The 72,089-nt window shown below is 42.5% G+C and overlaps 1 protein-coding gene, 1 non-coding gene and 1 pseudogene across 2 annotated transcripts; all 3 read left to right on the forward strand.

Annotated features, from left to right (window-relative positions):
• The first annotated feature begins 15,972 nt into the window (after positions 1-15,972).
• LOC138076778 (glycerol kinase pseudogene) lies at positions 15,973-17,631 on the forward strand (annotated as a pseudogene).
• Positions 17,632-19,455: 1,824 nt separating this feature from the next.
• MOGAT1 (monoacylglycerol O-acyltransferase 1) lies at positions 19,456-48,906 on the forward strand. The gene is made up of 6 exons (XM_068969055.1): positions 19,456-19,549; positions 32,471-32,649; positions 33,223-33,427; positions 40,141-40,315; positions 40,865-41,064; positions 48,745-48,906. The coding sequence occupies exons 1-6, from the start codon at positions 19,456-19,458 to the stop codon at positions 48,897-48,899; spliced, it is 1,008 nt and encodes a 335-aa protein (XP_068825156.1). The 3' UTR covers positions 48,900-48,906.
• A 2,053-nt stretch (positions 48,907-50,959) lies between these two features.
• Positions 50,960-51,030, forward strand: TRNAG-GCC (transfer RNA glycine (anticodon GCC)). Its single transcript has one exon. It is a non-coding gene; the product is annotated as a tRNA-Gly (tRNA).
• Positions 51,031-72,089: the final 21,059 nt, after the last annotated feature.

Here is a 72,089-nt window from a genome sequence, read left to right on the forward strand (position 1 = left end):
ACTTGATCAGTATTAACTCTCATGGCCTCTTCTACCTCCTACACTACCCTTTCTCTATTTTCAGTGTGGGGTACCCTCTAGAGGTATGTCTTTGGTGGTTTTCTCCCTGAAATATCTCCACTTCCACCATCACCTAAACAGATATGGCTGTCATTCTAGCCTCCAACCGACCTCTCGCCTCTGCATATCTCTTGCTGGTTTCTCAACAGGCTGGTATGACATACTCAAAACCTATACTTTCCACTCACCACAAAAGTTGTTCTTCCCCATATTCTTCCTATCTTTTTCAGAGTCATGAGCATCCGCTGAGTTGTCCAAGCCAGAAATACTGAAGTCAGTTTAACTCTTCTCTCTTCTAACAGGTTACGATTGAGGCAACTTGGGATAATCTGCTCAGCATTCCTTGTTTCTCTCCACACAGGGTAAACCTTTGAGTCACCACATTAAAGCAATGGGACACTGTATCTCATGCCAGTGAATTGGTCCAGGGGTAAACAGCTGAAGTAAGCTGAATTTTGGACTTAGAACCACCAGGGACATGAGGTTCATTTATTTATTTATTTATTTTTAATGGTGAAAACAGCAAGATGCAAGGCTAAAGCTATCAGTGTTTCTGTATGTTCTCTGTATTCCATCATACAGAGAAAACTAATCAGTAATGAGCTAAAACGATATTGACACAAAGAAAAGATAGTGGAGAGAGACCTAGAAGGACTGAAATCCCTGGTTATTCATAAGACTCAAGTGTCTCCCTCCTCTTCCTGAAACTTGACTGTTCACCTGAATGAAGTTCAGAAGGATGAAAGCTTGGAGTGTAAGGGTCAGAGGAGGATTACAGCCGAGACTCTAGAGGTGAGCATGTGTGTGTGTGTGTGTGTGTGTGTGTGTGTGTGTGCGCACGCTCAGTCCTGTCTGACTCTGTGACCCCATGAACTATAGCCCGCCAGGCTCCTCTGTCCATGGGATTTCCCAGGCAAGAATACTGGAGTGGGTTGCCTTTTCCTTCTCTAGGGGATCTTCCTGATCCAGGGATCAAACCCACATCTCCTGCATTTGAAGGCAGATTCTTTTCCTTTGAGCTATCAGGGAAGCCCCAAGAGGTAAATAGAGGCCCTATAATGCAGGGTCTTAAACTACTTGAAAGAGTTTGGAGTTTAAAAGCGATGGAAGAAACTGACATGATTAACTTTGTATTTTCTTCAGTTCACTTTGGATACATTGTGGAGAAGGGATTAGGGATGGTAGACCAAGGGGCAAAACTCAAGCCATGGAAATCACTTAGGAGATTGCAATAATCCAAGGAGAAATGACAACAGCCAGGATCAGGGAAATAGCATATGTAGGGTAGGGAAAGTAACAATATTAACAATAGACCAGAGGAACTAATAGGTCATATGTCAAGGAGCCATGAAAAACCAGAAAGATACAAACATGAGTGAAAGTCCATCCATTGGATTGGATGTTCTTGGAAACTTAAAGTGAATGATGGAGTTTGCTTTGCCATACCTTCAAGGACACTGTTGTTTAAGTGGCTGACAGCTTCTTTCAAGAGCCTGTCCGGACCCAGAGCAGTGGCAGTGGGCCTTCCTAGTTGCTTTCTCCTAGATTCTCCCTTGTTTTGGTTGCTGGGCTCCCAAATAGGTTCCCAGACCACATGCAAACTAAAGTGTGGAGTGGATTATGAGAAGAGAAAGGACATTTAATGAACATTAGTGATTACCATAATAATTTCTAATTCATGGGGCTTTCTCCGTACCTCAGTCAGTAAAGAATCTGCTTGCAATGCAGGAATCTGGGTTCATTTCCTGGGTTGAGAAGATTTCCTGGAGAAGGAAATGGCAACCCACTCCAATATTCTTGCCTGGAGAATCGCATGGACAGAGGAGCCTGGCGGGCTACAGTCCATGGGGTTGCAAGAATAGGACACGATTTAGTGACTAAACCACCATCACCACCAATTGTTCATAGTATTACAATCATTTAAACCATCAACTATGGAAGTGCCTACTTTGTAGAGCAAATCATATATTAACATTAAGGTCCATCTAGTCAAGGCTATGGTTTTTCCTGTGGTCATGTATGGATGTGAGAATTGGACTGTGAAGAAGGCTGAGCGCCGAAGAATTGATGCTTTTGAAGTGTGGTGTTGGAGAAGACTCTTGAGAGTCCCTTGGACTGCAAGGAGATCCAACCAGTCCATTCTGAAGGAGATCAAACCTGGGATTTCTTTGGAGGGAATGATGCTGAAGCTGAAACTCCAGTACTTTGGCCACCTCATGCAAAGAGTTGACTCATTGGAAAAGACTCTGATGCTGGGAGGGATTGGGGGCAGGAGGAGAAGGTGACGACCGAGGATGGGATGGCTGGATGGCATCACAGACTCGATGGACATGAGTCTGAGTGAACTCCGGGAGATGGCGATGGACAAGGAGGCCTGGCGTACTGCAATTCATGGGGTTGCAAAGAGTCGGACACGACTGAGCGACTGAACTGAACTGAACTGAATGGAAAGATAACAACTGAACTTTTATCAGTGGGACTTTCAAAGGAGAATGTGAAAGAAAAGAATAGTATATAGTCTGAGAACTTGTACATGCCTATAATTTATTATAATGTGCTCAGTTGTGTCTGACTCTTTGTGACACCTGTGTCCTCTGTCCATGGAATTTTCCAGGCAAGAATACTGGAGTGGGTTACCATTTTTCTCCAAGGGATCTTCCCAACCGAGGGATCAAATCCTCATCTCTTACATCTCCTGCACTGGCAGGCAGGTTCTTTACCATTAGCACCACCTGAGAACTTGTATGTGCCTATAGCAACAAGAAAATACAGAGAAAGGAAACCTTTGCAACATTATCATGGGGTGGCTACAAAGTTTCACTCTCTTGGGCAAGACTCCTGAAACTTTGCTCAGAACAAACATACTCCAGCCCTGTTGGACTGATAAAATAATTCATTGAGAAGATAGTAAAAAAGCAGAGGCTCCTAAGCAAGTTTCTTGAACTTTGTTCAAAAGAGCGTTGAAAATATAACTGCTTAAAGGACATTCCACTGCAATTGCCATAGTGATGGTCCTCTGACTTTAACCCGAGCTGGTCACTCTCAGTGAATTATGGTAACTGTGATAGCTGAGTTTCTTGTGTGTACTGTGTGTGTAAATGAGAGAGACATATTTACCTTTATGATGAGTGTACTTTATGAAAACCAGAACAGTGAGCTAAACTGTAGAGAAAATGCAGTTTCCTTTCCTAATAATAGGAACATTTTAACTTAAATTACAGTGAAATGTCACATTATAGAAAAACATTGCATCTTCTTGCTAGTTCAGTTCAGTTTAGTCACTCAGTCGTGTCTGACTCTTTGCAACCCCATGAACCGCAGCACACCAGGCCTCCCTGTCCATCACCAGTTCCCGGAGTCTACCCAAACCCACGTCCATTGATTCAGTGATGCCATCCAACCATCTCATCCTCTGTTGTCCCCTTCTCCTCTTGCCCTCAATATTTCCCAGCATCAGGGTCTTTTCAAAATTTTCTTGCTAGAAGTTAGCTATTGTCAAATGCACAGGAAACAAAACAAAGAAGTGATTTTACTTACTCATTTTCAAGGGCAGACTATTGTAACCTATGATGCAATCTGAACTGTCACCTTCTCATTCCTTATAGATAAAACCTGGAAAGAGGAACCACACTTGGTTGCTGGAATCTCAGATCTTCAAGTTGGACAGCTGATTTCCAACACAATGTCCACCTCAGGATTTACCGTGGAAAAGCTGCTTTATAAATTTTTGTTGAATTATTGAAAAGTGAAAGGTTGTTGTTGAATTACGACGCCGGGATTCTTGGCCCCCGGAGGAGAATTCAATCCGGGGCCAGAGACGAGGCTTGATCGCTCAGAGCTTCTGTGTAACAAAGTTTTATTAAAGTATAAAGGAGATAGAGGAAGCTTCTGACATAGGCATCAGAAGGGGGCAGAAAGAGTACCCCCCTGCTAGTCTTTAGCTGGATGTTATATAGTCACCAGCAGTCTTAATGAAAGAAAGGAATGTCTCAGAACTTAGAATGGCACCAGGCCTCTCACCCATAAGATGTATTTTGGGATAATCTTGGCTCCAAATGGTTCATCTTGGGCCATAAAATGATTAGCTTGAATCTTGAAGAAGGGCAGATCACCATACAAATAGTTTCATTTACACAGATTAGAGGAACAATATCGGAGTATAACACACTGGTTTATCAAGTAGGTTCTGAGCCCAAAAGGCGGAACCAACTGAAGACAGAGTTTGGGGTAAATGCATAGTACATTAGCATAGCTTAAGATAAACATTTCCCTAAGAAAAAGGCATTGGTTAACTTCAGGTGAAACCAGGTATCATTATGACAACACAGAATTTTAAGAGAAACCTCCTTTTAAATTTGTATGGAGAAGGAAAAAAATATTGCTAGTTTGTTTCCTCCTGCCGATTAAGAGAGATAAAATGTCTGACACTTGCAGGCTATTTCCTCCATTTGGAGACCCCTGGCCTTCCTGCCTGTTACCCTCTCATTCCCCCCTTTTCTTTTAGAATTATGTTGCCTAGGGAAAAGGGATGTTGTTTTCGTTCCATAAGTGCTTCGGAGCTGAGAAGGGGCGTTGTCCCTAAATTAGGGAGGCAACATATTCTCCTAATCCTCATATTGAGGGTATCTGATCCAGGGCCCCCAAATAGTAGTCGGAGGCAGCTGCAGCAGTAGCAGGAGTTTGAGCAACCATTTGTAACTTGAAAGCTTTTATGCAGCTAGAAACAAATCCAGTTATACAGTTACAGATGCAGGGCAACATAGTCATTAAAACAAGTTAAAATCAAAATTAAAAGTCACATTATGTCTATAGTTAAAGTGCAACGTGTTGTACCAGTCCATTTTAGGGTTGGTAGATGTCATCAGATGAAGAAGAGGCATCGCATGTAATTGTTGTCAAAGGTATTTACACACTTGGTGAAAGTCTTTTCCTTGAATTGGAGATGTCCACCATGGGAAGCCTTCCACTGATGAAGAGGGGAGTGTTCCACAGACCCAGCAGTTATACCGATTGTGGAATGCAGTGTAGGAGTGAGCCCAGGACAGGAAGGCATTGTCTTGAAGATCAAACGGCAGACTCAGGATTTTTGGAGTCAGCAGAAGTAAGCTCACATAGGTTATCAGGCCCATCTGAAAAGTACAAAGTCAGAGAATAGAAAATAAAGACATAACAAGATGTCACTTAGTTTTGGTCAGGGTGCCACCTCTTTACTCGAGTGTGATGTACCCACGAATCAATCCCTGGCACTTTGACAGCTGTGGGAGAAGAAAGAATAACCTGGTAAGGGCCTTCCCAAAGGGGCTTGAGGGATGGGCCCCCAGATCCCAAAGTTTTTATGAGAACCTCAGTTCCTGGCTCAAATGGAGGCTTGCTTGACTCAGAGGTGGGGTCAGGAGTCTTCTCCCGGAGTTTTGTTAATGCCTGTTGAAAAGCTGAGAGCTGGGTTATGTAACTAGTTAATTCCAAGGCTTCAGGGTCTATAACAATGTCTGTGCATAAGAAAGTCCTTCCATAAATGCATGCAAAGGAGGACAGTGCCTCCTTTCTTCATAGCCCTCATTAAAGCTATGGGTAGGGCTTTAATCCAATTGTCCTGCGTCTCTTGAGTTAATTTGCACAGATGTCTTTTGATAATGTCATTAGCTTTTTCAACTCTTCCTGAGGATTGGGGTCTCCAGGAACAGTGTAAGTGATATTTTATTTCTAGAGCTTTAGATACCCCCTGAGTTACAGCAGCTTTAAAGGCAGAGCCATTGTCACTCTGAAGGCTTTGTGGCAGCCAAAACCTGGGGATAATTTCATGGATTAAAATCTTTATAACCTCCTTAGCCTGTTCACTACGGCAGGGAAAAGCCTCAATCCATCTAGTAGAAGTATCTACCCAAACTTGTAAGCGAGAATATCCATTAGCTTTTGGCATATGAGTGAAATCAATTTTCCAGTCCTCTCCAGGATACTTCCCACTTCATTGTAATCCAGATTTTGCTAGCTTTTCAGTCTTTGGGTTATTTTTCTGACAAACTTCACACCTTTTGATAATATTTTTTAAAGTTTTCATTACATTTTTACCTTCAAACAAACGAGAAGCCATTTGGTAAGTACTCTCTGCACCCAAATGAAAACTCTGATGTAAACCTGTTATGCCTAAAGTCCCAATCCCCAGAACTGAGAGAACAAGACATCCACAGCAATGCAAACGCAAAAAAGGGAATTTATTGCTAGCTCGAGCCAGGGCCCAAGTTTCATCCAACGCAGTGGAGTGGAACAAGGGGCCCGAGCTCCTAATTAAAGCAGTATTTATAGTGTTAAGACAAAGACAGGGAGTTGACAGGGGCGGATTGGTTGCAAGGGTTCCTTAGCATCTGCTAATTGGCTAGATTTTCGCGCGTGCGGGCTTTCTCAGGGGGGTTTTCGTCCCTGTCCTGATAAGCTTGAACCAGGCTACAAGGAGTATACTGATTGGTCGAGTCCTGGCGCCGGCGGAGGATGATCTCAGCTCCTCCTTGGCAATAATTCAGCCCCTCTGTAAAGGAGACTTAGGCCTACCTTGGCCCCTGGTCCTAACAAAACCCTTAAGAATTTTCCATTGAGCATTTTCAGAAATTATTAATCGTCCATCCTCAGACTGTAGCCATCCTTTATCAGTAATCTGTGCTCCTCTTTTTTCATATTTTTCTAATTTTTCCTCAGTATATTGTGGTTTTTCCTGTTCCACAGGACCTGTCCAGATCAAAGGCATCTGCAGTGAAGGGGTTTCGTAAAGTGCCGCTTTTCTGGCTTGACAGTCAGCCAGCTGATTACCTTTGGCTACTTCCATCCCATCCCTGCTGTGCCCTTTGCAATGCATTAACAGCTACTTTTTTAGGACAATATATAGCATTTAAAAGTCTCTCATTCTCTCTGAAATGCTTAATAGTTTCACCTGTTGCTATTTTAAACTGTCTTTCTTTCCATATTGCAGCATGAGCATGTAAAGTCAAATAAGCATATTTAGAATCCATGTAGATATTTACCCACTGCCCTTTGCTCAACTCTAGAGCTCAGGTCAGAGCCACAAGCTCAGCTAACTGAGCACTGGTTCCCTGGGGGAGAGATTTTGCTTCCAAAACCTGTTCAGCAGTCACCACGGCATAACCTGCTTTCCACTTTCCATCCTGAACAAAAGAACTGCCATCTGTAAATATTTCCAGGTCAGGATTGTCTAATGGGGTATCCATTAGATCTTCCCGAGCTGCATAGTTTAAAGTTAGGAATTGAGAACAATCATGATCAGGTGTTTCATTTTCCTTCTCAGGAAGGAAAGTGGCAGAATTTACATTTCCACAAACTTTAAGCTTAGTTACTGGTCCTTCTAACAACAATGACTGATATTTAAGAAGCCTACTGTCTGTCATCCAAATATTAACCTTAGAATTTAAGATTTCACTCACATCATGAGAAGTCAGTACAGTAAGGTTTCATCCATTAATTATTTTTAAAGCTTCAGGTGCTAATAAAGCCGCTGCCCCAATTACTCTCTTAGGCAGTGGGGCCACCCACGTCAAATTACATCTAATTTTCTGCTTAGATAAGCAATAGGTTGCTGGTGAGGCCCTCGGGGTTGTGTCAAAACTCCCAAGGCCATACCTTTCTTTTCAGTGACAAACAAATTAAATTTTGACCCTGTGGGCATGCTCAGAGCTGGAGCTTGCAGGAGCAGTGTGAAGAACCTTAAAAGCCTTTTGAGTTTCTGGTGACCAAACCAGTTTGTTAGTTTGGGCCTGCTGAGTTTCAGCTATAAGTTTATATAAAGGCCGGGCAAGTTTCCCATAACCCGGAATCCAAATGCGACAGTAACCTGTGATTCCCAAAAATCCTCTTAATTGTCTTAAAGTCATAGGTAGGGGATGATTTAGTATAGGCTTAATTCTCTCAGGGCCTATAGCCCTAGTCCCGTCTGATATGATTAAGCCCAGATATCTAACTGACTGTTGACAAAGCTGAGCCTTTTCTCTTGATGCCTTGTAACCACAGCCTGCCAGAAAGTTTAAGAAATCTTCTGAGGCTCGCGAACAAGCTTCCTCTGTCTCCGCACAGAGCAAAATATCATCTGCATATTGTAACACCGCTGCTTCAGAGCTATTAAAGTTTTGTAGATCCCGTTACAAACTTGGTCCAAATAAGTGAGGACTGTCACGAAATCCCTGGGGCAAAACTGTCCAGGTTAACTGAGAAGCTGGCTGTGTAGGGTCTTCAACGGCAAATAGAAATTGACTTTTCTCTGCCAAAGGCACTGAATAGAAGGCATCTTTTAAATCAATTACTGAGAAATATTTGGCTCGTTTAGGAATTTCAGACAATAAAGTATAAGGATTAGGCACCACGGGGTGTAAAGGAACAGCAGCCTCATTTATTATACGTAAATCTTGAACTAGTCTCCATTTACCATTTGATTTTTTTTATACCCAAAATAGGAGTGTTGCAAGGACTGTTAGAGGGAATTAATAGTCCTTTTTCCTTTACATTTTTAATGATGGGTTTTAACCCTTCTTTAACCTCAGGTTTCAGAGGATATTGCTTTTTATGTGGAAATAAGTGTGGGTCTTTGAGCTTGACAACTACAGGAATAGCATTTTGTGCTCGACCCACAGATTTTCCATCAGCCCATACTCTAGGTAATTTACATTTTGTTCAACTAGAGAAAGAGAAAGGGAGGGCTGCATATTCATAAAAACAGAGGCATGGACCTTGCTCAGTATATCCCTTCCCCAAAGGGGTGAGGGAGATTCTGGCACGATCAGAAACTCATGTGAAAATAGCACAGAATCCCAGTTGCAAGATAAAGAATAACTGAACTAATACCTTTTGGCTCGTCCAGACAATCCCATTACGGAAGCGGATCGGGAAGAAAGTGGGCCAGGGGCTTCAGTAAGCACAGAGTAAGTTGCCCCAGTATCTAAAAGGAAATCGATGGATTGGCCCCCCACAACTATTAATACCAAGGGTTCCTCAGGTGTAATTAGGACGGGAGCTTGTGTGGGGACCCCCAGGCACCTTCAGTCCTGATCGTCTTGAGAGTCCGACCCCGGAGACCTACGCCTCTGGGGGCAGTCTCTCTTCCAGTGTGGTCCTTTGCAGACCGGACATGGAGCCGGGGGCGGCTTAGGTGCCTGAGGGCAATCTTACTTGAGGTGCCCCTCCTTTCCACAGTTAATAGCAAGCCCATCCCTTTTCACCTGGGTCCCTCTGGGCATTTTTCTCCGGCTGCTTAAGAGTGTTTTTCATAGCCATTGCGAAGGCTTCCGCCTTTTTCTTTGTCTTTCTTTGCCTTTCTTTCTTTTCCTATATTCCCTACCGTAATAGACCATCTGAGCCAGTTGTAACATAGTATCTAAAGACTGATTTGGTCCAAACGCTCGTTTTTGTAGCTTATGGCGGATATGTGGAGCCGACTGAGTGATAAATCTATCTTTTAAGATCACTTTTTCTTTTTCACTTTTGGGATCAATCTCAGTGAATCTGCGAAGAGCTTCTCTTAATCTATCTAGGAATTTACCAGGAGTTTCCTTCTCCTCCTGTTCTATGTCTGCCAATTTGCTATAGTTTAAAGGCTTAGAACGTGCCTGCCTGAGTCCTTCAAGAACACATCTGACAAAATGGCTCTGATCCCATCTTCCTTTAGCTGCGTTGTAGTCCCAGTCTGGTTCTATAATTGGGACCACCTGATTCCCAGTGGGGAGGGCCGCTATCTCGTCCTCCCTCTTCCCTACTGATTCATTACCAAGCCATTCATCTCCAAAAGTAACCGCTTTTCCCTTGTTCCTTACAGAACCGGTCTAATTGTAAAACAGTATCATACTTAAGAGACCCTCCAACTGGCCATCGTTCGCCTACCGTGGCCACGCAGTATCGCATAGGAAGACCAGGTGTGCCTTCTTTAAGCCCTTGGGATCGAATCTATCCCAGTTTTTCAGGATACAGTTCAAAGGAGTGAGGCTGGAATCGTTAGCTCCCATCTGTAAGAGAGAAAAAAGCGATCAGCGCCATTTTTCTACTGGAGGTGTCCCTCCCTGCTGTAGATAGGGGTGTAGACAGACTTTACACCAAAAGCTTTCCCTTCCTGGTCGGACTTTGTCTGTCCCTTACTGACGCAGGCGCCGTCTCGACCCTCTCGGTTCTACCACCGAGACGGGGTGGGGATGTACCAGGGGTAGACCTGATAGCATCTCTACCTGACATCCAGCTCTTCACCTTTAACCTTGCTTGCCTCTGATGCCACCCGGGGTGCAATCAGAGTAACCCTCCGGAATGCCTCCCAAGCTGAGACCACTGGGGAAAACATTCATCACCTGAGTACCTGTGCACGACCCTGAGTATATTCCTGAACACAATAAGACCGGTATGAACATAACGCTGGGATGTTCTCTTCAAGCATCACCACACCAGTATGAGAGCCTCCTCTGGTCCACTAAGAGCCAGCGTTACCAAAGGAAAAAAACCCACTTCAGTCCCAATCTGAGTAACCTTTAACCTCCGAGATGTTCTTGGGGCTAAAGCTCCATCTAGCTTCCAAACTTTCGATTCCTAGCGAGGCTAGGCACTTTCTTGACTACCAATCCAAGTTTGCCACAGTACACAGTAACAGTATAGATCACAAGTCCCTTGAAAGTCTATGATTGCGGGGGACCGCCCGTAAAGGGTTAAGTCTTGGGAGCTGCTCGGCAGGTATGCAGAGCCTTAGGCATTGTTCCTAAGCTCCCTGTCCCGCCACCCTTGAAGAATTTTTATAGCCCTTAAGGTCAGGATGTCTTGCAACATGTCATAGAAGATAGATTACTTAGTATACTCTGTACACAATGGTAAGGGTCTAGTGATTGTATCCTGAGGTTAAAAAATAATCTTGTACATGTCTTAAGTCACGTACATTATCCTATAAATACTATAGCCTAATAAAGAAAGGCATCAGCCAATTGTGGTCTGATCCTCTCAACCCCATCTTTTGTCTCTCTCTTATTTTTCTTAGCGGGGACGCTCCGTTCTCTCCCTGTGCAGGTGCAACTCTTGCTTGTGCTGGCCGCGGCATATGATCTGATAGATTAGGTTAGTACTTCTAATTTCCAAGGAGTTACGAAATGATCAAAGAGACCGAAAGGTTTGACCGAGAAAGGAGAGTTCGGTCCACATGCTTTGCCCATTTCTGGTCGGTTCCCAAAAGAGACATTGGGTGCCTCTTGGCCTTGGCAGGTCGGTAGAAACCCCCAACAGGTTTTTGCCATAAGCCGTATGAGATCACCATGGAACCGCAGAGCAGGGCTCCTCACTTGCTTCGCGCAGGGCATGTCATTCATTCGCACAAGCACACCGTAAAGTTAGTAAAGCACAGCAGAAAACGTGTTCGCTAAGAGAACAAAGAACTAGAGCTCCAAGCATCCTTACCTTGTCCTGAAGGATCCCGGACGAGCCTCCAAGATGAAAGGTTGTTGTTGAATTACGACGCCGGGATTCTTGGCCCCCGGAGGAGAAGAATTCAATCCGGGGCCAGAGACGAGGCTTGATCGCTCAGAGCTTCTGTGTAACAAAGTTTTATTAAAGTATAAAGGAGATAGAGGAGGCTTCTGACATAGGCATCAGAAGGGGGCAGAAAGAGTACCCCCCTGCTAGTCTTTAGCTGGATGTTATACAGTCACCAGCAGTCTGTTAATGAAAGAAAGGAAATGTCTCAAACTTAGAATGGCACCAGGCCCCTCACCCATAAGATGTATTTTGGGATAATCTTGGCTCCAAATGATTCATCTTGGGCCATAAAATGATTAACTTGCATCTTGAAGAAGGGCAGATCACCATACAAATAGTGTCATTTACATAGATTAGAGGAACAATATCGGAGTATAACACACTGGTTTATCAAGTAGGTTCTGAGCCCAAAAGGCGGAACCAACTGAAGACAGAGTTTGGGGTAAATGCATAGTACATTAGCATAGCTTAAGATAAACATTTCCCTAAGAAAAAGGCATTGGTTAACTTCAGGTGAAACCAGGTATCATTATGACAACACAGAATTTTAAGAGAAACCTCCTTTTAAATTTGTATAGAGAAGGAAAAAAATATCGCTAGTTTGTTTCCTCCTGCCGATTAAGAGAGATAAAATGTCTGACACTTGCAGGCTATTTCCTCCATTTGGAGACCCCTGGCCTTCCTGCCTGTTACCCTCTCAAAAGTTATGCATGTTTTATTCACTCATATATACCCAATGCCAAGCACATAGACTATGACTGGCAAATAACTATTGACTGAATGAATAACTAACCCTAACCCAAACAATGACAAATTTGGCCCTCTGCATTCTTCCACTTGCTCTTCAGTGACTTATTCCTTGGTTTCAACAACATTCCCTTCCTTCCTTGTGATATCGTTCGAGGAGGAGCCTAGTATGGCAGTTCTTTGTTCAGGCTCTAGAAACAGACAAACCCATTTTCAAACAACAGAAACCCACTTCTACTACCTACTAGGTGAACAATTAGTTTCACCTCTAGCCTCACTTTCTTTACTGGTAAAAGGGATAATAGTATTACCCTGGAGAGCCGTTATGAGGCTTAAAGCAAACAGCATATGAAGCATGTAACCCAGTAGCTGGGGAGATGCTGGTTCAATGGTAAAGAATCCTCCTGCCAGTGCAGGAGATGCAAGAGACGCAGGTTAGACCCCTGGGTCAGGAAGATCCCCTGGAGAAGGAAATGGCAACCCACTCCAGTATTCTTGCCTGGAGAATCCCCTGGACACAGAAGCCTGGCAGACTACAGTCCATAAGGTCTCAAAGAGTCAGACACGATTGAGCGCATATGCACGACAATGACAGAACCTGGTCAGCACTGAGTCAAGTTGAAACATCACATACAGTTACTTAACTGCAGCCCTGTTTAAGCTGTGTATTTCTCCAAATATTAAATGACCCACTACTATCACCCCACTGCCACCACACACACACACACACATGCACAACGTGGTTTTCAACCCATTTTGCCAGTCCCTTGGAGATTCTGAATGGGACAAAGTAGGTGATTAAATAGTTAATCCCATTTGGGTACTGTAAAACAGGAAGAGTGTGCGAGACTCCTCTAAGTTAATGATTCCTCAAGAAAGTAGTTTTGGGCTTCCTTGGTGGCTCAGCAGGAAAGAATACAAAAGCCAATGCAGGAGACGTGGGTTGAATCCTTGGTCCAGGAAGATCCCACATGCCTCAGAGCAACTAAGACTGCACTCCCCAACAAGAGAAACCACAAAAATGAGAAGACAGCACACCATGACCAGAGAGTAGCTCCCGCTCACTGCAACTAGGGAAAAGTCTTCACAGCAATGGAGACCTAGCACAGCCAAAAATAAATAAATACAATTATTAAAGAAGAAAGAAAAGAGAAAGCAGGTTTGCTTAAGTACAAAACCAAGCAGAGCTGATTAACAACAAGACCATGCAAGAGAAACACGAGATATGCCCCCAAACAATAACACAACGGTGGCATGAGACCCACATCCTGCCCAGTGGGCTCAGTAAGCTAGGACACACTCTCTGTATATATTAAAAACAATAATTTGTGAACCTAGCTTGACAGGTAGGGACAACAATACTCCCCTTCTCAGCCTGGAGTAGGAACTGATGATGGAAGCATGAGGCCTACTCAAGAAAGACAAAGAAGTTCTTCTCCCCCTCCCCACTCTCCTTTGATTATAAAACTGTAGCCCAGTAAGTTCTGGGGGTGTGGCACCCCTCCTCTCCTACCTGCTTGTAAGCCTCGCAAACATCCTACTCTATATCCATCTTATCCATCACTTTGCCTCTCGCTGAATTCTTTCTGTGCTGAGACATAAAGGACTGTGGTACTAGAACTCTTTGGAGCCCCTCAAAATGACACCAAATGGTTTCAGTTCTATAACTATTTGATCATATTAGTTTTATTTTGCTAAAAACATAGTTACCTTGGGAAGGAGGAAGATACTGACAAAGTGGCAGTCAGGGTCCCCATTCATTTCCAACAAGAGCAGATTCACTTTGATTTCTTTTATAAATTGGAGTTATTTGAAGATTTAAAAGAAAAAAACCCTGTTAAAGTCAAAGCTTGAAACCCATGATCCTACAGGACATCACTTCTCCTCATCTGTTTTAGTGCAGTCATAGAGACATCTGGTCTACTCCTTGCTGGTAACTAGCTAGGGTGCCACAGACAAATCAGCCTCTCTGCCCTAAGCTCCCTATTCCACAAAATGTGTAGTTTAGAAAGATAATGTCTAAGGTTCATGTTTTCCTATTAGTTTTATTTCTAGAAATCAAAAAAACTCATCCAGAAAAGTTGTTTTGAATAGCTTGATGAATTAAAACTTTCTCACCATTTAACTCCAATAAACATTTAGCTCCAATATCCTGGGACACAATATGTACACAATATGCACAAAATAAGTGTGTTGAATGTTAAACAAGTGAATGAATGATTTACTTGCTAATTAAAGTGGTGATAGACCTTCATGGGTCCCTACTTTGCTCAAATGAGTTGTGGTGGGATATGGCGGTTCTTTTCTACCTGCTGAGGGCTCTGGGAAAGTGACAAGAGCATAATTCAGGAGACTGAACTCCAAATGACTAGGAATACGAATTCTGGGTATCCCGCTTGTCTTGCCTACCAACAGACTGTGAATCCAATTAACCTATCAGTCTTTATATCTCTCAAGCTTATGTCAAATCCATCTCTATTTGCTAACACAGTAGGTCAACCCAGCATCCTCTATTCTCACAATAGCCTCCTTAGGGTCTCCCTACTTCCACTCTTGTTACTTCCAATCTCTTCTATTAATAATTAGGTGTTAAAGATGGTAACCACGACACTATATGCAAGACAGCAAAAGAGACACGAATATAAAGAACAGACTTCTGGACTCTGTGGGAGAAGGCAAAGGTGGGATGATTTGAGAAAATAGCACTGAAACATGCATATTACCATATGTGAAAGAAGCAGTCCAAGTTCAATGCATGAAACAGGGCGTCAAAGCCGGTGCACTGGGACAACCCTGAGGGATGGGATGTGGAGGGAGGTGGGATGGGGAGGGAGGTGGGAGGTGGGTTCAGGATGGGAGACACATGCACACACGCTGATTCATGTCAATGTATGGCAAAAACCACCACAATATTGGAAAGTAATTAGCCTTCAATTAAAATAAATAAATTAATTTAAAAAATAATTAGGTGTTCATCCTCCATCACTAGAACTTGTTTGCGTCTTTCAGGGCACTAGCACACATTTGGTTTCTTTTGTTTCTCTCACTAGACTCTGAGCCCTATGAAGTCAGAGACCTTTCTATTCACCCCCTCTTATGCAGCCCATCCCCATACCCCACCTAGTGTGTAGCACCTGGATGCCTTTCCATAAATGGTCAATGAATGAATGCGTGTGAATTCTCAGTCTCAGCGACCCTGTCTTAATTCACCTTTGGGTTATCAGGACCGAGGGCTATGCCTGGTGCCAAGCAGGTACTGCATAAATACTTGTTCCACGTTTGGGTCAACTGAAGAAGGGAGGACTCTCCTCTCTACGTTATAAACAAAGCTGAATTATCACTCTGCCAGTTGCTTGACTGTGACCCTGGCCTTCATTAACTGACAAATGAGCTAATTTCACAGGGTTGCTTTACGATGCGCTCTGTTTGGTGAAGGGCTTTGCAGAATGTGTGACATGGTGTATACTCATAACATTCCCAGTAGCAGTGGTGGGAGGTCCAGGGAAGAAGTCTAGAAGTGGAAGGGGCGGGGCGAGAAGCTTGGTGCAGATAATGCGTTCTGAGACTGCGCGCCTCTTGGCCCTCTGGGCTCGCCGTCCTCCCCTCCCCCACCAGCCGCCGTCACCTGGGAAACGGGACGCGTTCGGCCGCCCGCCGACGGAAGCTAGTTTCATGGCAGCCACGAAGAAAGCAGTTTTGGGGCCGTTGGTGGGAGCAGTAGACCAGGGCACCAGCTCGACGCGCTTTTTGGTTTTCAACTCAAAAACAGCCGAACTACTTAGTCATCATCAAGTGGAAATAAAACAAGAGTTTCCTAAAGAAGGATGGGTGGAACAAGACCCTAAGGAAATCCTGCTGTCCGTGTATGAGTGTATAGAGAAAACGTGTGAGAAACTTGGACAGCTCAATATTGATATTTCCAACATAAAAGCTATTGGTGTCAGTAACCAGAGGGAAACCACTGTAGTCTGGGACAAATTAACTGGAGAACCTCTATACAATGCTGTGGTGTGGCTCGATCTGAGAACCCAGTCTACCGTTGAGAGTCTTAGTAAAAGCATTCCAGTAAATAACAACTTTGTCAAGACCAAGACGGGCCTTCCACTGAGCACTTACTTCAGCGCAGTGAAACTTCGTTGGCTTCTTAACAACGTGAGAAAAGTTCAAAAGGCAGTTGAGGAAGATAGAGCGCTTTTTGGGACCATTGATTCATGGCTTATTTGGAGCTTGACAGGAGGAGCCCATGGAGGTGTCCATTGTACAGATGTAACAAATGCAAGCAGGACGATGCTTTTCAACATTCACTCTTTGGAATGGGATAAAGAGCTCTGTGAGTTTTTTGAAGTTCCAATGAAAATTCTTCCAAATATCCGGAGTTCTTCTGAGATCTATGGCCTAATGAAAGCTGGGTCTTTGGAAGGTGTGCCCATATCGGGGTGTCTGGGGGACCAGTCTGCTGCATTGGTGGGACAACTGTGCTTCCAGGATGGACAAGCCAAAAACACGTATGGGACAGGCTGTTTCTTACTATGCAATACAGGCCATAAATGTGTATTTTCTGAACATGGCCTTCTGACCACAGTGGCTTACAAGCTCGGCAGAGACAAACCAGTATATTACGCGCTAGAAGGTTCGGTAGCTATAGCCGGTGCTGTTGTTCGCTGGCTAAGGGACAATCTTGGAATTATAAAGACCTCAGAGGAAATTGAAAAACTTGCTAAAGAAGTAGGTACCTCCTATGGTTGCTATTTCGTCCCAGCCTTTTCAGGCCTATATGCCCCTTATTGGGAGCCCAGTGCCAGAGGGATCATCTGTGGGCTCACTCAGTTCACCAATAAATGCCATATTGCTTTTGCTGCACTAGAAGCTGTTTGTTTCCAAACCCGAGAAATTCTGGACGCCATGAACCGCGACTGTGGAATTCCACTCAGTCACTTGCAGGTGGACGGAGGGATGACCAACAACAAAATTTTGATGCAACTGCAAGCGGACATTCTGTATATCCCGGTAGTGAAGCCCTCGATGCCGGAAACAACTGCCTTGGGAGCTGCCATGGCAGCAGGGGCTGCAGAAGGGGTCGGCGTGTGGAGTCTTGAGCCTGAGGATTTGTCAGCTGTCACAATGGAGCGGTTTGAACCTCAGATCAACGCCAAGGAGAGCGAAATTCGTTATTCCACATGGAAGAAAGCTGTGATGAAGTCCATGGATTGGGCTACTAAGTCTTCAGAAAATGGTGACACTGGCATCTTCAGTAGTCTACCCTTGGGCTTTTTTGTAGTGAGTAGCATGGTAATGTTAATCGGAGCCAGGTACCTCTCAGGTGTGCCATAAACAATACCAACTCCTGGATCCCAAAGATCTTGACCTAAGGAGAGAATTCAGTGATTCTGTCTCTTAATGTGGTGACACTATTCATAGACTCTGATTTTATTTATAAGCCACTTGCTGCATGACCCTCTAAGTAGACCTGTGGCTTGAAATAAAGAAAATGGGGCAGAAAAAAAAAAAAAAAAGTGATTTCTCAATTAGGGGGAAAAAAAACCAAACCCAGCAAGGTTTGCATACAAAAAGTCACAAACTACTCCCCTGAACTACTCAGGTGTTGTTGTTTTTTACCAACTTTCTATTAAAATGTTGAAGGAGAAAGGGGCATGGTGGGGGGATTGGTAGTCAATTATGTTGATTCGCCCTGTTCCAAACTCCCTCTAGCAATGACTTGACAGCTACCTCCCACTTGGTGTTGGTCAACTCTACAGTAAGATTTATAAAGAAGTGTGTGCTCACAGAATGAGGCACAATCTGTTATTTAGTTGCAAAGCTGTGTCTGACTCTTTTGCAACCCCATGGACTTTAGCCTACTAGGCTCCTCTCCATGGGATTCCCCAGGCAAGAATACTGGAATGGGTTGCCCTTTCCTTCTCCAGGGGATCTTCCCCACCCAGGGATCCAACCTGTGTCACCTGTATGGGCAGGCAGATTCTCTACCACTGAGCCACAAGGGAAGCCCGAGGCACAATTTAGAATCACTCCATTTATTTAACATATCATAAATGGAATCCTTCCGTGGCAAATCTTAGGGTAAAGACTTGAACCCTAAAGACAGCCTGCAAGGGTCTGATTCTTGGCCACTGTTTTTGCGTCATTTCACTACAATCTCCTTGTTCTCTGAGTTCCCATTATATTGGTCTTTAGTTTCAGCCAAAGGACCTTTGCACATGTGCTTCCCTTTGCTTGAGTTAGATTCACCTTTATAATTAACGTCAAGGTCACTTCTTCTGAGACTGATCCTCCAGTCTAAGTCCTAGAACCTTCTCATTCATTCACAGTAGGGTTTCACTTTGCAATTACACAGCCAATGGCGTAGTTAATTTTTCTTGTTTCTCTCCCCGCCCCACCCTCCAATCCCAATTTGTACTGAGAGCAGGACTGATGAAGGAGCTAGTGTATCCTCAGCGCCCAGATTGGTTCCCGCAAGTAGTAGGTATTCAATAAATGTTCATTGAATGAGTAAGCGAAAGGTTTCCTGGACAGGTGTAGGAACCTGAGACACAAAGCTGAGGAGTCCCCCAGAGTTTGGGAGTGGTGTGGGGGACACAGACCAATAAACAGATGGGTACCAAGCTTCAGAGAAGCCAACTCTTGCTCCTACCTCCAGCTGGTGGGAGAGCCTAACCCTTCGCCAGCTGCAGACACTTTAGGAGGAAGAGGTGGGTTTAAGGGCGGATACTGAAGCCGGGCGCACCGTAATCGATCTCTAAACAACGGTCAGGGTTCGGTGGAGACCCCCGGGTTTCTAGGCTAATTGCAGGAACCCGAGTTGCCGGGCTTGGACAGGTTGCCAGCTGACCCCGCTTGCCGACCTTTGTGCCCAGCGTTGCGCTCTCTCCTCGGCGCCCTGGCGAGTCAGCCAATGCGCTCCGGGCGCCGCAGCTGCTCCCGAGCCCCGACGCTCGTGATTTGTTAGCCCCCAGCCTCAGCCCCGGCGCGCCCTCCCACCCAAGACCAAGACCAGTCCGCGCCCAGTCCCGGGCGGTCACCGCCTCCTCTGCCCCCGAGGGCCTCACACCTGCAGGCGCAGCGGAGCAACGAGGTCCTAGGCGACCGCGCTCGGCGCAGCCTTCGCTCGCCACGGCCTTCGCTCGCCACCGCCGGACCATGAAGGTGGAGTTTGCGCCGCTCAACATCCCGCTGGCGCGGCGGCTGCAGACCGCGGCGGCGATGTATTGGGTGCTGTCCTTCCTGATGCTCGGTAAGGACGCCTGGCCGCGCAAGATCCGGGCGAAACCGCGCGGTGCTTGGGGCTCCGTCTGCTCCTTTCCGGACCGTCGTTGTCGGAAAGTCCAGGGACGTCCTTAGACTCTCCAGCCCCACACCCTTTGTAAGCCTAATCTGGCAGGTCACACGGGGCGTGGGTAACTAATTTGGGATTCCCCTCTTTGATTCATCCTTTCACGTGAAGCTCGTAGCGAACGAATGATTTTCGACTTAATTTTCCCCAGTGCTGTTTTTAAAAATCGAGGCGTACCTTTACCCCAAGTAAAAGGCCCAGATTTACGGCTCGATGGGTTTACGGCTCGATGGGTTTTGACACATGTATACATCGCGACCCAAGCAAGCTGGAAGACATGGCACTTAAGCCTCTCGAAGTAGACAAACCCGTTTCTTGAATTACGGGTTCGGAAACGGACTCAATGCCCAAGGATCTGAAACCTGATCCCTTCCTTCTCCCCACTCTAAGGACAAATATCTGGGTTAGCTTCTCCGTGTTAAAGGTTTCCGGGATGAGGAAAGGTACCTTGCTGCGGATCCACGACATACTAGTTGAGCTGGGAGGTCTCTGCCTGTAAATAATTCAACCCAGGAGAATGTTGTCCTAGCCGGCTCTTAAATTAAGCCCAGGTAGGAATGCACAGGAGCCAGCCACTAGATGGGGCAGAGGGCTTACCTGTGCGCCTTTCCTCCGGATGTTTGTTCTGCTGTTGTAAAGGGGTTGAGGGGGTCAGCGTAAAGGGGGCTGGTATGAGCACAGGAATTATTGGAAACCAAACCGCTCAGACACGGGTGAGCGACTAACACACACAGCCGCTTCAGAAGTCTAGTTATTTGTATGCTCTAAGACCATGGGTTGTACACTGGAGGCCACAGTAACAGCAATAACTCATCGCACTGTAGAGTTACAGTTGTGAACTGTCTTACATTTAGAGTGTCTTGGATCGATGGTTCTCAACCCAGGCTGCAATTAAAATGACTGGAGAAATTTCTTTAAAAAATAGGATGCCCATGGTCTCTCCGTAAGAATTTTGAATTCATTTATTTCAGAATGGAACCTGCACATGGGGACTTTTTTTTTTTTTTTTAATAAATTCTCCCAAGTGCAGCTTGAGTTTACTAAAAGAGAAAATTGAAAGCCTTAGCTGATTAAGTCCTATTTTGTTTTGCTCTTGGTCAAAGTACCATTGAGATAATAGCTACACTTATCAAGGCCTCGGTGTGTGCCAGGTGCTCTTCTGCCAGCTACCAATGGGCACGTGCTGCCTACCTCTACAGTGCTAAGACCATACACTGTTAACCATGTAATCTTCACCACAGCCCTGTGAGGTAAGGACTGTGCCTTCTTGCACTCATTGTACAGATGAAGGAACCAAGAGGTCGAGTGAATTGTTCATGGGTTAGTAGGAGGTGGAGGAGCTGGGGGCAAACCTGAGTACTCTACCCAGAGTTCCTGCTTTAACCACTCTGCTGTCCAGTTTAATGTCTTGAACCTGGAGACTGACCTCACTCACCAGTCAGCACATCTCTGATAGCCCGCTGTCTTTTCCTTCCATGGCCCTTGCCGATGCTTGTATTTGTGTACGTCTGTGGCTACTTGAGAAAGGTCTGTATTGCCATCCATAGGTAAGCAGAATTTGTCACTCTAAAATACATTTCTTTGGTTTATTAATTATTTGAAGCTGGTTATTTTCTAAAAAGCAGCAGACAAAAAACTCTGAAAACCCAGCAGGAGTTACCCTTTTGTAAGTAATGTTCACATTTATAAGAAGAATCTCGATTTGTAGTCGTGTGTCCCTTGCTGTAGGAAAGAGGATGACCAAATCTCTAGAAACCTATCAAGTGGAGAAGGGAGGGATTTATACCTGCATAAAATCTTACCCTTGTTTTTTTCCTGGTAACCTCCCATAACTGATCCTGCATACCTTCAACATCCTGCTTGTCTTTAGCTGGTAATGGTATTTAAGGTGATGGTTTCAGCCAAGTTACTTAAGTTTTCCTGGGTCCGCCTCTTTCATCCATATTATTAAAATTTTGTTTGATTTTTCTCCCATGAATCTGTCTCCTGTCAATTTAATTCTTAGACCAGCCAGAAGAACCTAGGAAGGTAGGGGAAAATGTCTTCCTCCCTGACACATCCCAGTCCATAGGCTCAGTGAGGGAGCACCCAGCATGTGCCAGGCCCAGGGAAGGCATAAATACTGCTTGAACATCTTCACTATGTCACCCATGTCTCCTATTTGTATTTACTCATGTAGGTAAATCCCCACAGCAACCCTAGAGGTAGGGGCTACCCTGAGCTCATTTTCTGAAGATAGAGCTTGGAGGTGTAGTAATTGTTGAAGGTCACAAGGTGAGTGGTAGAGCTCCACGTACCCCATCTGAGTGGATTGGACATGGCCCACCACTCCTAATTTGAATCAGACTACAGTGCCTTGACAGGCTGTTTGTTTTTTTTAACTTTTTGTTTTGTATTGGGGTAGCTGATTAATAGTGTTGTGAGTTTCAGGTGAACAGCGAAGGGACTTATCCATACACACACTTGTATCCATTCTCCCCCAAACTCCCCATCCACGCTGCCACATAACACTGAGCAGAGTTCCATGTGCTATACAGTAGGACCTTGTTGCCTGTCCATTTTAAACATAGCAGTGTGTACATGTCCACCCCAAACTCCCTAATTATGCTTTCGCCCTATGGTTCCATCTTCACCCATCCCCATCCCATAAGCAGGTAACCAAACCATAAGCTCCTTCTCAAAGTCTGTAAGTCTTGACAATTTAAATACATTTATTGCACACATTTGACATCTGTACTATTCTTTTATATTGTATATTTTGGAAATTATGAAAAATTTCAAACACACAGAAAATTAGAAATAAGTGTGTAAATTCCCATATACCCATTACTTGGATTTACAATTATTTTAACAATATGTTATACTAGTCTTATCTGTTTTGCAAAACTATTTTAAAGTGAATTGTGTATTTTAATCCAAAATACTTTAGTCTACATATTATAAAATTATGTTTTACATGTGGCATAATTAACAGTGATTGCTTAAAATCATCTAAGTCAACTTAATATTCAGCTTTCCTGAAATTGAGCCAGAAATACACTTTGGTGGGTGATTTGTTTGAATCAGAATCCAAACAAACCCCCCTGGGTTGCATTTAATTTTAAAATGTCTTTTAATTTAGAACAGTGTTGCCCTATTTGTTTTGTCAGCGAAGCACTAAAGAAGCCAGGTTATCTGTTCAGGATTCCTCTGCTGTTTTGGAGGGCTAACTTGTTCCTCAATTCTCTGTTGTTGTTCAATTGCTCAATTGTGTCCAACTCTTTGCAACCCCATGGATTGCAGCCTGCCAGGCTTCCCTATCCTTAACCATCTCCCGGAGTTTGCTCAAACCCCTGTCTATTGAGTCTGTGATGGCATCCAACCATTTCATCCTCTGTCGTCTCCTTCTCCTCCTGCCTTCAATCCCATCATCAGGATCTTTTCCAATGAATCGGCTCTTCACATCAGGTGGCCAAAGTATTGTAGCTTCGGCATCAGTCTCTGTATTTCTTCTAAAGTAGAAGTTGGAGCTAAAACCTCGATGAGATTTAGGTGAAACATTTTTGCCAGTCCTATTCCAAGGTGTTGCTGGGTGCTCATGTCGCATTATGTCAGATCCATGTAATGTCCAGTTGTCCCATTATTAGTGTCTAAGAGTGGTCAGTGAGTCCAGGTAAGAAGTAATGTGAGGGCTGGTAATTGACATGCTGCAGATAAAAGTTCCCCATTGACCATTGACGTTTCACCTAGTCTCTGTTAATGATCCTTGACTAAATTAACTTTTATTTGGGACTACAAAATGGTAATTTTCATATTATCTCATTCTTTCTTCACATATTAGCTAGAATTTACACTAGGAATAATTTTTCCTAATCATTCATGGCCATTGCTTACCCTACAATTCCTTTCTTACAGGGAAGATAAGGATAAACACTTATTTCTTTCCATTTTAATTATTTTAAAGAGTTGTAATACCTCCTTTCAATGGTGACAGAAATTTTATTAACTATGTCTTTTAAAATCTCTAAATGAAGATCTTGGAATGCATTTTTCTTTCCACCATCAGGAAATGAGTTTAAACTATTAACAATAGCACTTGAAATATATTTTTTTAAATAGCAAATTGTTTCATTTAGTCGTGCAATCAAATACTCTTTCCTTGAGATAAAGGTAAAGTGCTTGTCTTTCAATCTTACAACATTGTATTAGTTTTAGGTACACAAAGTAGTGATTTGATTTCTCTGTTGCAGAATGATTTCCACAAGTTTAGTTAACATCCATTACCACACAGTTACAATTTTTTTCTCTTATGATGAGATCTTTAAAATTTACTCTCAGCAACTTTCAGATATACAATATTATTAACTATAGTCACTATGCTATACATTACATCCCCAGAACTTTTGATTTCTAGTTTTGATTTCCATTTTTCTAATGAGAGATGTTGAACATCTTTCCATATGTTTATTACGCTATCAGTCTTTGGACAGGGAGGCCTGGTGTGCTGCAGTCCATGGGGTCGCAAAGAGTCGGACATGACTGAGCGACTGAATTGAACTGTCTTCTTTGGAGAAACGTGTGTTTAAGTCTTCTACTCATTTTTTGATCAGGTTGTTTGTTTTTCTGGTATTGAGCTGCATGAGCTACTTGTATATTTTGAAGGTTAATCCTTTGTCAGTTGTTTCATTTGCTCTTATTTTCTCCCATTCTGAGGATTATCTTTTCCCTTTGTTTATAGTTTCCTTTGCTGTGAAACAGCTTCTAAGTTTAATTAGGTCCCATTTGTTTATTTTTGTTTTCAATTTCTGTTACTCCACAGTTCAGTCACTCATTTGTGTCAGACTGTTTGAGACCCCGTGGACTGCGGCACACCAGCCCTCCCTGTCCATTGTCAACTCCCAGAGTTTACTCAAACTTACGTCCATTGAGTCAGTGATGCCATCCAACCTTCTCATCCTCTGTTGTTCCCTTCCCCTCCTGCCTTCAGTCTTTCCCAGCATCAGGGTCTTTTCCAGTGAGTCAGTTCTTCACATCAGGTGGCCAAAGTATAGGAGTTTCAGCTTCAGCATCAGTCCTTCCAATGAATATTCGGGACTGATTTCCTTCAGGATGGACTGGTTGGATCACCTTGTGTCCAGGAGACTCTCAAGAGTCTTCTCCAACACGACAATTTGAAAGCATCAATTCTTCGGTGCTCAGCTTTCTTTATAGGCCAACTCTCACATCCATACATGACCACAGGAAAAACCATAGCCTTGACTAGACGGACCTTTGTTGGCAAAGTAATGTCTCTGCTTTCTAATATGCTGTCTAGGTTGGTCATAACTTTTCTCAAAGGAGCAAGCATCTTTTAATTTCATGTCTGCAGTCACCATCTGCAGTAATTTTGGAGCCCCTAAAAATAAAGTCTGACACTGTTTCCCCACCTATTTGCCATGAAGTGATGGGACCAGAAGCCATGATCTTTGTTTTCTTAATGATGAGTTTTAAGCCAACTTTTTCACACTCCTCTTTCACTTTCATCAAGAGGCTCTTTAGTTCTTCTTTGTTTCTGCCATAAGTGTCATGTCATTTGCATATCTGGGGTTATTGATATTTCTCCCAGGAATCTTGATTCCCACTTGTGCTTCATCCAGTCCAGCATTTCTCATGATGTGCTGTGCATATAAGTTAAATAAGCACGGTGACAATATGCAGCCTTGACATACTCCTTTCCCGATTTAGAATCAGTCTGTTGTTCCATGTCCAGTTCCAACTGTTGGTTCTTGACCTGTATATAGATTTCTCAGGAGGCAGGTCAGGTGGTCTGGTATTTCCATATCTTGAAGAATTTTCCATGGTTTGTTGTGATCCACACAGTCGAAGGCTTTGGCATAGTCAGTAAAGCAGAAATAGATGTTTTTATGGAAGTCTCTTGGTTTTTTGATGAGCCAACACATGTTGTCAATTTGATCTCTGGTTCCTCTGCCTTTTCTAAATCCAGCTTGAACATCTGGAAGTTATCGGTTCACGTACTATTGAAGCCTGGCTTGGAGAATTTTGAGCATTACTTTACTAGCATGTGAGATGAGTGCAATTGTGTGGTACTTTGAGCATTCTTTGGCATTGCCTTTCTTTGGGATTGGAATGAAAACTGACCTTTTCCAGTCATGGCCACAGCTGACTTTTCCAAATTTGCTGGCATATTGAATGCAGCACTTTCACAGCATCATCTTTTGGAATTTGAAATAGCTCAACTGGAATTCCATCAACGCCACTAGCTTTGTTTGTAATGATGCTTCCTAAGGTCCACTTGACTTCACATTCCAGGATGTCTGGCTCTAGGTGAATGATCACACCATCGTGATTATCTGGGTCGTGAAGATATTTTTTGTACAGTTCTTCTGTGTCTTCTTGTCACCTCTTCTTAATATCTTCTGCTTCTGTTAGGTCCATACCATTTCTGTCCTTTATTGTGCCCATCTTTGCATGAAATATTCCCTTGATATCTCTGATTTTCTTGAAGAGATCTCTAGTATTTCCCATTCTGTTGTTTTCCTCTATTTCTTGCACTGAGCTCTGAGGAAGGCTTTCTTATCCCTCTTGCTATTCTTTGGAACTCTGCATTCAAATGGGTATATCTTTCGTTTTCTCCTTTGCTTTTCACTTCTCTTCTTTTCATAGTTATTTGTAAAGCCTCCTCAGACAACCATTTTGCCTTTCTGCATTTCTTTTTCTTGGGGGTGGACTTGATCACTGCCTCCTGTACAATGTCACGAACCTCCATCTATAGTTCTTCAGGCACTCTATCAGATCTAGTCCCTTGAATTTATTTGTCACTTCTACTGTAAAGCAGAGACATTACTTTGTCAACAAAGGTCTGTCTAGTCAAGGCTATGGTTTTTTCCAGTGGTCATGTATGGATGTGAGAGTTGAACTATAAAGAAAGCTGAGGGCTGAAGAATTGATGCTTTTGAACTGTGGTGTTGGAGAAGACTCTTGAGAGTCCCTTGGACTGCAAGGAGATCCAACCAGTCCATCCTAAGGAAATCAGTCCTGAGTATTCATTGGAAGGACTGATGTTGAAGCTGAAACTCCAATACCTTGGCCACCTAATGCAAAGAACTAACCCATTTGAAAAGACCCTGATGCTGGGAGGGATTGGGGGCAGGAGGAGAAGGGGATGACAGAGGATGAGATGGTTGGATGGCATCACCAACTCAATGGACATGGGTTTGGGTAGACTCCGGCAGTTGGTGATGGACAGGGAAGCCTGGTGTGCTGTCATTCATGGGGTTGCAAAGAGTCTGGGTGACTGAACTGAACTGAATGGTCTAGTAGTTTTCCCTGCTTTCTTCAATTTAAGTCTGAATTTGGCAATAAGAAGTTCATGATCTGAGCCACAGTCAGCTCCTGGTCTTGTTTCTGCTGGCTGTATAGAGCTTCTTCATCTTTGGCTGCAAAGAATATAATCAGTCTGATTTCGGTACTGACCATCTGGTGATGTCCATGTGTAGAGTCTTCTCTTGTGCTGTTGGAAGAGGGTGTTTGCTATGACCAGTGTGTTCTCTTGGCAAAATTCTGTTAGCCTTTGTCCTGCTTCATTTTGTACTCCAAGGCCAAACTTGCCTGTTACTCCAGGTGTATTTCTTGACTTCCTGCTTTTGCATTTCAGTCCCCTATGATGAAAAGACATCTTTTTTTGGTGTTAGTTAGTTGTAGGTCTTGGAGAAGGCAATGGCACCCCACTCCAGTACTCTTGCCTGGAAAATCCCATGGACAGGGGAGCCTGGTAGGCTGCAGTCCATGGGGTCGCAAACAGCCGGACACGACTCAGCAACTTCGCTTTCACTTTTCACTTGCATACATTGGAGAAGGAAATGGCAACCCACTCCAGTATTCTTGCCTGGAGAATCCCCGGGATGGAGGAGCCTGGTGGGCTGCCATCTATGGGGTCACACAGAGTCGGACACCACTGAAGTGACTTAGCAGTAGCAGTAGCAGTTGTAGGTCTTCATAGAGCCACTTAACTTCAGCATCTTTGGCATTAGTGGTTGGAGTATAGACTTGGATTACTGTGATATTGAATGGTTTGCCTTTATATGAACTCAGATCATTCTGTCATTTTTGAGATTGCACGCAAGTACTGCAGACTCTTGTGTTTACTATGATGGCTACTCCATTTCTTCTAAGGGATTCTTGCCCACAGTAGTAGATATAATGGTCATCTGAATTAAATTCACCCATTTGGATCCACTTTAGCTCACTGATTCCTAAAATGTCAATGTTCACGCTCGCCATCTCCTGTTTGACCACTGCTAATTTACTTTGATTCATGGACTTAAGATTCCAGGTTCTGTGCAATATTGTTCTTTACAGCATCAGACTTTATTACCTCCAGAACTCTGCATTGTTTCTGCTTTGGCTCAGCCTCTTCATTCTTTCTGGAGTTATTTCTCCGCTCTTCTCTAGTAGCATATTGGGCACCCACCAACCTGGGGAGTTCGTCTTTCACTGTCACATCTTTTTGCCTCTTCATACTGTTCATGGTTCTCAAGGCAAGAATGCTGAAGCGGTTTGCCATTCCCTTCTCGAATGGACCACATTTTGTCAGAACTCTCCACCATGACCCATCTGTCTTGGGTGGCCCTACATAGCATGGCTCATAGTTTCATTAAGTTAGATAAGACTGTGATCCATGTGATCAGATTGGTTAGTTTTCTGTGATTGTGTCCAAATCCAAAGATGCTGTACTATGACCTGACTGACTCATTTGAAAAGACCCTGATGCTGGGAAAGATTGAAGGAGGGAAGAGAAGGAGATGACAGAGGATGAGATGGTCAGATGGCATCACCAACTCAATGGGCATGAGTTTGAGTCAACTCCAGGAGTTGGTGATGGACAGGGAGGCCTGGCATGCTGCAGTCCCTGGGGTCTCAATGAGTCAGACATGAGTGAGCAACTGAACTGACCTATGACCTAATCCAGAGGCCCTATTCATATTTCACCAGTTGCCCCACTAATGTCCTTTATAGCAAAGGAATCTACATGTATTAAATTACATCTTTTTAATCTCCCTTAATTTGGAAGATTTTGAGGGAGTACGTTTTAATGTTCACTCTAGTGATTTGTACTGGATTCTTGGACTTACATGAACACTATTTGCCTCTTCTATCATGGATTATCTTTGTGGTTTTTAGTTTGTAGCTATACAATTATTTGTTTCTTTTGTCCTTCAGCTTGTAAAGCTTTCTGAAATAGTATGAAAATGGGACTGGTTTCAACTGAATCCTTGTTATAATTTGATTTCACTGGGCAAAGAAACAGTTCCAATAATGAATTCGTCTTTAACCAAGAAAAGTGTGAATCCTTATAAGTAGGTACTTTTAAAAGGCAATATAGAGCAGACCCACATATGAGGAATATTAGGGTGCAAAATTCTTCAAGGGTTTCTTAGATTTGTGTTTTAGCATCATCCTCATCCTAAGAAACTCTGGAAGTGAAGTTTTTTTAAAGCAAGAATTTTAAAAATTAGAGGAATGTTAAAATTGCAGTGTTATACTCAGCAGATGGCACTGATTGATGTTTTGAAACACAATGCCTCAGGAATAAAAAGGAAAAGAATGTGATGTGCTAAAGGATTTGTTTGCCTCTGAATTCTCTTCTTTCTCTATACTATGCTAAATGGCTAAAATAAGTGTAGAAATAGTTTTTATGGGGGTAAAGGAAAACTTCTTAGATACAAGTAAGATACAATATTTGAATATTTTAAATAATTTCTTAATATTGGTCACTGGTCACTATTTAATGCAAATAAATAAACTTCCACAAGTTTTCAGTGTTTTTCTGATGAGATTTGTTCATGTTAATTTAATAAAATCATGTTAAAGATGAAAATATTCTTACATAAGTAGACTTATTCTGCAGTTTCATTTACTTTTTTTCCCTTTAGTGGAATCATTTTATTTAATTTTTTAAAAGAAGTTTTGATTATAAGATAATTCATGCTAGTTATTAGAAAATAGAAGAACTTTTAGAAGAGACTAGAGAAAGTCCATTTTCTCACCCAGAGATACCTATTGTAAATGTTTTGTCATATTCCTTTCCTTTTATTTACCTGTTTTAAAAATTTTTATCAAGATAATATAAGCACTGGGAAATAAAAAAACTGGGTTTAGCCATATGAAACTGGTATTTATAAAGGTCTCAAACAGTTAGTGGTGGCTGATAACTAACATTTATTTGGGAGTTTCCTATATGCCACTTTTACCAAAACTAGGTTCAGCTGGTAAGCCAATAATTCAAGAGACAAGTGTCAGAAGAAAGGAAAGGTTCTTCAATAAAGAAAGCCAGCACCTGGGAGAAGGTGGATTCGTGTCCAGAGACCAGCTCTGAAGATTGTGCTCAGCCATGATGACTCTTAAAGGGGAAAATGTGGGAGGGGAAGCATCCCAGTGAATCATCCAGGCAGGAGGTTGAGTTTTACATCATTCTCCTTGAGGACAGGCTGGCTGACTCTTCAGATAGTATCTTGCCTGTATGATCTGCCTGCAGTATTGCTTGGGGGTAGAGAGCTAGTTATTTTGTTAATTGTGTAATTCTTCATTTGCGCTTCTTTTTATCTAGGGAAAGGATCAACAGGTGAGGCAAAGCATGGTGTGCATTCAGGAGAGCCTAAGTCTGGAGTTAGTTTCAGTGGCTTAGTGATCTCATTCCTATAATTAGGTTCTTTTAAGGTTAGAAGGGGACAGAACTGGGTGAATAGGAAAGGGGCAAAACAGCTGCTCTCACCATCATTGTTCTTTTATTATTCTTGTTGTTCTCCTTTTGTTTACTAAATTTTTTTGGTCACACTGTGGCAGGGCAAGTGTGGTACCTCAACCACTGGAACAAAGTTGAGAATGGATAGGAGCTGGGAGATAAAGTCAGCACAAGATTAGTGACTCAGCACATAATAAAGAAGAAAGAGGCAATGCTACTCCTTAGAGTAGCAGTAATGGCTGGCATTTTTTGAGCGTTTACTCTGTGCCAGGCTTTACGTCTCTGTGCTCTTCCCCATTGATATCTTTTTCTTTTTATAATTTTAAAAAAAATCTGACACATAGCATAGACATGTGGGCTTCCCAGGTGGCGCTAGTGGTAAAGAAAATCCACCTGCCAATGCAGGAGACATAAGAGAGACAGGTTCGATCCCTGGGTCTGGAAGATCCCCTGGAGGAGGGCATGGCAACCCACTCCAGTATTCTTGCCTGGATAATTTCATGGACAGGAGCCTGGTGGGCTACAGTCCATGGGGTCACAAAGAATCAGACATGGCTGAAGCGACTTTGCAGGCATGCACAGCATTGACATAAAAAGAAAATGTGTAGCTTAGCTTAATGTATTACTTAAAGGCAAATATTCTTGTCACTATTGCCCAGGTCAAGTTTTATCAGTTCCTGCTGCATCTATTTGAGTCTACATCATTAGGTGCACAAATAATTAGAACTGCTCTGCCGTGAAATGTTCAAGAAGTGGTAGATGAGCTAAGGGACAGAGTTTCTTCTCTTTTATTTCTATCTCTGGCAATAGAGTTCCTGAAAATGAAGTTTCTCAGTGGAATGCGCCCTTTACATGGGCATATGATGAATAACCACTCAATCAAGGTGAACACTTGTAGTAGGAACTTTTCTGCATCCGTCTTGTCAACGACAGTTCCTCCACATTGGGGGTGCAGTGGGGTGTTGGGGTAGGGTCATGGGCTTTGATAATGGACCTTGAATTTAGATGGGTCAGCCACTTACAATTTGTGTGTCTTGAGCAATTCACTTAACCTCCTTAAGCTGCAATTTTCCCTACTATAAAAAGTACATTAGCTCAATGTTATGTAATACCCTAAAAAGGAAAAGCATTTGAAAAAGAATAGACACAAGTATTGGGCTTCCTAGGTGGTGCTAGTGGCAAAGAACCTGCCTGCCAGTGTGGGAGACATAAGAGATGAGGGTTCAATCCCTGGGTTGGGAGGATCCCCTGAAGGAGGAAGTGGCAACCCACTCCAGTATTCTTATCTGGAGAATTGCATGGACAGAGAAGCCTGGTGGGCTGTGGTCCATAGGACACGACTGAAGCAGCTTAGCAAGCACGCGCAAGCATGCAGACATGTATAAGTATGACTGTATCACTTTGCTGTACACCTGAAACTAATACAACATTGTTCATCAACTATATGCAAAAATAAAAAGGTAAAAAATGTATCTCATTTCTAAATTATACCGTTTTGTGAAAAATTACTTTCTAGACTTTAAAAAAACAAAGAAATTGAAGCCTGGGAAAAAAAGGGAAAAAAAACGACATTAGGAATGTTCCGGCTGCTTCTATGATGTTGTGGCTATATGAAGATTAAACTTAAAAATATTTTGGTGAAGCCCACAATATAGAAGTTGCCATATACTATACATCCAAGAAATGTTAAGTCATACTATACATTGCTGTCTTGTTACATTGTCTCAGTTGAACTGAGGCTCAGTTAAACATACTTTGAAAATATTAGATCCTCCTACCTTGGGCCACCTAATGCGAAGAACCGACTCATTGGAAAAGACCCTGATGCTGGGAAAGATTGAGGGCAAGAAGAGAAGGGGGCAACAGAGGATGAGATGGTTAGATAGCATCACTGACTCAATGGACATGAATTTGAACAAACTCTGGGAGATAGTGGAGGACAGAGGAGTCTGGCATGCTGCAGCCCATGGGATCGCAAAGAGTCAGATACAACTTAGCAACTGAGCAACGACAACAACAACAACACCTTGAACCAGTGATTGTATGTACAGTGGGCAGATTCTAACAGACCCCAGTTTCTGAGGTCTTCCCCTTTCTTACAGCAGGGGTATGCCTCGGAATTACCGTGTTCCTGATCATACGCAACTACTGGTTCCTCTACTTCCCTTACTTGACATGGCTGTACTTTGACTGGCAAACCCCAGAGCAAGGAGGCAGAAGATCCGAATGGGTCAGAAGCTGGGCCGTCTGGAGGTACTTTAAGGACTATTTTCCAATTCATGTGAGTAGAATTGTTTTACATAGTATGGTTTTGTGCTGAGAAAAAAATGCAAATGTGTTTTTATCACGTTTTTCAAGCTTTTCCCTTTTTAGAGGGAGAGAGCCTGAAATGCAGCCCAAGTTATTAAATGGAGTCTAAGCTAAATTGACAAAATGTAGCAGGCTGTGTGTGAAGGGCTCAGGACACGGTTGAAAAATGTGAATACAGCGCTCCCCACCCACCCCCGGGAGGGCTTCCCTGGCGGCTCAGATGGTGAAGAAACTGTCTGCAATGGGAGAGACTTGGGTTCATCCCTAGATCAGGAGAGACTTGGGTTCATCCCTAGATCCCTTGAGGAAGGGAATGGCAAACCACTCCAGTCTTCTTGCATGGACGGAGGAGCCTGGTGGGCTACAATCAGTAAGGTCTCAAAGTGTCCGACATGACTGAGAGACTAAGGCACACTATCCCAGGAAACTAAAACGAGTCAAGTTTCTCATTTTCTCTTGAATATAGAACTGCATCCTTTTGTTTCTTCTTGGAAACTAATCGGGCAACATTTTATTTTTTAATGTCAACATAAACGCACTGTAGCTCATCAAAACCCAGGATTTGGATCCGAGTCACAACTACATATTTGGGTTTCACCCCCATGGAGTGCTTGTGGCTGGAGCCTTTGGAAACTTTTGTACAAATTATTCCGCCTTCAAGGAGCTATTTCCCGGCCTTACCTCCTATCTTCACGTGCTGCCGTACTGGTTACGGTGTCCGCTCTTCCGGGAATGTGTGTTGAGTATTGGTAAGTGAAGGGAGATCACTGTTTCCACAGTGTTCTGGGGTGGCAGGACCACACAAAATGTCCTCTCTCAAGCCAACCAGGTTTATGGTTTCTTAGAGTACAACTTAACTCTGTGTCTTTATCCCTGTCTCACACTTCATATACTGTTTGGGTGGTTCTTGCTTTCCCCCACCAGACTGGAAACACGAGGAAGACAGAAAGAAAGCGAAAGTGCTAGTCACCTAGTCGTGCCCGACTCTTTGCGACCCCATGGACTGTAGTCCGCCAGGCTCCTCTGTCCATGGGATTCTCCAGGCAAGAATACTGGAGTGGGTTGCCATGTCCTTATTTCCTTCTGCAGGGGATCTTCCCGACCCAGGGATAGGACCTGGGTCTCCTGTACTGCAGGCAGATTCCCTACTGCCTGAGCCACAAGACTGTATTTTTTTCCCCATAAGTCACCAAATAACTAGCATAATATATAACATAGTACCTGGGATTTAGGAATGTCCAAAAGATGTGAATTCAATGAAAGTATAAATTAATGAATGCATTTTGTGTATCCAGATGAGAAAGAATCAGGCTTGGAGCAAATAAGTAATAAATGGTACCTTTGGAGAGGTGCTTTGTCTGCTTTTATGAATATTAGAAATTGAAAATGTCCTCCAATGTGTCTTGGAATAATGGCCACACTGAATCTGCTGTCTTTTTCCTCCCAAATTAAGCACAACTTGGCTCAGAAATTTTACTCTGCTACTCTGAACTAGTGGAAGACTTTCAGATTAGAGAAACCATAATTCTCCCAATTCTGAGAATAAAATTCAGTAAAAATGCTGTAAAGATATTATATGAGTGTGTCCAGAAGTCTAAGATTGTCTTAATAGCTCTTATTTCAACTTAAGAGGCTCAATTTATTTGGTTTTTCCAACTTGACCAATTTACTAAGCATGAGCTACAGTAACTTACAAAGAGCTTTATGTTTATGATCATTGTGTAGGTTAATTATTATTGTCTTTGCATTTCTTGGACATAATGAAAAATGGATAATCTCTTGGGAAAATTGTAATTTCAGGATCAGAGCATATTCAGAGAGAATTGCTCATGGTCTCCTAGGTTTTGATTACTTCTTATTAATTTCTCAGCTCTGTGTTGTCATTAGATAGCTTGTGGGAAATCACTAAACATCCTTGCCTGGGTTTCCAGGTTCTGTTTAAGGACCTTCACACATGTAACTTTGGGTTCAGTGTCCAGTTTAGGCTGTCCCTGCATCTGGCCACTAGAGGGCGAACTAACCCCCAGCTCCAGAACTAAGTTGGGGGGGGTGGGAATCCCTTCTCTTTCCTCTTTTGTAGCTGCTGGGTTAGAGTTTTATAAAAGGAAGAAAGTTAAAAGGAAAAATCTTTTTTTTTTTTTTTTTTAATTTCAAAACATCCCAGAACTATACGTTATGTGTGTGTGTCAGTCACTCAGTCATGTCCTACTCTTTGTGACTCCATGGACTGTGGCCTGCCAGACTCTTCGGTCCATGGGATTTCCCAGGCAAGAATACTGGAGTGGATAGCCTTTCCCTTTTTCAAGGGATCCTAACCCAGGGATCAAACCCAGATCTCCCTCTTCGCAGGCAGATTCTTTACCATCTGAGCCAGTAGGCAAGCTCCATTTACATTATACTGTTTGCTGAGTCGAACTATAGCCACAGGTGAGTTTGGGTAGTATAATTGGAAGCAGGTGTGGCAAATTTGTGGCAGGAGAGATGAAGGTATACCCTCCTGAAGGCCATGTCAACTACAAGTAACCAACGATAGGGTCTCTGTCCACGTGGTGCCACTGTTGTTTTCTAGAGCTGGCATTTGAGGGGAAGATGGTCAACTGTCACTGGCTCATGACATCATGAGATCTTCCCTGTTGCTGTCACCTGAAATGTCCTAAAGCCAAATAAAAACCTCCAAACTTGTAGCCAGGGGAAGTTTGGACTGTCCTTGTCTCTAAGTTTAGGGAGTTCTCATCCCTTCATCGGAGAAGGCAGTGGCACCCCACTCCAGTACACTTGCCTGGAAAATCCCATGGATGGAGGAGCCTGGTGGGCTGCAGTCCATGGGGTCGCTAAGAGTTGGGCACGACTGAGTGACTTTACTTTTGCTTTTCACTTTCATGCATTGGAAAAGGAAATGGCAACCCACTCCAAGTATTCTTGCCTGGAGAATCCCAGAGACAGAGGAGCCTTGTGGGCTGCCGTCTATGGGGTCGCACAGAGTCGGACACAACTGAAGTGACTTAGCAGCGGCAGCAGCATCCCTTCATAGAACTGGCCTCCTAGAACTGCCCCGGCCCAAAGCTGCCCCTCTACTCTGCACCTGCCTTGGTGGCTGCCTCTCTTGGGGTGGGGAAAGACAGACGGCCATGTGCCCCAGACCTCACTTAGTAAGGAACCCATTGTTCTTGTTTGGTTGCTAAGTTGTGTTCAACTCTTTGCGACCCTATAGACTACAGCATGCTAGGCTCCTCCGTCCATGGGACTCTCCAGGCAAAAATATTGGAGTAGGTTGCCATTTCCTTCTCCAGGGGATCTTCTCAACCCAGGGATCGAACCCATGTCTCCAGCATTGGCAAGTGGCTTCTTTACCACGGAGATTCTCTACCTTAGGAAGCCCCATTGCATTTCAGAAATCCTCTGCTGATGGTATTTTAAACTCTTACCAAGATTTCTGTGGCTATAAGTCTTTGCAAGTTCCATGTCCATGCCATTTCTCTTGGCGCATTTTGGTAAATCTGTACTCAGCAGATGTTGGCTAGAGTACACGATGTGTTTCAAGGTTCATGTTTCTTTATGTCTACTCATTAAGGGTTAGCATGCAGTTGAGATCAGATCATAGCAGCCTTATCTATGATATATACACTTTAGATTTTTTTTCTTGTAGGTTAGCCATGAGGAACTTGTGAGGGATTTTGAGCAAAGTAGGGACCTGGTAGGATTTTGCACAGTAAGTCATGCAGGCAGCAGCTTGGAAATAAGTTAGAGATGAGCCTGGAGACTGAAGATGAAAAGGCCTATTTCAGTCATCAGGGGACAGGTGATAAGGGCTAAACTGGCACAGTGGCTGTGGTAGTGGAACTAGAGAACAAGGAATCGATATGAAAAATAGCTGACAGAGTCTACAAAACTTGGGGTTTCCAGGTGGTTCAGTGGTAGAGAATTCACCTGCTGGTGCAGAAGACTCAAGAGATGCAGGTTCAATCTCTAGCTCGAGAAGATACCCTGGAGGAGGAAATGGCACCCCACTCCAGGATTCTTGCCTGGAGGAGCCTGGGTGGGCTACAGTCCAAGGGGTTGCAAAGAGTTGGATGTGACTGAGCACACACACAGTGCAACAATATTTAGTGACTGATTCAGCTGCATGAGGGCAGCAATTGTATTTCACTGTCTCATCAGCATCTGGCACAGTGTCTTACCTGTAGCAAATGTTCAGTAAGTGTTTTTGAATGAATGAATGCATGAGTGAATGAGTGATGAACATGGTGGCTGAAAAGAGGGGACTGTATATGGAAGGAACCTACATTCTGACTTGGGGGACTGGATAGATGACACTCCCAATTGCTTTGATAAATAATATTGGGAAAGAAACAACTTTGTGGAAGAATTTCATGCACTGGGTTGGGAAGCATGGAGTTTGAGGTGTCTCTAAGCTGTTGAGGTAGAGATGTCCTTTGAGCAACAGGAGGTGTAGGCCTGGAGCCTCAGGAGAAAAACTCCCTGGGGATGGGTTTGGGAGAACTCAGCACACGTGAGTGGTAGTTGAATCCTTGTGGAGAGATGAGGTTAAAGACATCATCTGCTATAAGAGAATACCATAGATTGGATAGTTTGAACACTAGAAATTTATTTCTCGCAGTCTGAAGGCTGGGACGATCTGATGTCTGGTGATGGCCCACGTGCTGGTTTGCAGATAGATATCTTGTTGTATCTTCACGTGGTGGAAAGAGAGAACAAACTAGGTTTGTCCTCTTCCTATCAGACCATTCATCCTGAGACTTCCCTGTTAGTCCAGTGGCTAAGACTCCACACTCCCAATGCAGGGGGCCTGGGTTCGATCCCTGGTCAGGGAATAAGATCCTGCATGCTGCCTCTAAGAGTTCTCATACCACAACTAAAGATCCTGAGTGCTGCAACTAAGACCCTGAGCAGTGAAATAAATTAATTAGAATATATAAATAAATATTAAAAAGACATTAATCCCATTCAGGAGGCCTCCATTCTTATGAACTAATTATCTCCCGAAGGCCCCAACCTCTTAATACCATCCTATTAGGGGTTAGAGTTTTAACATATGAATTTTGGAGGACTATAAACATTTAGTCCCTAACAGCCCTGAGAAATACCAACTTTTAAGGATGGTCTGAAGAAGGGAAGCCTCAGGAGGAAACTGAGAAGTGGACAGAGGCAAGAGAGGACTGCCAGGTGTCTGAAAATCCAAGGGGCTCTCTTTTCAGTGGAAGTGATGCCTCTGTGCCCTTTCAGGGCTTGCAGAGCAGAAAGGCCATGCCCTGAAATCAACAAGAGTTCACACCCCTCTGTGCCCAGGTTCTCTACCCTCTAACCCACTCTCCTCTGCCTCTTCTCTGCAGAGAGTAGCTGGTTTTTCAGAATCCTGTCCTTATTTTATATTCCCCCAGCAATAGAAATACACAGTAAAATGAGCATATAATTTCCTTTAAGAGATGAAGTGCTATGTCTTGATAAAGCTAGCACATTATTTTATGACTAAAAAAAGGGGGGGATAAAATCAAGAAAGGAAGGAAACAATAAGACATTAAGAAGGGATTATCTCTGGATTATGGGTCATGAGTTGTTTGTGTTTTCTTTATTCTTTTTCTCCAAGAGTTCATAGTATTTTCCTCGAAGAGTACATTGTGCTATTAAAATCTGAAAAGGAGTCTTTAAACTTATTTTTAAATGGGAAGTCTCATATAAAGACTGAACAGTTATGTAACTTATGTCTTAAACAATTTACCAAAGTCAAACTAGATATTTTGGAACCATGCACAGATTTAGCAATTGATACAGGTTATTTGTCAGATGTCTGAATTTTTTTGAAACCATTTACATTATAAGTCCATGCTTGAGAAATAAAAATCCATATAGAGTACCTGAAAACAAATCACTGGTGAACAGAAGATCAGTGCAACCTCTTGGAGGGTATATTGTTTGGTTCTGAGCAAGGATCTGCCAGGGTAATGATCAAGACTACCACATACAGCTGTGCAGGTTGTGCACTGAACAACTTCAGGAGATGCCTTTTACTTAAAATGCAATATGGGTGGAGTCTGCAGAATTGAGCAGTACACAACTTACTCAAACAACTGGTAGACCTAGTAATGATCAAGTGACATTTTAAAGATCTGACCCATCACCTGGCAAAATGTTAGATCTTAGTGATGGAATCTATTACCAAAGATTTGGCTATGGAAAAATTATAAACCCATACAGTGCTCCAAATATCAGCAGTGTAGGAAATTTTGTTTAATATTTGTTAGTGCCATAAATCAGGGGTCCCCAGCTTCCGGGTTCTAATGCCTGATGATCTGAAATAGAGCAGATGTAATAATACTAGAAATAAAGTGCACAATAAATGTTCAGTTCAGTCACTCAGTCTTGTCCGACTCTTTGCAACTCCATGAACCGCAGCACACCAAGCCTCCCTGTCCGTCACCAACTCCCAGAGTTTACCCAAACTCATGTCCACTGAGCTGGTGATGCCATCCAACCACCTCATCCTCTGTTATCCCCTTCTCCTCCTGCCTTCAATCTTTCCCAGCATCAGGGTCTTTTCAAATGAGTCAACTCTTTGCATCAGGTGGCCAAAGTTTTGGAGTTTCAGCTTCAACATCAGTCCTTCCAATGAACACTCAGGGATCTCCTTTAAGATGGACTGGTTGGATCTCCTTCCAGTCCAAGGGACTCTCAAGAGTCTTCTCCAATACCACAGTTCTAAAGAATTAATTCTTCGGCGCCCAGCTTTCTTTATAGTCCAACTCTCACATCCATACATGACTACTGGAAAAACTGCAGCCTTGACTAGATGGACCTTTGTTGACAAAGTAATGTCTCTGCTTTCGAATATGCTGTCTAGGTTGGTCATAACTTTCCTTCCAAGGAGCAAGCATCTTTTAATTTCATGGCTGCAGTCACCATCTGCAGTGATTTTGGAGACCCCCAAATAAAAGTCAGCCACTGTTTCCACTTTTTCCCCATCTATTTGCCATGTGGTGATGGGACCAGATGCCATGATCTTCGTTTTCTGAATGTTGAGCTATAAGCCAACTTTTTCACTCTCCTCTTTCACTTTCATCAAGAGGCTCTTTAGTTCTTCTTCACTTTCTGCCATAAGGGCGGTGTCATCTGCATATCTGAGGTTATTGATATTTCTTCCAGCAATCTTGATTCCAGCTTGTGCTTCATCCAGCCCAGCATTTCTCATGATGTACTCTGCATAGAAGTTAAATAAGCAGGGTGACAATATACAACCTTGACGTACTCCTTTTCCTATTTGGAACCAGTCTGAATGCACTTGAATCATCCCCAAACCACCCCCCATCCCCCTGGCCCATGGAAAAACTGCATGAAACTCAATGAAACCAGTCCTTGATGCCAAAAAGGATGGGAACTGTTGCTATAGATTCTTAAGGTAAGAATGTTAAAGGGCAATTAATTAACGCCTTTTGTTTTATTCACTAAGGGCTAGTCTCAGTTTCCAAGAAAAGTGTGTCCCACGTGTTAAGCAAAGAGGGAGGTGGAAACATCTCAGTCATTGTGCTCGGGGGCGCAGAGGAATCACTGGATGCCCATCCTGGGAAGTTCACTCTGTTCATCCGCCAGCGGAAGGGATTTGTGAAAACTGCTTTGACCCATGGGTAAGTGGCTTTTCATTTCAGGCAACTGTGTCAGGGAAGCTAACCCATTATTAAGTGAATTCGAAGAAGTAATTTTTCTGGCCCTTAAAGACAGACCTCATCACTGACCTTCCAATGAATACAGATGTGAATGTTTATGGGAAATAGAAGACAACCGTCCCTCTAAGATAACTCAGTGTCATGGCATCCAGCCATTCAACTTGTCTATAAGAGCAAAACAAGCAAAATACAAAATTTCATAGGCACAGTATGGATTTCCAACCAAATGAACAAATGAGCCATGGCCAAAACCAGAAATGAAAAAGAAACTTCTGGAACCTTGATTTTCTATAGAATAAAATCCCACAAATCACTAAGACTGCTAAGGTACCTCCCCAAAGGACTTCAGGAGTAATTCAGTTTCAATCCATGGAACATAAACTTAGCACTCCAAGGAGGCTTGGGGACATTAAACAATTGTGAGGAATCTGTTGCAGGTCAGCAGGGCTAAATGAAATATTTAAATCCTTTTCATTGAAAATGCTTATTCTTCCTCCTTGTTATTTCCAGTGCTTATTTGGTGCCAGTGTTTTCTTTTGGTGAAAATGAACTATTTAATCAAGTTAGCAACCCCAAAGGATCATGGCTTCGAAATGTGCAGGAGAAACTACAGAAGATGATGGGATTTGCTTTGCCACTGTTCCACGCCAGAGGAATTTTTCAGTACAGTTTTGGCCTAATCCCCTATAGGAAGCACATTCACACTGTTGGTATGTACATCAAATACTGGAGGCTTGTTAAACTGCGCAAAAGGATTATCTTACTTTGAGCAATGTTTATTGTTACTGAAGTAGCTTTGAGTAAGCCCTTCCTAAAATAATAGTCCTATAGATATTATTTGACCTTCCTTTACAGTATGCCTTTTATTTACGAAATGATTATATTTTCCATTTGAATGGGAATCCACTCCATTCAAAAATATTGTTATTGCACTCCAAATAGAATCCAATTTTAGAAGTGGAGTTCCTAATAGTCTATGCTGAATCTATTTCTCTGTACTAGAAGATGATAACATAGCAAGTCTTTGAATACATCAGAGTCTCTTGTGAAAATTTGTGTATAATAGATGTCTTCATCAGGTTTAGTTCATAGGCATCAGTTTCTACCACAAAGCATTTTTTTTCCCAACTAGGTATATTTATAGGTATTCTAAGATAGGGCTTCCCAGGTGGCTGAGTGGGTGAAGAATCTGCCTGCAATGTAGGAGATATGGGTTCAGTCCCTCAGTTGGGAAGATCTCCGTGAGGAGTGCATGGCAACCCATTCCAGTATTCTTGCCTGGAGTCTCAGAGGAGCCTGGCAGGCTACAGTCTGCTGCTGCTGCTGCTGCTGCTAAGTCGCTTCAGTCGTGTCCAACTCTGTGCAACCCCATAGACAGCAGCCCACCAGGCTCCCCTGTCCCTGGGATTCTCCAGGCAAGAATACTGGAGTGGGTTGCCATTTCCTTCTCCAATGCATGAAAGTGAAAGTGAAGTCTCTCAGTCATGTCCGACTCTTAGCGACCCCATGGACTGCAGCCTACCAGGCTCCTCCGTCCATGGGATTTTCCAGGCAAGAGTACTGGAGTGGAGTGCCATCGCCTTCTCCAAGGCTACAGTCTAGAGAGATGCAAAGGGTCAGTTCAGTTCAGTTCAGCCGCTCAGGCGTGTCCAAATCTTTGCGACCCCATGAACTGCAGCACGCCAGGCCTCCCTGTCCATCACCAACTCAGACATGACTAAATCAACTGAGCACTCACTCGCAGACTGATTTGCCCTTTAAAAATGGCATGTTTGGGTTTGGGGAGCATTGAGATAGGGGAGGAAGGTAACAACCATGTTAACAGAAGAACAGAGGAGGAAAATAATTGCTCCTGAGGTTGAAAAGGGGTTTGGAGGGTGGAAAAGGAGAAAGCGCTGAGTCAATTGCTAATAGCAAGATTAGCCAGACTATATACACATATGAAATGGAAGTAATAATTTCACCATGAGTGGCCCATTACATGAAATTCAAACATTTTTCTAGATCTATTCCCTTGGAATGGGAGTTCACTGCTGTCAGTCTGTTAACAGCTTTGCATTTCTCATGCAGTCACATGCCATTTTTTAAAATGCTGTTTTTAACTCAAATGGAATATTAACAGTTGATTAATCAATGTAATAGGAATACTGAGATAAGCTTGCAGTTATATTTTTCAAGATAAGTGGTTCCATTTTTTTGTCAAAATGTTAGTCAGTTTTGATCCCATACGTGCAAAGTATGGTCATTGGTATTTTGGGGGGATATGAGGGAAGTTATACGATATGATTTTTCAGGGTCATTCTCATTGGACATAATTTATAAAGAAACTACCATGTATTTTCTCTACATGTGTCACAAGTATGTTATTTACATATTTTATCTGAGTTATCAGTTTATCAAAGTAGAAAAAACTGTTCACATATGTTGTATTTTATTACATAGTAATAGAGAGAAGCTGATTTCAATGTCCCATCAACTGGGAGAGAAAAAGGAAGTGAGTTTGGACTTCAAGAACAGCTGTAAAAAGTCCCAGTTCCTTGTAAGAATGTTGCTTTTTCTTTGTTTCTGCCTCAAAGAGCTCCAGGTGACGGGGATTTTGCTCTTTGTTCTGTGCCGTGTCTCCAGTGCTCTCAGGGTAGGAGCTCAAGACACATTTGTGAATCAACAAATTAGTCTTTAGTTAGGCCTGTCTGATTGTAATTCTCAAGTTTTCAGAAATCAAACAAGTACGTAGTAACAAAAATTTTAAATAAATTTCCCAGGTGGCTCAGTGGTAAAGAACCAGCCAGCTAAGACAGGAGATGTGAGGTTGATTTCTGGGTCAGGAAGATCCCCTGGAGAAGGAAACGGCAACCCACTCCAGTATTCTTGCTTGGAAAATCCCATGCGGAGAGGAGCCTGGTGGGCTACAGTCCACAAAGAGTCGGACATGACTGAGCACGCACACATGCATGATATTTTTTTAAGATTTTTTTGATGTGGATCATTTTGAAAGTCTATATTGACTTTGTTAAAATATTGCTTCTGTTTTTATGTTTTTGGTTTTTGGTTGTGAGATTTGTGGGATCTTAGCTTCCTGACCAGGGATCAAATTCTCACCCCCTGCACTGGAAGGCAAAGTCTTAACCACTGGACCGCCAGGAAAGTCCCTCAATTTACTAATAAGTTCAAGTTGTAGAGCCAGTACCGGTTATGTGATGGAAAGTTGTTTGAGCAAGAAAGTAAAATATTTAGGTGTTGGTTTTAAGTTTTAAAATTTCATGTTGAAAAATTTCAAATGCTCAGAAAAGTCTCATGAGTAGTAAAATGAACTCCTATGTTCCTTTCTCGTAGACTCACCACTTGTTAACATTTTTGCTACAGTTTTTTTCTCTCTCTAATAATATCACAAATACACTTTATACTACTGTTGTCACTGAACTATTTAAGTAAATGCAGACAACATGACCATTTGTTCCTCACTACTTTTATGTATCTCTCTTAAGAACAAGATTATTCTCTTTCATAGTGTCAGTAGGATACAGGAATTTAACATCAATTAAATGCTATTAACTGTGTACACTCCATATTCAAATTTCATCAGTTGCCACAGTCACTTCCTTTTTAGTTGTGGGTTTTGGTGAAGGGCAGTATTTTTTCCCAAAACAGGATCATACCTTGCATTTAATTTTCATATTTCATTAGTCTACTTTAAACTGGATTAGTTTTTAAAATTTTCTTTGTCTTTATGGCATGAGTAGTTTGTCTTTGTCTTTATGGCATGAGCATGATCGAATCAATGATGTCTATGACTTATTCTCAAATGGTTCTACAAAAAACAAAAATAATAATACATGTGTATACCTATATACATACTGAGTGTGTATATATGTGTGTGCAAAATGTTTGAAATTGGTGAGTCTAGAGGAAGGGCATGCACGTGCTTATTGTATTTTTTCTATAGGTTTGAATTGTTTTTATAAAAAAAGTTAGGGAAGGGAATGTACCTTATTTAAATAAAACTGGTTTGGATCCCACTTGAGGACAAGAGTAGTCCATTTTGTTTCAATTCGGTTAGTCTGCCCTGAGGGATAAAACAGCTAAGGGGTTTTTCTGAAATATTGGGTTGGCCAAAAAGTTCTTTAAGGTTTTCCATAACATCGTACTGAAAAATCTGAACAAACTTTTTGGTCAACCCAATAGAAAGAAAGAAAGAGGAACCTAATCTAAATTTAAATTATAAAGTGGGGATTGTTGTTGTTGTGCTCAATCATTCAGTCATGTCTGACTCTTTGTAACCCCATGGATTGTAGCCCACCAGGCTCCTCTGTCCATGAAATTTTCCAGCAAGAATACTAGAGTGGGTTGCCATTTCCTCCTCCAGGGAATCTTTCTGACCCAGAAATCAAACCTGCATCTCTTGCTTCTCTTGCACTGAAAAGTAGATTCTTTACCACTGTGCCACCTGAGAGATAGTAATAAGGGGATTGGTATGGTGCCCCGTACAACATATTAAGTGCTCGGTAAATGTTCATGAGTGTGTATGTTTATGTGTGTGTGCGTGCACACACACACACACACACACACATGCCTACACTGGGCATGAGACTCCATTATAAGCCAGAGGTTGTACTTGAACCCAGGTTTTGACTCTTCCCAACCCTACTCTGCCCAGATCTCTGCCTGGTCTCTCTCTCTAGTGTATGGCTATGTAGCATCTAAAGAAAAAGGAATTGCTATGTGAGACCATTAGAGAGAGAAACTTGGCAGAATTTTCATAATCACAGAAAAATAGAACAAAGACTCCTTACTGTGAAAGATCTACTCATTGCCTCAATGAGAAGAAAATAATGGACATCTCCAAGCTCTTTTCCAGCTGAAAATACAACAACTCATGAAGCTGCTCATTCTTCGTCTAGGGAAATACAGCACAGTATCACAGAAATTAGAGCAAGACTGCTACATAAGGAATAAAGACATAACTAATCCTGAACTGTTGGATGGAATCAGAAAATGGAACAAAGGAGCATGCTAGCTATAAAAAGCAACAAAACACAGATGAGAGCTGATTCCCAACTCTGCCACAAGTAGATTTTAGCTGATTTTTTCCAGGGCAGTGAGTTCTACCTCCAGAATAAACTGATGCAACTGGTTTTTCCTTTGTGTTATAAAGAGGGAGTCATGCAGCAGTCTGCAACTAACCCAGTCTCATGTTGAAACAGCTTTCTTCTCCTTAGTAGTAAAAATCTCCTTTTTCTGGAAAGAGGGAATTATGATCTTCTAGGGCTCTGAAGGTGCTTCTCAGATTTGCACGTTTTTCTTTTGTTACCTCTGTTTTTATCCCTAAAAAGTAATTAGAAAGGTTTCTTACTCTCCAATCCAATTTTGGGTTAGTTTAGTAATGAAGGGCAAAAGTGTTGGGTTTAAACGGAACAACAGCAATCTGAGTAATCTAGGAGCAAAATAAAAGACTTCCTCTTCTTAGAGCACGTAGGCCCTGTATCACTATAAATCCCCCTCCCACCCAGAATAGTTGCATTTAATCTCTCTCCATGATAATTTCACAAGAAAACAAACCGTTTCTATGAAACCACACATTTGCTAGTAGATTTACAGGTAGATTTCTCACTATGCCTGTAAATTTCTCATTTCTGGGGGGTGGGGGTGGGGATCAAACAACAACAAAGATTAGAGCTAAAAATGTGTGTGTGCTTAGTTGTCCAGTCATGTCTGACTCTTTGCCTTCTTATGGACTATAACCTGCCAGGCTCCTCTGTCCATGGCATTCTCCAGGCAAGAATACTGGAGTGGGTAGCCATTCCCTTCTCCAGGCGATCTTCCTGACCCAGGGATTGAACCTGGGCGTCCTGCACTGCAGGCAGATTCTTTACTGTCTGAGCCATGAAGGAAGCCTCAAGATCACCTATTCTTTTATCCTATGGTTGTTCAGTCACCAGGTCACGTCTGACTCTTTGCAACTCCATGGACTGCAGCATGCCGGTTTTCCCTGTCCTTCACTATCTCCTGGAGCTTGCTCAAACTCATGTCCACTGAGTCGGTGATGCCATCCAACCATCTCATCCTCTGTCCCTCCCCTTCTCCTCCTGCCCTGAATCTTTCCAGTGAGTCAGTTCTTCACATCAAGTGGCCAAAGTATTGGAGCTTCAGCTCCAGCATCAGTCCTTCCAATGAATATTCAGGGTTGATTTCCTTTAGGATGGACTGGTTTAATCTCTTTGCTTTCCAAAGGGACTCTCCAGAGTCTTCCAGCACCCCAATTCAGAAGCATCAGTTCTTTGGCACTCAGCCTTTATGGTTCAACTCTCATATCCATACATGACTGCTGGAAAAACCATAGCTTTGACTATATGACTTTCATCCTATACATGTGAAAATTAAGGTCAGAGAGGAAGTTACTTGCTAGCTGGGTGTACCTGCTGGGGAGTTAGCCCTGGATGTGGTCTAGCCTGGTGCCTCTTGTGCAACATCAGCTCCTGTTTCCATCAATTTTCAGTCTCTCCTAGTCTGTATTTCAACCACAACTGACATGGGAATTCCCTAGTGGCCCACTGGTTAGGACTTGGTGCTTTCACTGCCCTGGATCTGGCTTCAGTTCCTGATTGGGGAGCTAAGATCTCACAAACCATGTAGGGGGAAAAAAAAGGCAACCACAACTGATGGTGATACTTTTACGTTGAATCACAAAGGACTGCTGCCTACTATATATGTTTGACATCCAAGCTTTCAAGGAAAACTCTATATCAGCTTCTTGAGGCTATATCTAGCTAAAAATATAGGAATTTGAGAATACTAATGTTGCTGTGAGGATATATATATATATACACACACACACACATAGGATGGATAGATTATATATAACCTTGTATATAAATATAGATCTTAATATATGATGCATTATGATACCTCTGTGTGTGTTTGTGTCTGTATCATTCCCTTCCTTGTACTCCCTAACCTCCCATACTATTATCACACTTCTTTCTGCAGTTATTTATCACTTCCTCTTTATCTGGTTTCTGTTTAACTAATCACGCTTTGTTACTGACATGGATTGAGCCTTGGAGGTAGCATGAGGAGACTCCACGTAGGCAAAGGAAGCCCTACGAGTGCCATTCTGTTACTACAGCCCCACTTGATCTCATGCCGAAGCTGACCAAAAGTAATAAGCAGTTTGCTGCTCAGCCATTGATGTTCTGTAGGTTTGCAGCTCTTGGCATTAGTTTCAGCATCAGGCCAGCAGAGGGCGCAATGCACAGCAGAGAGGACTGAAGAGCGGGTGGCACAGCCATGTGTATCTAGTCTTTAATCTGAGACAAGTGAGGTAAAAGTTATTTATTATATAAATGCTAGGTTTAAAAAAATTAGTCCATTTTTTAATTATACAGGTAATACTAATGCGTTCTCATTGTAGAAAATTGGCACAATACAAATGAAATATAAGTCCCCCAGCTCTCCCTTCTTCCCTCCATGTAAGGGCTAGCAGTGTCTCTTGGCTGACTTTAGTAGACTAAATGCTTATAATGCACCTAGATATAGAACATTTTCAATAAATAGGGTTATGCTGTATTATTTTGCAGCTTTCCCCTTCCTGCTGCATTTTAAACTTTTGCATATGTGTGTGAACACACATATATATTTCATTTTTTACATTGAGATATATAATTACATATAACAGATTAGTTTCAAGTGTTAGTTTGATATTTGTGTATATTGTAAAAGGATCACCACAGTAAGTCTATTTAATATCTGTCACCATACATAGTTTCAAAAATATTATTTCAGCTTTCAAAAGAAATTGTTGCCTAGAATTCCACTGAATGAATGGCCTGTGATTTGTTTAATACTTTTCTCTATGAAGTTTTTTGGTTGGTTTTGTTTTCTGCTGTTACACACAGTGGAACCCTTGTGATTTGGTGTGTTTTCTAGTCCAGATTCTCGGCAGTGAAGATGCATATTCATTTTTTAGGATGGCATTACAAAGAGCCAGATTAGAGGGCTGAAGGCTCATGAGTCCAGACCTCCCCAGGCAGTGATAATAGAGCACTGTGGTCTGGCTGTCAGCTGTACCAGAGGGAGCGAGCTGGTGACGTGCACACACAGCCGTGTGCTTGTACCCCACAGCTGCAGCCAGCACAGTAGTTCATCTGACTCCAAGTCAAAACCACCAGTGCGCTGACAATCCAGCATGTGCGGAGAAGGGAGGCTCTTCATTTGTCACCAGAAGAGATGGTGTGACCACTGCAGGCAGCCAGTGAAATGAAGAAGGGATTGGAGCTGACAGGCCTGACAGCTTCTGATTGGAAGATCTTTCTAGAGCTGTCCATTAGAGGTGGTAGTCCATGGTGGAGTGGATTTGGTTTCTTACTTAACAATGCATTCTTTGTTTTTTGCAGTTGGCCGCCCAATCCCTGTTCGTCAGACCCTGAACCCAACCTCAGAGCAGATTGAGGAGTTGCATCAGACCTACATGGAGGAGCTGAGAAAATTATTTGAAGAACACAAAGGGAAGTATGGCATTCCAGAAAATGAAGCTCTCATTTTTAGATAACTGTCATCTTAGAAGACATGCAAGAGAGTGAGAGAACATCCCGTTGAAAGAAAAGATATTCTAAATAAATTTTTTTCCTTTGACAATGAAATCAAATTTGCAACTGTAAAATATGTATGGTGACAGATGTTGATATTTATCTGCGGTAACTAAAAATCTGAGTGACTATAGGGTAAGGGTGGAGGTGATGATAAGCCTTTTAAGTGTCTTTAAGTAGGAGGGTAAAAATTGTTTTACAAGTTAAGAAAAGGTTTAGAGTTATTCATGTGCTTAAAAACAATGACAGCTTTAAAAGATAATTAGACTCTTTTACTGAATATCACAATAATTTAATGTGGTGTTTTCACTGAGTGTGACAGTTGTTGTTCAGCACAGCTGAGACATTTATGAGAGAAGTGTGTAAAATAATTTCCCATATAGAGCTGGAGGAGATCATTTTTTTTTTCCTGCTTGCACAGACCATTTGTTAGTGAATAATGTTACTTTTAAGACTTAGATCATTTGATCCTTTAGGTCATATCAACCAACGCGTTTTTATATATATAATTCTTATGCCATTTTAGAAATAAGATGAATCCACCATATGGAAACCCATGTGGATGAGAGCATTTCTTCTCTTTTCTCATCATGCTCAGAAATATTCATCATTGTCATTTGCGTAGAAATATGTTCATTTGCTACAGATAAGGAGGTCTTTTGGAAAACATGCTTTTGATGGGTTTTAAGACTTTGAAGGGCTTCCCTAATGTCTCAGATGGTAAAGAATCTGCCTGCAATGCTGGAAACCTAGGTTTGATCCCTGGGTCAGGCAGATCCCCTAGAAAAGGGAATGGCAACCCACTCCAGTATTCTTGCCTGGAGAATCCCATGAACAGAGGAGCCTTGTGGGCTACACTCCATGGGGTGGCAAAGAGTCAGACACAACTAAGTGACTAACACACACACACACGATATTGAAATTCCAACAGGTTTTCATGGTAATACAGGGGTTTTGATTTTCTCCCCTTATGGCCTCTTCAAGTAAGACAAGCTCTGAAAGAAAGTGTCTTTTCTGGTGAGATGTGACCAGTTCACAGTTGATTCCGGTTGGGTGATTCTCCCTAACAAAATGTCAGGTCCAAGAGTGGGAACCTTGTCCTTTCTGTTCATGGATGTCTCCTGTGGGCCTGAGTCAACTTATGACACTTAGCACACATGAAATAAATGCTTGTTTAATGGATGTATTTCTAGGTGAACACACAAACAAACTTTGCCATAATGTGAAGAATTTTTAAAGTTATACCAGAAGATGAAACCTATTCTAAGAAAAGACCCACTTTCAGAAGGAGATAATTTATGTCTGATTGTCCTAGGCCGGTAATTGACAACACTGTGGGCTGGTTCGTAAGAAGCAAGTCAGAAGGGAGATTCTGAGAATTAGTCGAAAAGTATTAAGTCGTTATTTATTAAGTAAGAAGACTATCTAGGTTTCAGATGATCTCTGCTGCCACATGTCTTTCTACACCTCCTGCTCTCTCAGTATTTAGGGGCAACTTTATTGAGTTGTTTTAACTTATTGTTAATATGTGTTAAAACCCATAACTTTTAAAACAGCAAGTCCTGGGCAACAAAACACAATCATTCCAGGTAATGGCCTGAGTAGAAGACCATTTCATACAGGGAAAAGGGAACCTTCTCAATTGTTCTATAGAAGACTTTTAGGCTGGAATCCTTTTGGCTTCATATGGTTGGGCTGACCAGGAGTCCACTGACCCATGGTCTTAAAATTAGATCAGTTTCTTTGTCAAAGCCAGGAATAGGACACATCCTGCTTTATCCTCTCTTTCTTTCTTTTTTTTTTTTTTGGCTGCACTCCGTGGTTTGTGGAATCTTAGTCCCCTGACCAGGGATCAAACCCAGGCCTCAGCAGTGGAAGAAGCATAGAGTCTCAACCACTGGACTGACAGGGAATTCCCAGGACACATCCTGTTTTAATGGATGCAGATAATTTGACTATAAATTCTTTTTTGTATTACTCAATACCAAACAACATGAAACTACACAGCTACCCTCTAGCTATCTCCCGGGTGGCTCAGCGGTAAAGAATCTGCCTGCCAAGCAGGAGACACAGGTTCGATCCCTGGGTCGGGAAGATCCCCTGGAGAAGGAAATGGCAACCCTTTCCAGTATTCTTGCTTGGGAAATCTCATGGACAGAAGACCTGGCGGGCTACAGTCTATGGGGTTGCAAAGAGTTGGATATGACTTATCGACTAAACAACACTCTAGCTGGTCAGGGGTGAGTTTTTGTGAGCAAAGTTGTGAGGCCCAAATAACCATAATAACCAAAGGCTTTTAAGTATAAAACCCATGAACTTCATTCTTTTGGAAAAGTTTATGAAAATCTCGTGACACAGTCTTTTGCAATTTCACCATGTTATGAATTTTAATCTCACAGTAGTGAGGGACCAGGCTGACCACCAGCCTCCACTGGATTGTCTAGTGAGCAATTAAAGCCCATCTGCAGTAAGCAGAAGCCCTGAAAAATGGGAAGAGTTCTGCTCTGATTAATTTATCTAGAATTTTGCTATTTAAAAAATCTAGACATCAGTCTATTTAATTTTGGCACACATAAAATCTTGTTTTTTGGTGTGTATTAGGGAGTTTATTTCTTCCTTAGAGTCTCCTTAATTCAGCCAGGCCAGAAGTCCTTTCTTAATCTCAAAGCATAGTTTTAAGTCGCGTATAGTCCTGCAGATGGGAAGGGAATATTTTGATAGGAATTTTTGCTACAACACAATGTGAGCAATATTTTGTATTCATTAGTGTGATTTGATGGAGATCTCTTCAGTTTTAGAGGTGCTGATCTAATGTGTAATTGCCCATAAAATTTAAATAGCAAAACAACAACAAAAATAACCCCAGTACACCGGAAGGGCCTAGTGCCTTAAGAAAATGCGCATTTACGCTGTTTGATCTGGACATTTCTTTCTCCCGTTTCCTGTGCACACCACGTACCGGCTGAGTCATTTCCTTTGTCCTGCAGCTAGAAGTATTGAAATTGTCTATACCCAGCTAGGTCTGTTACACTCATTGAAGGCTGCAGCTTTGGTGCTGATGAAAGCCAGCCTGTTTTGCTCTGTCTCAAGGGGAACCATGATTTACACAAACCCTTCATCATGATTGTGAAAACAAAGTCTCTCCAAATCACTGATGATAAGTGATCCTTTACTGTGTGTGTAGGGTTAAGAGGAAAATCCCTACTTCCAGTAGAAGTTCTGTTTCTGTCATGGGACACACAGGAGGTGGCGTCTAGGTTCAGTGTCCTTACTTCTGTAACTGTGCATCGCTTCTGAACTACCTCGCTGGTGCAGATTGCCAAATTTGTGATAAATCAGAAAACACGTTTGGGGCAGATTATCTGTCTTCTTTTCCTCTGAAACAAGAGACAGTGTTAATGGGATCTGTCGGTTTTTTCCCCAGTAGCCCAAGGTTGCTAGTTCTCATGTTCGTTTGTTTGTTAAATGATAAAATGTCTATTTGTGTGGCTAAGGAGAGTTCCTTCTAGTAGAATTTGTATATCTTTTTAAAGGAGGAAAACAAGGCAAACGTCAATATAACCAAGTAGTTGCTCCTGTTTCTCTGGGATGGCAAACGCAGAAGCAATTCTTTACATTTAAAACAAAGGGATTTCTCTCATGACTTGTATTTTTGTTATTTTAATTAATCTTTCCCAAATGCCATCAGCTGAGTGCCTTGATCTATTATATGAGAAAAAGAAGGTTATCTCAATCCACAGATAGGTTTTCCTAGGTGAGGATTTCCTAGGTGGTGGAATCTCTGTGTTGTGTATGTTTTGATCGTGGCCCCAAGAGAGCAGACTACTGCTGTTTCTGCATGAATGATTGAGGCACTGACCTGGAAGTCTGATGGATGGTGCCCTGGGAGCCAAGTATTAGAGCCAGAAGGGACTGCAGAGTCTGTCAGTTTCTTCTGCTGCAGATGGAGCAGTTAAACCCCAGTGAGGCTGAATGCAAACTGGAACTGACTCCACGTTCTAGGTTGAACAGGAGGTACCACCGTCCCATGACTGTTGATTAGTAAACCAAGAATCCTTCTATAAAGCAAAAGTGTCCAAAAAAGTAAAGTAGGATTTAAAATACACTTAAGGCAAGGGATTAACAACTCGGCAGCAAGCTCGGTCTTATTGGGATGGAGAACATTTTTCTTTCTTGAGGCCGGTACACCGCATTGTTGATTTTTCCCTTTTGCAAGAGCTATTTTGGAGATGCGTCTGGGCAAAGTCCAAGTTTCCAACAGCGAGCTTGGGCCCTGGAGCCTCCTGTATCGGAGCTGCATGATGGGGCAAGGTGTCTCGGGCCCAGGGTGAGTGACAGACCCTGCAAAGATCTTCCCTCAGCCACGTTGTGATTTTTTTGTGGCCAAAGCAAGCTCATTACTCAGAGGTGCAAACAGGGCTTCTGTCAGGTCATGGTCAGCTCCAAGCCCTGAGTCCATTCTGGCTCTGGCCTCATCCGGCTGCTGTTTTTTTTTTTTTTAATAGCTCTTAAATTCTGGTTAAGAATTATCGTAGGCTCTATTGAGAATAAAGATAAATCTGACCTTCCTTGTATTCCCAAGGGTTTGCATGATTCTCCCTTGTTCCATTTGCAGACCAACTTGGAGCTTCAGGTCTTTCTGGTTGGATTTCAAGCCCTCATTTACTGAGATGCAGTCATATCGATGCAACCAGAGAAAATAACTATCGCACTCCTTTCTGCTCTCCAGGCTTCCATGCTCAAACCACCCTTTAGTCTCTGGCCTTCCGCTAATGGACTAAGTGACTTGGGATCATTGAGCTCCTATGTAAACAGAGTCAGGAGTGAATGGTCTCCAAGGTTTCCTCTGGCTCTCTATCTGTGGTTGCTCCCTGGCCATTTTTCTGTCTTCATGATGACATTTAGTTGGAGATGCAGATTTACCTATTGACTTTTCCTGTACTTTCTTCATTTGATTGTGTTCCCCCAAGACATGTGGTGAGTTCAAATAATTGTCTCACTTTCCTGGTATTTATAAAACACAGAGTGCTACCAAAATTTCTTCGGCATTGCAGGGACTTTTACTCATGGTGTTTCTTAAGAAATAATTTAAGTCTCTAAGTAAAAACCAGAGAAATGTCTCTGAGACTGCCTCCTCTCTATCATTCAATACTAGAGAGTAATAATTTATTACATGTTAAATCCTATAGGAGATGATAAATTTTTATATTTTCTATGTTGGACATGTGGCTGTGTGTTTTTTAAAAGTTGTTTGTAAAGTTTTGGCCAATAAATGTGTTTCATGCCCAAGTTGTAGTTGTGTGAGTGTGATGTTTCACCTGGACGGAGTGGCTTTCCTTTGTTCACACCTTGACAAGGCTAAATTAACTTGAACTTGAGATTGAATATAAGCAGGGTAATTGTAACACAACAGTGAGCATTGCAAATTCTCCTGCTGAAGAGTCAGGCCTTCAGATTCACTTGGGATAAAAAAACAAAACAGGAACTGCCCTGATGGCACACTTCTACTGCAGGGGCCGTGGATTTGGTCTCTGGAGGGCTTCCCTGGTGGCTCAGATAGTAAAGAGTCTGCCTGCAATGCCGGAGACCTGGATTCAGTCCCTGGGTGGGAAAGATCCCCTGAAGAAGGGCATGGTAACTCACTCTAGTATTCGTGCCTGGAGAACTCCATGGACAGAGGAGCCTGGTGGGCTACAGACCAGGCGGTGGCAAAGAACTGGACACAACTGAGTGGAAAATTCTGAAAGAGATGGGAATACCAGACCACCTGACCTGCTTCTTGAGAAACCTGTATGCAGGTCAGGAAGCCACAGTTGGAACTGGACATGGAACAGCAGACTGGTTCCAAATAGGAAAACGAGTACGTCAAGGCTGTATATTGTCACCCTGCTTATTTAACTTATATGTAGAGTACATCATGAGAAACACTGGGCTGGAAGAAACACAAGCTGGAATCAAGCTTGCCAGGAGAAAAATCAATCACCTCAGATATACAGATGACACCACCCTGATGGCAGAAAGTGAAGAGGAACTAAAAAGCCTCTTGATGAAAGTGAAAGAGGAGAGCGAAAAAGTTGGTTTAAAGCTCAACATTCAGAAAACGAAAATCATGGCATCTGGTCCCATCACTTCATGGGAAATAGATAGGGAAACAGTGGAAACATTGTCAGACTTAATTTTAGGGGGCTCCCAAATCACTGCAGATGGTGATTGCAACCATGAAATTAAAAGACGTTTACTCCTTGGAAGGAAAGTTATGACCAACTTAGACAGCATATTCAAAAGCAGAGACATTGCTTTGCCAACAAAGGTCTGTCTAGTCAAGGCTATGGTTTTTCCACTGGTCATGTATGATGTGAGAGTTGGACTGTGAAGAAAGCTGAGCGCCGAAGAATTGATGCTTTTGAACTGTGGTGTTGGAGAAGACTCTTGAGAGTCCCATGGACTGCAAGGAGATCCAACCAGTCCATCCTAAAGGAGATCAGCCCTGGGTGTTCTTTGGAAGGAATGATGCTAAAGCTGAAACTCCAATACTTTGGCCACCTCATGCAAAGAGTTGACTCATTGGAAAAGACTCTGGGAGGGATTGGGGGCAGGAGGAGAAGGGGACGACCGAGGATGAGATGGCTGGATGGCATCACTGACTCGATAAACGTGAGTCTGAGTGAACTCCGGGAATTGGTGATGGACAGGGAGGCCTGGCGTGCTGCGATTCATGGGGTCGCAAAGAGTCGGACACGACTGAGTGACTGAACTGAACTGAGTGACTAACACTTTCTTGGGGGAGCTAAGATGCCTGTGCTGCTCACGGGAGCCAAAGGAAAAGCAAAAAGAAAAGAGACAAACAGAAAGCAGGGGCAGGGCTAACCGAAAAGTGCAGGTGTGCAGGATGTGGCAAGAGCAGAGGACAGTGAGAAAGGAGGAAACAAGTCAGGAAACAGCTCTGGTCTCACTCGTGTGGTAGGAATAAGTGTGAAATTTCTCAGATCCAGAAGTATTCAAAAACTAGTCAAGCAGTTTATAGATTCCCAATCAAGTGAATCACCACCAGTGGGTGCTGGGTTTCTTCTTTCAATGATGAAAATGTTCTAAAATTGGATAGTAGTGATGGTTGCACAATTCTGAATATTCTGAAAACCCCTAAACTCTACACACCAAGTAGGTGAACTCTATGGTGTGTGAATTATGTCTCAGTAAAGATGTTCTGTAAACTCAAGTCAAGAGACATTTGACAAAATAAAGGAAGAAGCTCAAAAATTCCTTTTATTAATGTGTCAGAAATAAAATGGCCCCTCTTTGATGCCAGCACTTTGGACGACAAAATTTATAAGGCCTGTGATGTTTCTGGTGTTCCCTATCAAAACAGGTGTTTCCAGTACTCAAAGTATTTTATTGGATAAAGGACATGCTGTTTTATTATAGTGTAAAATACTGCTTTCAGTTCAGTTCAGTCGCTCAGTCGTGTCCGACTCTTTGCAACCCCATGAATCGCAGCACGCCAGGCCTCCCTGTCCATCACCAATTTCCGGAGTTCACTCAGACTCACGTCCATCGAGTCAGTGATGCCATCCAGCCATCTCATCCTCTGTCGTCCCCTTCTCCTCCTGCCCCCAATCCCTCCCAGCATCAGAGTCTTTTCCAGTGAGTCAACTCTTCACATGAGGTGGCCAAAGTACTGGAGTTTCAGCTTTAATTTTTCCAAATATTTCATTAATACAGTAGCTGAAGACTAATTAATATTATCATATAAAGATAAGAATCAATATTTAGTGATCATCTCCAATGGACCAGATTCAGGGCTAAGTACTTTATGTGCATTAAGGCATTTAGCTCTTGAAATAGCCCTATGGATTGGTACTATTTTTACCCCATAGGAAACTGGGGCTCAGAGCAGCTAAGGGCTTTGCTCAGGCAACCCTGATGGTGGATGGTGGAGCTTGGGCATGACACCAGGGCCCCTGGCCAGAGCCCATTCTTTGGGTGTAGGGCTCAGGAGCCCTGGGGTGTGTGCTGTCTCTGTCTCTAGCTGACCGTGTGACTCTGTAAGTGACCTTGTGTTCTTTACCTACAAATGAGAAGGTGGGATTTGATGGTGAAGTTTCCTTATTGGTCTGCCTGGCTGTGATTCTATTCTAAAGCCATCTGTATGTCCAAGCCACTCCCCTAACCTAGTGGGCATGGAGCCATTCTCGGTGCTGAGAACAACCCTGGGGACCGATTGTGAGGTGGATAATGTGCTGACCATCGAAAGGACTAAGAAAGGCTTATCAGTGGACTAGTATTTGTTGTCAAAGTTTAAAATGTTATATGAAGAATACTTGTCTAATTAAAAGTCTTGATTTGCGAGGTGGGAAACTACATAGAACATTAGCCAGGGAAAGGTCACTTTCTTCAAATTGCATTTTATTTTATTATTTTTTAAATTGAAGTATAGTGGATTTGCAGTGTTGTATTAGTTCCACGTGCACAACAAAGTGATTCAGTTATATGTGACACACACACGCACACACATATATATGTATGAACACATATATATATTCTTTTTCATATTCTTTTCCTTTGTAGGTTATTACAAAATATTGAGTATAGTTCCCTGTGCTATGTAGGAAGTTCTTGTTGGTTATCTGTTTTACAAGTAGTAGTGTATATATGTTAATCCCAAACTCCTAGTTTATTTCTTCCCCCTTCCAAACTGTATTTTAAAATTCACTTTATTTATCACATGTGTATATGTGTATGTATCACATGTGTATTTATCAATGTGTATATCTATCATATGTATATGTGTTTTCCTAAGTAACTTTAAAAATTTTGCCATGGGTTCCAAATTTAAGAAGTGTCTCCTGTTTGACTTCTCCTTCTTTGCCTTTTCCAGCTCACCAACATCTTTACAAATTCAAAATGGGAAGGAGACTTGATCTTAAGTTTGACATTGCATTTTACATGTCATGCTGAAATAAAGGAATGCTCTGATCTTAGATGGACCAATTCTCTAAGAATAGGATCACATAATTTGTAATTTCAAATTCACTTAACTTTAAAATAACATTGTATCCATACATATGGAATGTAAGTCATATTACATTTAGTGAAACTTGCAGAAAGGCTTATATAGATAGGTAGATACAGATACAGACGTTGATGCATATATATATATTATTTTCGTTACTGCTGTTGAAATAATACTCAGATAAAGGAAATTTTAAATCACTCAGAATAAGAGCAAACGTGATTCATCTGGGAACTAGCTATACAATTTAAAATGGAGTTGACTTCAAATAATATATGGTTGATAGAACTTAGTGAAGTTATTATTATGAGTAAACACAGGAGCTACAGCATAGGGGCACTCCAGTGTTCCTGGAGGAAGCAACACACTGTTGTTTCAGGACAAGAGCAGACCTGCAGCTGAATAGCACTGCAGCTCCAGAGGGAGGGGTGACCATCCGGCCAGGGAAAGAGCTTGATCAGACATCCACCCACATGCCTCCCCTTTTCTATCTTCCTCTGTCATTCAGTTTTTTTCAGCTTTATGGCTTATGGCTTCTATTTTGTCCATAATCCAGGGAGAAGAAAGAGAAGAGAAAGAGTTAACTTGCAAGGAGCAACCAAGAAACTGCCTTTTTGTCAGAGGTCAAGTCAAGGACCATGAAAATAAGGAAGAGTCAATAAGAAAGTGAGGAGGACTGCATGGAGGAGGAGGATGTCTTATGATAATACATTTCACGTTAAAGGACTGTTCACATTCCATTTCATGGCGTCTCCTTGTCCTGGAGACTTTCAGTAACAGGTGACAGGAACAATGTTATTTCAGAAATGACGCCCCACCAAAAGAAGGTTTATCTTCCTCTTTACCCTTTCCTGGTGATGTCAGGACTGACTCCTTCGTTAGCAGTTCACATTTTATTAGCTCTACCAGACCACCAGGATAAGGATCTTTGCTATTTACCTGATTACTGTTATGAATCCACTGTCTCTTACTTAGGTATCTAGACAGTTGAAAATCTTAGCTGGAAGTTAGAGGAGACCCTAAAAACCCTTTTTTTCCCTCAGTACTATGCCAAGTAGACAGATGATACTAGCAACTAGACCAAAGATCAAATAGTCAAGTGAAAACAGAATAATAAAATGCTGTTTAAATCTGCCTAGGCAATGTGAGCATTAGAACTATGTATTCACACAGTTATTTTTGAGAGTTTGATGATACAAACCACCAGGGTAATTTGACTACAACTGCTGAGTTTAAATGTTTAGATGACAGAGCTTATGCAAAGCAGTGGTCATTTACCCGAGTGGTCATTTGTGACCCAAGAAACCTGTTTTCATAAGGAGCTATTGGTACTGAACTTTTGAAATACTCTGAAGCTATTACCACATTCTTTTGGCCTGACTTTATTGCAGATATTATTTTCCTTTCCACATCTTGATAGGCTTAGAAACTGCCCCAGGGCCATTATTTCAAAGGAGAAATTTCTCTTCCATCCTGTCTGTGATTTCTCTTTGCCCTGGGCTCTGGAAACAGAGGGACACAGTGACTTCAGTCTGATCCTCTATCTGGGGAATGTAATGTGTTTTCTGCTAATTTACTGAGTTCCATAAGGGTTATTCTCTGCCAGAATTATTTGGCAAGAATCCGCTGAAGAATTACTTTCAGCTTTGTTTGTGGTTACTAGATTCAGTTGGAATTTCCTGCGTCTCCTGGCAATTCTGAGATTTTCGTGGAGGGGCCAAGGCCCTGGCTGCAAGGTGTGCTGCCAGCAAATGCAAGAAGTCTGGGTACAGCATAGAGGAAGGTGCTCGGGGCCCACTTCTGAACATCTTCCCAGTCAGTTTGACAATGTTGGTCAACCACTGACTCAGTATAAAGAACTAAAGCCCAACACATATGTTTTGCCCTCTTGGGGGCTATAATAAGAAAGTATCTTATAGGAAGGAGATTAAACCAGTCTCAAATCAGGATCAAAGCAAATCCTAAAGGAAATCAACCCTGAATATTCACTGGAAGGACTGATGCTGAAGCTGAAACTCCAATACTTTGGCTACCTGATGCGAAGAGCCAACTCATTGGAAAAGACTCTGATGCTGGGAAGGATTGAGGGCAAAAGGAGAATGGGGCAACAGAGGATGAGATGGTTAGGTAGCATCACTGACTCAATGGACATGAGTTAGCTAACTGGGAGATAGTGAAGGACAGGGAAGTCTGGTGTGCTGTAGTCCCTGGGGTCACAAAGAGTCAGACATGACTTAATGACTGAACAACAGCAACAACAATCTTACAGGAGAGAGAGGGAAGCAGAGGTCACAAGCTGAACACCAGCCCCGAGCTTTGGCCATGTAGAGAGATGAGTTGTGGCTGGGGGATCTGGGAGGAGACATGGAAGGGATGGAATCGACTTGGGCTTGCAAGGTTGAGGACTATCTAGGTGAGCTCAACGGGGAATCTCAGGCAGAGAAGTCATGGGAGAGTGGCCAGCTTGTCATAGTTTGCTGGGCCTTCCCTGGTTTTAGCAGTGAGAACCCCTCAACCCCAAGCCAAGCGGAAGGCTAGCCATGGTCGGCTGGAAGGCAGAGCTAGTGGTTTCCTTGGCCTGTCGGAGGGACAGTAGGGAGGCCTTTTGTTTTTTAATGCTGCAGAGAGCAAGTTTTAAACCAATCTTTGCCTATGGTTACTGAGGTGGGGGTGGATGGGGGAGGAGGGATAAACTTGGAGATTGGGATTGAGATATACACACTAGGGTATATAAAATAGGTAACCAAGAAGGACCTACTGTATGCTGCTGCTGCTGCCAAGTCACTTCAGCCGTGTCCAACTCTGTGCGACCCCATAGACTGCAGCTTACCAGGCTCCCCCGTCCCTGGGATTCTCCAGGCGAGACCTACTGTATAGCACAGGGAAATTTACACAGTACTCTGTAATGGCCTATATGGGAAAACTGTCTGTAAGAGTAGATATGTGTATAACTGATTCACTTTGCAGCGCACTTGAAACTAACACAACATGTAAATCGACTATACTGCAATAAAAACTATTTTTAAAAAAGGAAAAAATAAACCAGTCTTTGGAAAATGAATAATTCTAGCTTAGCTATATAGCCTATGATATTCTGCAATTTCCCAGCTACTGGGAATTCAGTGTGAATGACAGGCTCAAGGCTCTGGAAGGTCACCATACATTTGAGGGAGATTTTTGTCATGAATTCCCCTTAGTTCCCTCTTTTGTCCAAGTGGCCTCAAAATTAATGACTGAATATTTGCCAAAAATCTGGATCCCATGGAAATAGTTACTCTATGACTGTGACCATCTTTTCTGAGCTTCACTGTCTCTTTCTCAGTTCAATCCCTCAGTCCTGTCCAACTCTTTGTGACCCCATGAACTGCAGTGTGCCAGGCTTCCCTGTCCATCACCAACTCCCAGAGCTTGCTCAATCCATCTCATCCTCTGTCATCCCCTTCTCTTGCTTTCAGTCTTTCCCAGCATATGGTCTTTTACGATGAGTCGACTCTTCACATCAGGTGGCCAAAGTATTGGAGCTTCAGCTTCAGCACAAGGATAAATTATTTTCTCTTATTATGGATTTCTAAAATATTTTTAATGAATGGCTGTCTAGACCCTGGGACTTTTGAAACTCCAGATATAGTATGGTTAGAGGTATGAAACATCAGAAAATGCCTAATCTTTGCATAGCATTTGCTCAAAGTTTTTATTTTGTTTTGTTCTGCCTTGTATGTGTCAAATACATAAATATTTATATATTTCTATTCAGTTTTAAAATATTTACTTTATTTAATTTAAATATATAATTCATAATAAATCTTATATACTTATTTGTTTTTACTGTGCTCCCAGAAGGGCTATGGATGGAATAACTCTGCTAGAAATTTCATGATCTAAATAGTGACTTATGAAATAATAAAAAGGAAAATTAAATATAAGAATATAAAATTCCAGCTGAGTATTCACTTATACTGTGATGGTTAGATAGTATCATCGACTCAATGAACCTGAATTTGAGTAAACTCCAGGAAATAGTGAAAGATAGGGAAACCTTGTGAGCTGCAGTCCATGGGGTTGTAAAGAGTCGAACATGACTTAGCAATCACACTACAATTCACTTATAATAATAAAATTATCTCTTCTTTACAGAAGTAGTAGGAATTAGCAGTGACTGATGCTTTTACATCTTTGCCACTGTTAAATGAACACATTTCATCTTGGAACACAGCTTCTCAAGCATTCTATATCCTTCCCACTCCAAATACCTTGGCAGATTTAACCTGGGCTAAAGTTGAACTCCCCTCAACTGATAATGTGACCACAGTCAAATTCATAAAGAAATGAAAAGTTTCTCATGGGAAGCATCCATCTAAGTTATTCTTTCCCTTGTTGACAATTGTTGAAACTGGGTTTAGAAAAACTATAGACTGCTTCAAACCAATTCCAATGCCAGAGACCTAAGAAAGCATTAGATTTTTGAACATAAAAAGTAATATAACAGATAAAAATGCAGGCAACCTCATGCTGGTTTCATCATGGTGACAGAAATGTCATCACAGCTCTAGACATCACATCCATGTTTAAGTCAGGAAGAAGGGGAGAGGTATCAACTCTTTCTTTTGCTTCATTAGAATCTACACTATCTTTCTACAGTTCCTCTTGCAAACTTTCCTGGCTATTTCATTGGTCAGAACTAGGTCACATGATCCCCCCTCCCCCACTCTCTTACAAGTATCTCTGGGAAAGTGAGTATTCACTTTCTACTCTCTGGAGTAGGGGGTCAGCAAAACTTGAAGACTGAGACAGTAAATACGTTAGGCTTTGCAGGTCATTTGGTCACAATACTCAGCTCAGCCATACAATGCAAAAAACAGCCACAGATAAAATGTACTTGGATTGATGTGACTGTGTTCCAATACAACTTCATTTGTGAGCAATGAAATTTGAATTTCACGTAATATTCCTGAAATCTTCTTCTTCTGAGCTTTCTCCAACCATTTAAAAGTGTGGAAATCATCCTTAGCTCCTGGGTGTACAAAAACAGGACCCCAGTCCCCTGTTTGAGAGGAGGTTATAAACAGCGTTGGAAGGCTTACCATGTGCTATGGCAAACAGACCCCGTACCGTGAGTATAGATTATTGGAAAAATGCTGTCATGCTCTATCTATCAAGCCAATGTTAATTTTCCTGAGATAACGAAAACACTTGCTTCCCAACCGTGTTCTTTGTCAGGAACAGAGTGAAGTTTACCAGACAGCTTTAATTCAGAAAATCTGTATTGCTGATTTCCTAAGTCAGGAAACCTTATATATTTTACATATTTTGTTTCAAATTGCCCTGCAGTGACTGCAGAACTGGATCAGACTCTACATGAGAAAACTCTAGAACAGTCTGGAACTATATAAATTATAGACACTATTCTTTCTTGGAGAATTCCATGGGCAGAGGAGCCTGTGGGCTACAGTCCATGGGGTTGCAAAGTGTCGGACATAACTGAACAACTGACACTTTCTTCTTTTCATAACAAAGATTTTGCCTAATTGCTCAAAGGTCTGTTTGCATCAACTTCGTAAAACTTCATAAAATTACTCTAGATACTAGTTAAATCAGGAGAGTGATGTATTAGGTACCTTGATCTAATGATTATTTTCTAAAATGTTACATGTTCATTTCCTATTCCCTTTTGAACTTCATAATTTTATAATTATGTTGCATGTGTGTATTTCTATATAGATATTAAAATATGTACATATAAATTTAATATGAAGTAATTCTAATATAATAATATGTACTGTTGGTTTTTAGTCTTCACTCAGCCCTTAGGGCTTCCTGGATAGCTCAGTGGCAAAGAATCCACCTGCCAATGCAGGAGATGCAGGTTTGATCCCTGGGTCCGAAAGATTCCCTGGAGAAGGAAATGGTAACCTACTCCAGTAATTTTGCCTGGGAAATCCCATGGACAGAGGAGCCCAGCAGGCTACAGTCCATGGGTTCGTGAAAGAGTCGGACACGACTTAGCAACTAAACAACAATACCAATATAATATACTCCATATCTAAATAATCTGATGCTTCCTTTAAATTTTGTTAAAATTTTTTATTTATTTTTATTTTTGGCTTTGCTGGGTCTTTGTTGCTCTCACAGATTTTTTCTAGTTGTGGCGAGTGGGGTTACTCTCTAGTTGAGGTGTGCGGGGTTCTCATTTCAGTGGCTTCTTTTGTTGTGGACAACTGTCTCAAGGGCATGCAGGCTTCAGTAGCTGTGTTTGCTGGGCTCTACAGCACTGGCTCAATAGCTGTGGGGCACGGGCTTAGTTGCTTCATCGCATGTGGGATCCTCCCAGACCAGGGAGGGAACCCATGTCTCCTGCATTGGCAGGCAGATTCTTTACCACTGAGCCACCAGGGAAGCCCAGTTCTGTATATTTTTAAAAATCCCAGGCAATAGATATGCAGCTTATCCATGGATCTGCTTTGTGAACCAGTCAATGGGATTGCATTAGAGTACAGGCTGCGTGACTATAGCAAAGAAACCTCAAATTACAGAAGCCTCAATATGAAATTAATTCCTTTCTCACGTAATAGCCTGGAGGTAAATGGCCCAGGATGCTGTGTCTATTCATTCAAACACCCAAGTTGCTTCAGTTTGTTTGACCACTATCCCCTAGGGTTTCATCCTTGTCTGCATGATGAGGTTGGCTGCTGCTACATCCACATTCTAGCCCATGGGAAAAACAGCAGATAAGCACAGAGTTGTACATTAAGGCCAAGACTCAGCTGTACACTTGTCACTTCCACTTTCATAATATTGGCACAGCAGGCTACAAGGGAAACGGGAAGGTATGGTCTTCCTCTCATGTAAGATATAGACATATATTTTTCTTGTCTCTAAATACACACTGCTGCTGCTTAGTTGCTTAGCCATGTCCAGCTCTCTGCGGCCCCATGGACTATAGCCCACCAGGTTCCTCTGTCCATGGGATTCTCCAGGCAAGAATACTGGAGTGGGCTACAATTTCCTCCTCTAGGGCATCTTCCTGGCCCTGAGATCGAACCCACGTCTCTTGCATCTCCTGCACTGCAGACGGATTCTTTCCCACTAGGCCACCTGGGAAGCCCTCCTACATACACACACTCAGATATATACATAAATAGCTAAGTGGGCATATGCCCAGCTGAAAAATGAAACATTATTTTCAGTTAAATGTAATAAATTGAATGCTTGTGTTAATCTTTATTCTTTCATGAAACCATACTGAAAGAAAAAGAAAGTGAAGTCTCTCAGTTGTGTCCAACTCTTTGAGACCCCATGGACTGTAGCCTAACAGGCTTCTCCATCCATGGGATTTTCCAGGCAAGAGTACTGGAGTGGGTTGTCATTTCCCTCTCCAGGGGATCTTCCCGACCGAAGGATCGAACGCGGATCTCCCTCATTGTAGGCAGATGCTTTACCCTCTGAGCCACCAGGGAAGCCCCAACCATACTGACACGAGAATTAAGAAAAACATAAAAATGGTGAAAAGTCAAGAAGTTAAACAGAACAGGGGAGGAGTAAGAGGAGAAAGTGAGGTTAACACTATTTTGCAAAATGGAAAACAGATGGGAAAGTGGTAACTGACTAGGCAGAACAAAAATACCAGAAATTTAATGGCAGAGAGAGTTGAGGGGGAATGCCCAGTAGGAGACCACCTGATGCCCATTGCAGAACCTCGGAAAGCCCAAGGTATGGAAGGCACCACCTGTCCAAAGTCGGGTGTGCGGAATTCCCTGGCGGTCCAGTGTTTAGGACTCAGTGCTTTCACTGCCTGGGCCCAGGTTCAATTCCTGGTCGGGAGAACTAAGATCCAAAAAGGTGAGTTGTGCGGCCAAAAACAAAACAAAAACAAGCCACAGAAAGTCAGGTGTGGAGGAGACCGAAAGCAGAGAGCAGTCATCTCTTGAAGAAACAGACTCAGACTCGCCATCCTGGCTCCTGCAGCTTGTGCGTCGCTGACCTGAATAGAGCACAGAAGCTCTACTCTGGAAATTCTAGAGAAACTCAGCTTTGGGCACCAAGCTCAGAGGAGGTGATGGGGTGGGGAGATGCCTTTGAAGCAGACTGAGCGACAATCTTCATACTGAGCAGTAATTCCTACAGCGCTCTTCCCACACTGGGTTCCTGTAATCCTGGGAAGCTGGTTTTCTATCACCCCCAATAGGAAACTGGAGAATTCCTCTTTGGGGAAGTCACCCAACCCAAGAGAGAAGACCTACAGATTCCAGTCCTTGTGGGTCCCCATCTGCCACAATATAATGATGCTAATCACTGAATAAATTCTATTTACACAGAGCTGCTGGTCAGCTTTTTAGTGGCAGCAACGGATATCCAAAAATCAACAGATGTTTCAAGGAAGCTTTCGAAAGGAGCAAATATAACAAATGAACATGAGAGATGGAGCCAACGAGAGCAAGCTTACAATAATTTATATCATTAGATAAGAGAAAATTTCGCAACAATAAAACAAGGGCAAAATGTTAAAGTCAAAAAGCATTAAAAGAAAAGAAAGTGACGTAACCACATAGTGATGATAGGAAGAAGAGAAAAATAGGTGCAGGAATGAATGAGGGTAAAGAACCCGCCTGCCAATGCAGGAGATGCAAGAGATGAGGGCTCAATCCCTGGGTCGGGAACATTCCCTGGAGGAGAACATGGCAACCCACTCCAGTATTCTTGCCAGGAGAATCCCATGGTCAGAGGAGCCTGGCAGGCTACGGTCCACAGTGTCACAAAGAGTTGAACACGACTGAAGCCACTTAGCGCACACAAGCAGGCCTGAATGAAAAAGTCAAATTCTCTCCTATTTTGTAGGAAAGAGTCAACAGATGGAGTCTAACATTAAAAAATAAACAAAAATATCAATTTAAGGATGTCATTTAGGATATAGATATAAACACACAAAGAAAGCTAAATGAGTAGAAAATTACTGACTGGAAGTAGGAATTGAGGTTGACGAAGGTGGGGCAGGAGACTCCCACTTTTTACTGTATTTGATTTATGAAACCACATATGTAACATTAAAATATGTTTTTAATAAACTAATAAACATTTTATTACTTTTAATATTATTTTAAAATATTTTTATATATACTTTAAAATATTAAAAACATTAATATCTCATTTCTTGAAGACTGATTCCCAATAAGATGTTGAGCTATAAATGTACCAGAAGTCTCTGTGTGAAGCAATTAGGAAAAACAACAGCAAGATGGAGCAGGGGCTAGAAGCAGTTTTTCAGGAACCTCATGACCTTACAATATGAAGGCATTTGAAAGAACCCTGGAACATTCAGGAGGGAGAGTGGGAATTCCAATTTTAAGAAATCTGAGCAAATCATTATGGACCAAGCTGCCAAATATTGACAGGATTGGCAGATGTTGTAGAAATACAGATGCTCTGTTATTAAAAAATGTATTCTGTTTATGCATTTTAATAATAGGCAGTCAGTTTGCTTGGATAATATTGGGAAATGAAGACTGGCTTTTCCTTTTAAGTTACAACCAGAAATGCTCTGCAGGACAAGCCAGACATTACTAACTGACTTTTCAAAACCTCTTCATCCTGACTAGCATCCTAGTAAACAGGTTGGATATTTGCTTTCTCAGTCTTACTCTCAGCAGAGGTTGCCCATGTGTCCCAGTTCTGGTTAATGACATATAAGGGAAACTGCTTAGGGCCTCTGGAAAGTTTTGTCCTTCTTGATGAGGAGCTGGAGCACTGGGAAAGAGACTCGGTAGACTGGCTTCGAACAGGGTGTTAATGTCATTTTCCAGCTCTCTGTGGCCATCTTGCAACCACAAAGGAAAGGCCAAGGGAATTTCCAAAGACTCGGGTCCAAAGCTCTGGCATCAACAAACCAATACCAGGAACTGTGTAACTCAAATCTCCCCCTTTTGCGTGACCAAAAGCAAATCTACTTTCACCATTGGTCCAAATATGTCCTTGTAGTATTTTTATAAATAATGTAATCTCAGCAATGTCCCCTGTGGCAACTATTGAAGGAAGGCAAAAGGATTCACTCACATCAACATGATCATTCATCACATTTGTCCGTTTGTATGAAAGTTCAAAACAGCTCTTCATGCAGTGGACACTGGGGGACTTCCCTGGTGGTCCAGTGGCTAAGACTGTGCTCCCAATGCTGGAGGCCCAGGTTTGATCCCTGGTCAGGGAACAAGATTCCACAAGGTGCAACTAAGACCTGGTGCATACAAATAAATATTTTTTAAGAAAACTATGAAAAAAGAAGCGGACCTTGGGACACAGATGTTGTAGCCGTGATGAACTAAGGACCCCCTTATCTCTGGAGGTTGCTTCAAGGGGACTGGGTAGCGGGAGTCTTCAGGACACTGGAGCCCCTGGGGAAGTGAGGATTCCCTCTGGCTGCTTTGCTTACCCTCAATGCAGCGTGCAAATAGCATCTTTACTCTGAATGCCATCAAGCAAAACGTGCCAGGAAGCCATGCTTTGGGACTCACTCAAGGCTTCCCCAGTAGCTCGGCTGGTAAAGAATCCACATGCAATGCAAGAGAGGAGGGTTCAGTTCCTGGGTCAGCAAGATTCCCTGGAGGAGGATATGGCCACCCACTCCAGTATTCTTGCCTGAAGGATTCCATGGACAGAGGAGCCTGGCGGGCTACAGTCCACGGGTCGCAAAAAGTCAGACACGACTGAGCAACTAAGTACGCCAAGGCTTTTTTGTGCGAAGAACTGACTCATTGGAAAAGTCTCTAATTCTGGGAAAGATTGGAGGCAAAAGGAGAAGGGAGTGACAGAGGATGAGATGGTTGGATGGCATCACTGACTCAATGGACATGAGTTGGAGCAAACTCTGGGAGATAGTGGAGGAGAGAGGAACCTGGCATGCTGCAGTCCATGGGGTGGCCACAAGCTGGACAAGACTTAGTGACTGAACAACAAGATGGCTTGATGCTGTGTTGTTCTACATGGATAAAGTCTGCTCTAGGGAAAGTCTTGGCAGTCCAGTGGTTAGGACTCTCCGCTTCCACTGCAGGGCGCCTGGGTTCAGTCCCTGGTGGGAGAACTCAGATCCCTCAAGCCTCCTGGCAAGGTCAGAAACAAGAAGCTGCACGGAAGTATGAGGCACAGAGAAGCCAAAGGTGTAGAATGATCAAGAAGAAACAATACTGTTCCCCAGACCCTTCAGCATCAACACCCCAAAGAGAAACAAGCTGTTATAGAGGAAATACAGTTTACTTCCTGACTTCGGCCCCCCTTTTAAAAACAACAATTAAAATACACAGTAGATACTGGAGTGCCCCAGTGCACAGCCATTGGGTGGCAGAGTCAGTATTCAAAAGTAGGTCTCCTGACTCACTACTGAAGCCGAGGGAAGAGGCACACATTGCCTCCAGCTCTCCAGTCTCCTGTTCCCCCTTCCCTCAGAGGCGACTGGGCAGTGACGAACTTCCCTAGCTGAGAGAGGGACGTGGGAGCAGGCAGCTACTGGGATGATGTGCCGGAGGATGGTTTGCAACCACAGAACTGAAAACTGAAAGAATGAGGGTAGCTCGGCCAACTCCAGTCCCTTTATTCGTGGTCTGTGAAGATGTGACAAGACCAGAGGAGCCAGGGCCGAGGACAGGGGCCCCATTGTTCTGCTGGGCTGAGGCCGAATGGGCTTCCTCACCATTTGTTTCTCTGACCTCCTGACCTCCCCTAGACAGCACTCCTCGCCCCGTGCCAACTGCTGATGACGAGGAAACCAGAAGATTTGCTTGGGTGCAGACTGGGCTCCGTCCAAGCATGTGTGGCTTTATTACTCGTTTCTTTAACTTCTGAGGTTGCTGTCTGAGACTGTCAACCCTGAGGCTGCTGCTGGTCAGATGTTTTACTTCCGCTTGCGATGCAAGATGGTGGGGCTCTCTGTGATAAGGAAGCGATGACATCCAGGGGACCAGAAGACTAGTAGGACCTTCTTATGCAAATGAGAAAAGCCCTAAAAGGCCAAAGGAGTTTCCCCAAATCTCAAAACGACTCAGTGACAAGCAGAAATTTCTCCCTGCTTGGTAGCCTGCCACCTCCTGAATAGGTAACTTTGGCCAAAAAACTCAACTTCTCCAAGCTTTGGTTTTCTCATCTGTAGAGACTTGTTAAAGAATATTTCACATAGAAATTGGAGAAGGAGCTGAGATTATGCATATAAAGGGCATACCCCACTGCCTGAGCACACACACAGTACATGTAGAGATGTTTGCTTTATGTTATTATTGATTCCTAGCTTGTTGGAGAGCCATTCAGTTCTGGAGGTCTTCACTGTGCTAACTGCCAGCTGTAGGAATCACAAGAAAAGCATCCCATTTGTGGAAACCCTTGGTGCTATATACCTAAAAAGTGTGAATTTTCCTATATCTAAATTATACACAAACCAACCTGAGGGTGTTTTTTAAAAAGACATTTATTCCATTGAAAACTATCGAGTCTCATTAAGCACATGTAACATTGTCATTTGAAAAGGCTCTTAAATGGTTATGGTGGCCAGTTTAAAATATGACAGCTAACGTTTAGAAAGAACTGAATTTTCTAAGTATGTTTATCTTATTCTAAGTGCATTCACAGCTGAGGTCATCTTGGAGGCAGTTATAGATATTTGCCCAGAGTATTGGTTAAGCATTCTAAAAGTTTCAGCAATCAATTCAAAGAAGTGTGTCCCTTGGTTAAATAAAGACAGTTTATTTGGGTACTTTTAAGGAAATTGCTGATTTCCCCTTGTAGTTTTATGTGCTTTGTGTTGCCCGGAGACTTGAACGCTTTCCATGAACCCCAGAAGTTCTTTCTGAAGCTTTGCAAAGTCAGAATATATTTTCGTGATTTCCTTTCTCCCAAGCAGACAAGACTGCTCCTCTGGAATTTCCTGACACTTGGTAGCATCAGACAAAGTCATCAAGAGCTAGCTGACATCCTAATTATTTGTGAATGTGTCTTATTTTCTCCTCTAGATGTTTAGCTTTTTGAGGTTGAGGGCTACAACTGAATGATATTCCTGTTCCTAATGGTGCCAAATTAATGAAAAAAAATCAGTCATTATTGTTAACTGATAAAACAATTAAGAAGCAATGTTTTGTTTCACAGAGAACTTGAATAAATGAAAAAAATCATGAAACAAAATACTGTTTCATTATTGTTAATGAGTAGAGGCAGAACAAAGAAGCCATATATTGTTTTAGAGAGAACTTTAGGTCCTTGATTTAGTATAAACAGACAATCTTTCATTAGCATATCAATTGTTTTTAAATGAATGCTTCTGACTGGACTCGGAATTAGGGCACCTGAACTGTGATCCCAGCTCTGTGACTAGTCTAAACTGGAAATTTCACTAAGTTACTTGAGCCTCTGAATATCACTTTCCTCCTCTGGACATTGGAGGAATTCAAGTCATTATTAGATCATCTCCAAGATTCCTTCCGGTTTTAGCATCCGCCAGGTGTGGGCCTACCTGTCTGTCTCAATGCCTTGGTCACAGTGGACTATGAGAAAATGCCGGAGTTAACAGAGGAAGTTAGCTAAGCGGTTTCCCTTTAATATTGTTATCAATATTTTACAAACTCTTTATTGATAATATAAACTAAGTCTCAGCTAAGCTCTTCTTCCATCAGCACAAATTTCACATTGGCAGGTTCCAAATCACATTGAATTTGGAGTGATCAGCACATGTACTCTCATATGTAATACTCTTTCACGTATTACAAAAATTTTTTAAAAAAGTTAAAGCAATGCTTTGAGATTAAGTTGTCCAGAGAATCTGAATCTGGTCTCTCTAAACCTGTGAGCTTAAGGGCTCCAGGAACCCCTAAAATGTAGCCCTCGGAGTTCTGTCACTCTTTATTCATTTTATTTACCTTCTTTTCAGTAAAAGCGCTTATCACTGTACTCAGTCGCTCAGTCACGCCTGACTCTTGGACTCAACTCTTGTGACCCCGTGGACTGTAGCCCTCCAGGCTCCTCTGTCCATGGGGTTTTCCAGGCAAGAATACTGGAGTGGGTTACCATTTCCTGCTCCAGGCGATCTTCCCAACCCAGGGATCGACCCCACGTCTTGTTCCTCCTGTGTCGGCAGGCAGATTCTTTACCACTGAACCACCTGGGAAGCTGGATAGGTAGA

This window comes from Capricornis sumatraensis, chromosome 3, assembly GCF_032405125.1.
Source record: "Capricornis sumatraensis isolate serow.1 chromosome 3, serow.2, whole genome shotgun sequence".
Classification (NCBI taxonomy): Eukaryota; Metazoa; Chordata; class Mammalia; order Artiodactyla; family Bovidae; genus Capricornis; species Capricornis sumatraensis.

Coding starts and splice junctions, on each gene's coding strand:
- MOGAT1 (XM_068969055.1), top strand. CDS start 19,456: ATGAAGGTGGAGTTTGCGCCGCTCAACATCCCGCTGGCGCGGCGGCTG. Junction 33,428..40,140: donor GGAATGTGTGTTGAGTATTG/GTAAGTGAAGGG, acceptor TTATTCACTAAG/GGCTAGTCTCAGTTTCCAAG. Junction 40,316..40,864: donor AAAACTGCTTTGACCCATGG/GTAAGTGGCTTT, acceptor TGTTATTTCCAG/TGCTTATTTGGTGCCAGTGT.